General features: G+C 38.8%; 3 protein-coding genes across 6 annotated transcripts; all 3 read right to left on the reverse strand.

Moving 5' to 3' along the window:
• Positions 1–2,994: 2,994 nt before the first annotated feature.
• LOC104594341 (C2H2 type zinc finger transcription factor family) lies at positions 2,995–5,503 on the reverse strand. The gene is made up of 2 exons (XM_088896508.1): positions 5,097–5,503; positions 2,995–4,951 (listed from the first exon to the last, which is right to left on the reverse strand). The coding sequence occupies exon 2, from the start codon at positions 4,926–4,928 to the stop codon at positions 3,156–3,158; it is 1,773 nt and encodes a 590-aa protein (XP_088752634.1). The 5' UTR covers positions 4,929–4,951; positions 5,097–5,503; the 3' UTR covers positions 2,995–3,155.
• Positions 5,504–11,161: 5,658 nt separating this feature from the next.
• WIP2 (WPP domain interacting protein 2) lies at positions 11,162–43,286 on the reverse strand. 4 transcript variants are annotated; one of them, XM_010254592.3, is made up of 3 exons: positions 43,139–43,286; positions 41,382–42,852; positions 11,162–12,059 (listed from the first exon to the last, which is right to left on the reverse strand). In XM_010254592.3, exons 2-3 carry the CDS (start codon positions 42,673–42,675, stop codon positions 11,347–11,349), a joined length of 2,007 nt encoding a protein of 668 aa, XP_010252894.1. In that variant the 5' UTR covers positions 42,676–42,852; positions 43,139–43,286; the 3' UTR covers positions 11,162–11,346. The 4 variants fall into 4 exon arrangements, with proteins under 4 accessions (XP_010252894.1, XP_010252895.1, XP_010252893.1 ...); XM_010254593.3 differs by having other exon boundaries at positions 41,382–42,839; positions 43,127–43,277; XM_010254591.3 differs by having other exon boundaries at positions 43,127–43,275.
• A 12,044-nt stretch (positions 43,287–55,330) lies between these two features.
• On the reverse strand, positions 55,331–58,633 carry LOC104594338 (uncharacterized). The gene is made up of 2 exons (XM_010254590.3): positions 58,494–58,633; positions 55,331–56,832 (listed from the first exon to the last, which is right to left on the reverse strand). The coding sequence occupies exon 2, from the start codon at positions 56,806–56,808 to the stop codon at positions 55,591–55,593; it is 1,218 nt and encodes a 405-aa protein (XP_010252892.1). The 5' UTR covers positions 56,809–56,832; positions 58,494–58,633; the 3' UTR covers positions 55,331–55,590.
• Between the last annotated feature and the right edge of the window lie 13,456 nt (positions 58,634–72,089).

Genomic DNA, 72,089 nt, shown 5'->3' on the forward strand with positions numbered 1-72,089 from the left:
CCTTATTGTAAATATATTTATTCATCTTACCCATAAAAAGTTATTATTAAATAGGATAATTTGGAACAAATTATTTATTCATTTAAAAGACAGATATGACTTACCCAGATAAGTGATACCTAAAATAATTCATTTAACCTAGGGGGGGGGGGAAGGGAGAAAATGCAAGCCTAGTGCATGACACTTGAGAGTTGAACCAATATGAAAAGCTGGATCATAACCAACACACATATACGTTTGTACAGTATTCCAGCCCCATCTTCATCAAGGATGATCAAGCCAAGGGAGGAAGAAGAAGTTAGATCGTTTAATGGCCCGGGATTTGCTATTGCTAGCTACTCAATCGTGTCTTTCTCCGTAAAACAAAAAGGAGTGGCCTTTAGTTTTAATTGCAGTAGAAAGATGTTTTGCAATACTTAACATGTGAAATTTAGGAAGCCTTTGATAATTAATACCCCTTCAAAGACAATAATCGACTGATATATAAATACATACAAGTAATTAATTACCTGTTATTTTGGTGCGTATGTAATTAATTAATGGGTTTAAGTTTAAGGTGGCTTTGACAAAATTGGAATACTGATCAATTGGTAACCAAAAGCTGGAAAGAATAGAAAATTGATGTGCTAATTGAAAGACCCGAAAAGATCGACCATGTGGAATTTCAGAAAACTTCAGGTAGAACTTTCTAGTCTTTCCATGTGATAAATATATCACATAGCTTCTAAACAAATTTTTGAAAACCTGATAGGCTGACCACTTGCGAAACAGTTTTCATCCTTAAAAGCTCAATATGTCTTTTAGCTATGTAAGCTGCTAAATGATTTATGGGTCACTAAAACGCCTGAAAAATATCCCTCAACTCTACCTATATTTTGATAAGCTAGTAAGCTTTGTTTTGAAGATTGGTCATGTCAAATGTTCACATTGTTTGTGTTAGGATTAGAAGATAGGGATTACTATAATTATTAATGCGTCCTTGTCCTTTGGGCAACCCATTGATATCTTCCGGCCGGTTCCATCCAGTATTGTAAGAAAAATTGGAGGTTACTCCAAACTCTAAAAGATTCAATTTCCTTTGAAATTGAACAACAAAACTAGTAATAATTAAACAAGTCTAGCCACGGTAAGCACTTAGAAGATTAAGCCCAAGTTGGCAGAATTTATAAGCCATAATCATCAAACTGTTTATGTTGTGTTGAAGTTGAACAGCTCCCATGGCTTGGCTAGGGAGATCTGGATTCTGAAAAGGTTTTTGCACAAAAAGGCCGAACCTAGCCACCCCACGGGCTACGTCCATCCCTTCCCTTTTTTGTCCGTTTTGTTCATTGTTCTCTTTCTGGCTTCTGCTCCTCCTGGGCCTCCTGTATTGCAGAGTTCTCGTTTCATTCATTCAACACCAACTACCCAAGCGAGATCGAGGTCTAGGGTAGCCCTACACAAGACGAGGTAATAAGGGTACCCCTTATTGATAAATTAAAAGACGATGCAACAAAATCTGGTCCGTTTGGAGAGCTGGGAGGGGTGAGAACAGAAAAAAAAAACTGGATATGGACCAAACTCTTTTGATTTTTGAACAAAGTCACCGCTCTCACACTAGACACAACACAACCCTCCATCTTGGTTGTCGTAGAAAATAAACATGTTCCAGTTCCAGAAATGTAAGAAGAAGCTTTGATTGAAAACCTTCATTTGAAACTAGAAATTTCAATTCCACCATTGAATGAATGATGAGCAGGCCAGAACTCACATGGGTTTAATCAGCGTGCATGACTCAGACTCATCATCCCTTGTGGTCATTGCTGCTTTAGAATAATTAGGAAAATAACCAAACTCTACATTATCAGATTTGGCAGCTGCAAGTTAACTCAGAAATTAAGGAACTGAAATTTGAAACTTCTCCCAAAACCCATTAATAATGGGAATAAAGAAATAGTAAGAATAATAAATGAAATGATGAGCTAACCAAATGTTCAAAGTAAACATTCAAAACCAAACAGAATTGCCATCCTCAATCACTGGCAGCCCATTGAGGTCAGAATCCCAACATCTTACAAATTTCTGGATCTGTGATTCATTGGATTATCGATCTCTGATCGAATTTAGTTCAAGAGACACTTATACCCCCTACCCTAATTTAGTTTTCTATCTTAAAATAGAATAGAACCGTAAAATATATAGTGAATATGTTCTAAACTAAGACATATTGTTAATTAACAACCCCAACAATCTATCTATCTGTAGCTCAGAGGCTTTGTTATAATCTTATATCAGAAATAACAAGGGTAGTAGTGGGTCATCCATCAGCGTTGGAGTAGAATTTCTGCCCAGTATACATAATTCAAGTGGAGCTCCATGGATCTCGTAACCGCATGATATCACAGCTGTACATTGTGAACATTTACGGTATTTACAAATCATGGAGAGATGTTCCCATTTCCCAATCTACAACTGTAGTGTCCTGTGGGTAAAATTTTGTGGATAGGAGATTTGGATTCTTCTTTTTATATATATATATATATATATATATATATATATATTTTAAAGGGCTACAGAACGGGGTAGTTTATCGCCCAACTTATAACCCCCAATCCAGGTGCAGGCAGGATTGGATTGGATCCCAAATCTCCCCTACAACCAGCAGTAGACCTTCCGATTCATTCAAGTGTGAGAAGATGTGGGTCTTGGCGCAATGGTCAGATAAAATGATAAATTGTTCCATTGGGACCTAAGTGATTAGGGTGAGGATGCCCAGATATAATTCAAGTGTGAGGATGGATGCCCAATATTTGAATAGTTGATGGGGTATGGAGTGGGTTGGAGGATTCACAGCCCAGAAGAGTTAGATTAGATTTGGTGAAGGACAAGATCAATTAAGTCGAGCATGTTACTTATTTTCTATGAATCATCATTTTCAATTTCATGGATATGCCATAAAAAAAAAAGGGGGGGGGGGTTGAGTTGAGAATGAAATCTGAACAGCAAACGAGTGCATAAGAAAATAAATACATAAAACATCAGTAAGTACGTAGTAACACCTCTATATAATGCAATAATAAACAAAAAAGAATGAAGTTGTATCTACACAAAAATGAATATTTTAGAATAGACTATTTATATATCTAAATAGAAAGCAAGTATGTGACAAATTAAGTTCATCTCTTTCCCCAATCACACGAGTGATCATTTAGAAAATTTCCATCATAGACCGACTCGGGAATCTCTTCATCCTCAACCACTGGCAGCTCATTGAGGTCAAAGTCGAACATCTTACGACCCATCTTCTTATTGTCTTGTTCCGGTGATGCCACCGAGCTGCTGCTGCAAGGAGCTGCAACGGCTGGGCTTATCCAGTGGCACCTTTTATGCCCTCCAAGAGCCTGACCTGTTGCAAACTTCTTGTTGCATATCTTACACTGATGCATGGTTATCACCGTCGACCTTGACTCCTCCACCTCAGTCATCTCAGGTGGTGTTGGTGGTGGTGAGCTGTCGACTTGAGTCTGACTCAAGGCAGCCCCAAGTAATTGCTGCTCTTCCTCGGCCGCCGAGGCATCTGCTGCAAATTCAGAGTAGTCTTCGGTGTCTGCAACGAGCAGAAACTTGTTGCCTTTGTTGTGGCTTGATCTGTGGCCACCCAGAGCTTGGTGAGTAGAGAAGGATTTATTGCAGGTGGTGCACTTGTACCTGCTGCCACAATATACCACTGGCATCGGACTGACACTCTGAACAGTTTCCAAGTCCTTAAGCTTTATTGTCTTCATCTTCTTCTTCTTATGCTTATGCCTGTGGGCTCCTGATATGTGAGTGAACTGGTGTTTCTCCTCCTCCTCCTCTTCATCCTCACAGTTGTCGTTTGATTCTTCCCCAAACCCATCTCTATATTCCCAACTGGAGTTCACGCTCAACGAGTCAGGACCAACACCATTCTCGGGCTCGTCCTTTCTGCGCATGGGTAGTCCTCTTTCATTAAGTTTCAGCTTCTTAGATAACAAATCTCTCTCTTCCAGCTGCGGTTCTTCTTTAATTTGCTGCTTTAAGGTCTTTAAACTCAAATTTTTAGTAACACGGTTCCCATCTTCTGTCTTGACCTTCTTCTTTGACGAAGAATCTCTATCTAGAGCCTCGATTATTCCATGGCCGCTTTGCTTGTTGGATAGGGCTAAGAGATCATAAGCAGCATCGGATAGGGGAGGATCGATGCTTCTAGTCTGAACCAGACTTTTCCGGCCTCTCTTTGCAGTCAGGGACCAGCTCCGAAGAGACTGTGCAAGATCAAGAGTTAAATATTCGGTTTCAGTAGTTGTGATGGTAGTAGTAGCAGCAGAATCTATCTGATCGTCCACCTTTGGAGGAGCCACGGCATCGGACACCGTCGACGACGAGCTGTTCTTGATTGTCGCTGATGGGGGAGGACGAATTCCTCTCCATTCTCTGTCAGGGTGGCATCTCATGTGACCAAACAAGGATTTCATGGAGGGGAAGCTCTTCCCACAAAGCAAACAGGTTGTACTGTTAGAGTTGACGTTTGATCGATGGAGGAGCTGATGATCCTTGAGCTGCTTGGAGTTGTGGAGGTTCTTTGTGACAGGACCAACACCAAAACCACCGTCCTGCTCCTGAGCATGAACTCTCATATGACCTCCCAAAGCTCGTCCCGAGCTGAAAGATTTGTTGCAGACCTTACAAACTCGCTTTTCCTTTACTGAGCTCTGATCGTGGTCGCTTTCCTCTCCGCTGTATTGGTTGCTGGTTCCAACTTTTAGCTTGATCCGTAGGCCGGATTTCTTGGTTAGTTCTTCAGAATCCTCAAAACCCGATTTCTCCATTGATGATGAGCCTGGCCCTGATGATTCTTCTTGCTCTTGGAGCAATACGCGTTGGTTCCGAATCCGATTCCAGCTCTTATGATTATTTTCATCATCCATCTCAGGAAGCGAAGAACAAGAAACTGTGAACACAAAATAGAATGGTTTCAATGAGAAGATATATAACAGCTAATTTGAAGGTTTCCCGATCTATGCCGATCAAAAGAGAGCATGAGCTGACACGATCTCAGAACGAAAAACCAGTTACAACATCAAACTATCCAATACCCAGTTGAAAATTCAGCTCCACTGATCGATGCAGAGAAGAGAACCAAAGGAAGAAAACCAAAAACCCTTTTAAAGATTAAAGAATAATAAACACCAAAAAGACTGAAACCCAGTCGAGAAAACTCCCCCACGAGAACCCAATTAAGCAAAAGCTCACATCACGACCTTGAAACTTCTTCCCTTAATCAGAAGATTGACTACCACGTTCTTCGTCCTTTCCTTTTCCTTTCTCAACTCTACTTTCTATTTTACCTTTTCTTTCTTGAAATTTAATTTAATTGGGTAATTTAATTATCTCTGGCTCTGATAATAACCAACCTAAGCAAAAGAATGAGAGAAATTCCGAATTTTCTGAAAATTTGACACTTTAATTTTGGATATACATTAAAAGTCTATAACCGCGAATCTCTCTGTGTGAATGCCCATTAAAGAGGTAAGCATTTAATGAAATCTGTGACCCCCAAAAGGAGAAAATTTCACAAAAACTGAAACCCTTCAGTTTTCAAATCCATGTTTATCTTCACCATTTATTAAATTAATTAATTAAATGTTATTACTTCACCACTCACTCACCTCATAAACCATAATCCCTTCCACTTCTCCCACACCCACACCCTCACCCTCACCCTCACCCTCACCCACACGGTTTCCTCATCTTCTATGTTTTTACGATTGTACCCTTTGTCGGTACAGCAAAGCAAAGGGAAGTCAGGTCAGAAAAAGGAAATAAGGGTCGGTTCCACGGGAAAAGGATACAAAGAAACGTATCTGTTAAGATTCCAATTGAGTTGTGGTGAGTAGTGAGTTTAAATGCAGCCTTTTTTTTTTTTCTCTGAGATTTTGTCCTTTGGCTGTGGACTCGAAGAAATTCATTTTGTCTGTCTTCCGTTATGATCCTGACCGTCCATTTGATGGAAAGATGACGACCTGGGCAATCCATATCCATACCATTGATGTGGAATATTGAAGAACTGTGGGCCATTCGGGGGTTTTAATATTTCGTGATTCAAGTTAATCCGTTTGATTTTGATAGGGTGATGCAACCATCGGCGAATAACATTGTATTATTATTGTTGATATTCCCGGTGTGTGGTTGGATGAATATGGTCAGTGGTGAATACAGATGACACCAAATACACCATCATTTATTTCACTGTCAAAGTAGACCTTTTGGGGATTAAAAAGCTTACTTAAGATACAAGGCAACTTTACATACATGCAGTAATAGTACTGTTTCCATTCCCCAACTTTATTTTATTTTTCTTTTTTGTCAGGTGGACGTGAGCTGAAATGGCTGAACTGAATGACCTGTTCACATCTGCTGCCAATAATCACTACCAACACTATCCCAACAAATCATAGCGACGTCTTCACGCTCGCTGAGATATGCATGTGGGGTGCTGATGTGATCTCCTCTCTATAAATGACATGAATTACAAGAGAGATATTCTCCACTGGCTGCAACGAATTGTTGGGACAGTATTTGGGAGCTTGTATTGGTAGTGGGTTCCTATAATTCTGCTTTTTCTTTTAATAAATAAGTTGGGAAGGAGGAATATTTTTTAGGTAATAAAGTTATTAAGGAGGTTGTGTAGAAAAATAAAAGGTTATAAAAGAGGTTATGAGATCCTTGATGGCTGGAGCTGTAATGGGGTTAGTTAATAAGTGGAGTATTAATGTATCCAACACTTTATAAAAGAGAAGCAATAAGTTATTCAGTTCAGTTACTTCAGCCGCTATCAAACAACCTCGATTCTTTCTTTTATTTTATTTTTTATTTTTTTCTCTATCAAGGTTCTAAATACCTATAAGTCCGATATGCCAATAAGGGTGTATCGGGATTTGAGAAGTATCGGTCCTTTTTTTTTTATTTTTTATTTTTTTCAAAACTGGTTCAGGGGGGGCCGATTTAAAACTCCTCCATCTCTTGAACCGGTTAGAACCCCGATACATTCTCTGTAAGGGCGTAATAGAATGCTCCCAATAGGATTACGTATCAGCCGATATGTGTTGATACTTTAGACCTTAGGTAGGAATGTGGAAAGAGTTTATAGGTAGGAGATCCGAACCCATAATGCATGGATAGGGTCTGATTATATCAACATCTGATTCGGATTCCAATTTGAAATCTGAAACGTTGGACTTGGATTTATCCTGAGTTAATCCTCATCCATCTTATTATTATGTTTAAAATAGAAAAAAATTAAAAAAAAATTACTTTTAACTTATATATAGTATATAAATATAAAATATTAAATTTATTAATTATAAAGTTCATATAGTTACATATAATATCAACACACAAACATAATTATACTACAAATTCTAACATCTAAATGTAGGGTAGTTGATTTGAAAGCCAAATCAGACTCAGACTTTAAAAATCCTCTGACAACCCCTAATCATAACCAATCAACAGGTATCAAAACTAAAAGTGGTAAGCAATTAGGTGGAATTTATCAAAATTCAGAGAGTCCGCAACTGTTTTGAGTCAAACATCGCCATGAATGGTTGACACTTATTATGAGTTTATTTTCCATTTAATACTGGTTTATTGTTGTTATTACTGGGTGCTGGGTGTGAAAGAGCCAAGAGGGATTTGCGGAAAAAAGAGAATTGAAATTAATGAAGGGATTCAACGTTGAATTGGGCGTTTTACATGGAACTGAACTGTGGTATGTGTGGGGACAGGGAAGCAGTGGCACTGCCTGGTTGCTTGCTTGGTTTACACATACTCTTCACAATTTAGACTGGAACCAATTGGGTTGAGAAAATAGTGTGCTTTCTTCTTAAACTAAAACTGGGTTGGTCAAGTCTACGTAACATTTTCACAGGTAATACAATTTTACTCTGGTGAGTCATTAGAATCAAATCAACCAACCAACCACACTGAAATGAATTTTGGGTTACTACACTCTCAGTCTTTGGTGTTTGAAAGATTAACAGATCAGTAAGAGGACTCACAAACCCATGAACAAAGATTTATTGTTTAGACTTTAACACACTGTGTAATATTAAAAGGCATTAACTATTTAGGTTTTGGTGGAAATTCAAAAAGCTTTTAGCACACACAAAACCATAAATGAACATGGATTTATAGTTTAGACTTTAACACATACACACACACAAAACCATAAATTAAATGGAGAAATTTCATCAAAAAGCTTTTTGGTGGAATGAGTCTCATAATAGGAAAAATATGAAGTGGGATTCTTGGAATAAACTTTGTACTCCCAAGACAGAAGGAGGGTTAGCATTTAAAGACTTAAAACTTTATGGGTCCAAGTTATGCAAATTAAAGTAAGTATCTCTCAAATAATGAAAGAATTCCAGGAAGGTTTCTAGGTCAGCTTCTCCTCTTTGGAGGAATGGAGGGCACGTCCTCCCATCTTTGGGAGTCCAAATTCATTCTCAATCCAATCTTAGGATTTGGGATTTTGCTTCGATTCAAATGCAGGATTTTTTTTTTTTTTCTCTAATTGGGCCTCCTCCTTTCTGAAAATGAGGATACCCAAGTTCGTGATTTGATTTCTCCTTCATTGGGGTCTTGGCATGTCCAGAAATTGACAAGGATATTTCTCCAACCTGAGCTGTCTTATATTTTGGAAACACATATATTCAATGGGGGCTTTGATAAATTCATAAGGAAAAGGGCTAATAATGGCAAATTTTCTATTAAGAAATTCAGTGTGTCCCAGTGGAAAGAAAGAAATGTCTCCTTGCACCCTAGCATGTTAAGCTGGATTAGGAAAATATGAAAATTAAAGATCCCACCCAGATTTAAGCTGCTGTAACGGCTGTTCGAACGGGCATTGCACCGAGCAAAGCCAAACTCAATTTTGATATCAAAAGACCAATGTGTAAATTTCCATCAGTTTCTTGAGATTATTGTGCAAAAGAGTGGTGACCCACAAACGTTATTAAATATTATTTCATGGATTGCAGTTGCACGGTATTTCATATGGCAGGTGAAAGATGAAAGGATCTTCAAGGGGACTGAGAAAAAGGCAAACTGGGTTTTGGGTTGTGGTCATTGGTCAGGAGCTTAATGAAGTTGAACAGAGAGTGGTTTTCAAGGGTATTTCTTTTGCAACGGCCCAAGGATGGAATCCTATATCTGTAGTGATTTTCTCAAACTCAGATATAGTGGTTAAGGCTCTTCAAAAGAGTGAAACTTTATTACCCTGGAAATTTGCTAGAAATATAGCTAGGATTTTGTCTTTAGTTAAGAATTTCAATTTTGTAAAATTTGTATATAATCTAGGTAGTTGAGTAAAGCTAGTTGCTCATGTTTTGACGCAACAAGCTAAAACTTTTAGTGAGGTTTGTTACTGGTGGTATAAGTCATCGGTCTGGCTAGAACCTTGTATTTGTAATTTCTTGCTTAGTTAATGTGTATTTTAATTATCAAAAATAAAAATAAAAGCAATTGAGGTTGAAGTCGTTAAGACAAAAGAGAGAGTTAAAAGAGATTTAGCCCATGTTTGGGAGTGCTTGTTGGGAGTTGGAACCACACCAACAAACCCTAATTTGCATTTAGGAAATAAGCCTGAATAAGCATTCATTCAAGAAACCCAAATTTTGAACTTATTTTTTAAGTATTTATTTCCTTTTGGCTATGTTGGCCCACCACATCATGAAATTAACTATACTACCCTTATTTGGAACAAGTGATTTTTTATCAAACACTGATAAATGCTTGAATAAGCACTTATTTATAAAATACGCACTCTCAACGGGACCCACTTAGCTTTCCCTTCTTTTTGACTTAACATAATATATATATATATATATTTTAATTCACACCTTTAGCAAACTGCCAACTACACGCTTGGTCGTGAACTCGTATCTTCTGGGCGACCCACCAATGAGAGGACACACCAACAATTGAAATAAAATATCAGTTCACATGACGTTCAGAATTTTATTTTCAACTGCTAGCGTGTTCCTGTTTCATTGGGAGGTCGCGTGGAGATTCTGCGAGTTCCCTCCTCACCTTGGAGCTTGGAATGTCATACATGCATATATACACTAAAAAGACAAATTGGGGTGCCCTTTTCTTCAAGATCAACTTTGAGGAGTAAGGACAACCCCACCCATCTCCTCCGTCTTCCACTCCAATTAATAATTATTTATATGGAGTATTTGCACTGCATTTGGAATTTGACTGAAAATGTTTAAAGGAGTTGCTGAGATAAACATCTTTGGAAGTTGGAAGTTGAGACGCAAAGAAAGCAGGAGATGATCAACTCCAAGTCTCCAATATCCAAATGCCAAATGGACGTTGGGATTCAGCTCTTCTTTCTGCATACACAAGTAGAAGAATAGAACAGAATAGAATTACAGAACCCTCCTTTTATCCTAATCAGATGAGATCAGGAAATGGACCCACCGACCCAAACACCATTCACGTCGGAAAATATATATTTGGTTCCTTCCGTGTTACATGACATGCATCCTACCGTAATCATTTTCCTTTAAGGCTAGGGTTAAGGCTGTGTTTGGTTTGAAGGAAAAGGTAGGGAAAGACAGGGAAGCCTAATATAAGATTTGTAAAGGTTTTCCTACCTTTTCCTTTCCCTGCATTTTCCTTCAAACCAAACATAGGCCTAAAGGTTTAGGAACTTAGGCCTTTAAGGCTCAGTTTGGAAGGAGTACAAATACATATAAAATAATACAAAAATGTAAGGTTTTGCACTGTACATATTTGCATTTTGTACTTCTATACCTGTATTTACACTGTATATATTTGTATTTATACTCTTCCCAAACTGAGCCTTGGGGTTTAGATCTAAAAATCAGGAGGTGGTAGGAGGCAAGTATTGCCCATACACGCCATGCTATAATTTCTCTTGCCAATTTGCTCAGAGTCAGATGGATGTTAATGTTATCAACAGACTCAGACTCAGAGCAAGTAAGCATTCCTTCAGTTTCAGCCCCATAGTACTATCTCTTCACATATTCCTTGTAATATAACAACCCAACAAATGAGAAATCAACTAATCATTTCTCGCTCTCCTCGTCTTGGCCAATAGAAACTGTACTATCTAATATGGCATTCATAATGAGGAAGAACCGGGAAAACAATGAGCTATAAATGACAAGAGGATAAAAACATCACAACAACATGAAAATTCCGTGTGTAAATCTCTAGTAAAAAAATAGCACAGAGTTTATGAGAGTTCTACGACCTGATTTGTTGTCAGATGATGACGAATACCACAAACCATTGGCATTCCTCTTCTTAGACTTAGGTAGGTACAAACCCACCATAATGTGGGAATAGCCGCAAGAGGAAAAGCCCAAATGCTGTAAACAGCAATATCAACTGCACCAAAACGCACAAAGTAAAATTCCATACCCTGTTCTGCATCTTTAACACCTCTTCGGTCCTTACCAACTCCTCACAACAAGTCTCCAACTCCTCTGCCTGTCTCTTCAGTACTACAGCCTTGCTTTCTGCATCTCTTAGTTTGTGCAGTATCTCGGCTTGCTCCTCTGCCAGGGATTTTTGTTCTTCAAGGAGTGTGATGTGCTCCTCTGTGTCAACTATCAACTTCTGGGTTGTTGTGCTTACAGCTAGGTACTCAACTTCAGCTTCTATTTTCTGCTTGAACAGATTCTCAAGCTCGATCTCCAAGTCTCTCCTCCTCCTTGACCCTTCCCTGGGTGACTCACTTCTACTTAAAATTGCTTCTAGTTCAATAACCCTACATTCCTTAGCCTTGATAGTGGCCATTGCCTCCTCGAGTTCTCTCTCCTGAATATGCACTTTTTGTTTTAATTTAGTTAACTGGGTTTCCAGAGGCAAACTGCTGTCTTCCATACATAACTTCCCAGCTGAATCAGGTTCATTTATTTTTGAATCAGCATAACCACACTCCATAGGCATATTATGAACAATAACAGGGACATCAGGCACTGAAACAGATACCAGCCCAATCTCTCCAAATTTTTTAAGTTCTGCAAAAGGACACAGGTCTCTCACACATTGTGTAGCAAAAATAACACAATTTTATAGTTAAAAGATTTCTTCTTTGATCATTAAGAATAACCAAACAGATGTATTTTAACAAGAAAAGCAGACAGCATATGAAAGAAAATCCCTCTTTTGAAAGGATATCAAAATAATGAAACAATGAAAACACGCAGCTCAGCAGCTGACCAAAGTCCAGAACCAAAGATTCAAAATATTTTATATATGAAAGTATGATAAGACGATTATTCTTGTAGGCAGCTCTTATTTGCTAAATACAAGGCAGAGCTACATCATGTGTCAACAAGATACTGACATGCCAGTTACTACTTACTAGGTTTAGGGCTAAAAAAGCCCAACCCAAGGTCTACAGGTTGGGAAGCAAGTAAAGCAGGCTGGGTCAAGTTTAGGGCCAGAAAGCTAGAGGATGAACCCCTAAAATATCAGGTTGGGCTAGGTTTGACCTCAATCTGAACCGACCCTGCCAGAGTTGCATCCCTAGGCCCAGCACACAGCCCAAGAATCCCAGCCAACCATAGTTGTTGCTAAAAGGCTTGAAAATCCAACATAACCTGAACAAAAGAAAACTTTTAACTGGTCAAACAGAAATTGGAATAGAGATTGCGGCTCTTCATGGAAAGTGGCTTTGGAGATTTCTATGAAGGAAGCAGCCCATTGGAGGAAAGTTATCGCAGCAAAAGATACTGAAGTGAATCCTATTATGTCTGAGCTTCTAGATCTGTTTGTGACATGACAATGGATCATAGTTGTCAAGGTGACGCCTAGGCTACAAGGCGCCCTTTGAGGCTCACCTCGCCTAATCGCTAAACAGTTTTGTACTATGTATTATAAAATACCTTTTTATTCTTTATTTTTTGACATTATATTATAAAATAGGCACTATTAAACTAAAATATTCATTTTGTATGTTTATATACTAATTTCTTTTTATTATTTTCTTATTTGTTAGGGTTTAATCAATATAAACATTACTACTACTACTACTACACATTTCCTAATCAACACATTTTTTTTCTTCTTTTCCTATAGCAAAAACAATGTTTTAAAACCAGGATGTGTGATGCGAGGCGTTCCACTACCTAGAGGCGTGAAGCGTAGTTCAGAACACAAGAGGCGTAAGCCTCCCAAACACAAGGAGGCGTAAGCCTCCTTAAGAGGAGGGGGGTTAGGAGGAGGATGAAGAGGAAGGGGGGATCTCATTTTTTTCTTTATTTTTAATAAAAATATTTTATATTAAGAAGAATAAAGATGCATAACATTAGTTAATTGTTAACAATGGAAGACTGGATAATTTCTATTAAATTCCTTTCAAGATCAGCATATCTGGAACCTTTGAAATGATCAGAGGAAAGAAGCCAGGAAAAGGTGCCCATGAAAATTCTCTCTCTAATGGCTTCCACCCTCGCAAACTTGTTAAAAAAATTCTCCTGTTTCATTCATCCTAGATACACCACATAACAGCATGAGTTGAGGCTCTCCAAAATATTTTACCTCTAGAACCCAAATTGCAAGGCCACTGATTAAAAAAATTTGCAACCTTTGTTGGTTCGGCTGGTTTAGTGTTTATGTTAGTCATATTTGTGTCTTAAGTCCTTAGTTATTGGGCCTAAACTTGTTTTAATGTTTTATTTGTCTAGGTGTCCCATCACTAATCAGGGGCATTCCAGTCCATTCATGTAACATTATTTTGTAAACATCTATATAAGATTGTAGGGCCGGCTGAAGTGAGTAAGCCGCCATTCTCAAATCTTCTTCTCTTCTTCTTCGGCTGCTATGTTCCAGCAAACATGGTATCAGAGCACTAATCCGTCTGTCTGGTTACAGCTGCCACTTTTTTGCTCTTCTCTATTCTTTTTTTCCTCTCTCTCTCCAATCTTGGCCGCTGTGAAGAAACCCTAGGGCTGACCATAGAACACAGCAAGGTCTGTATCTAGGGTTTACCTTGGTTGTAGGGCCCAAGGGGAGTTTGTTCCAGAAACCGATGCCCTAGTAGACACCTTGCAGCAGGTAGTAGCCATTCGGCTGCTAAGAGAGATCTGTGTGGAACACATCTAGGTGGAAGGACTGACTTCGACAGTCCTAGTACAGATCGTAAGGGTGATCACAGTCTACGACAGCAGAAGTCAAAGCCCAGCCTAGTCCAGAAGAGTTCAGCACAGTACAGAGGTGGATTGTTCTTGGTTTCAGACCTGTTACGAGGGGTTCTCAGCCTTGTAACAGCCTCGGTAAGTCTGAAATAGTACTGAGTTTTCAATTGTAATCACTGTAAGAGGAAGGAGATGTCTTCAATATCGGGAGAAGTGTCTTCTAGGGATAATAGAACTGGTGGGAGGTTTCCTAATCTGGAAAATCCAAATCTGCACAACTTGCAGATCACCAGTGTATTGTTGGATGAATATAACTTCAGAGAATGGTTTGTTTCAGCCATGCTCTTCATTACTTCCCGGGAACATACGGGTTATTTAGATGGATAGAAGAAGGAACCTGAAGTGGGTAGTGTGGAGTATACAGTATGGCGTAAGGAAAATGCTATTGTTATGTCCTGGCTGCTTGCTTCGATGACTCCAAGAGTGGCCAGGACTGTTCAACACTTTCCCACTGCTGCTAAGATCTGGGAGAAAGTATCTAAAACTTATGGACAGAGAAAGAACAATGCCAGAATTTATAGGCTAAACCAAGACATTGCTGCATTGAGACAAGGAGATATGACAATTGCAACGTATTTTGCAACCCTAGAAGGATTATGGGAAGAACTTGATCATCATCTTATTCTCGATTGAGAGAATGCAAAAGACAGGGAAAGGCATGATAAACAAATTGAAGAGGGTAGAGCCTTTAAGTTCTTGGCTGGTTTAGACCCAACGTATGAGAGCATAAGGTCTCAAATTTTGGGAAGGGATGAAATGCCAGATTTACACCATGTCTATTATCTAGTAAGGAATGAAGAGGTTAGGAGGAAAGAGATGCAAGTTGACACTAAAATACAGCCAGTTGAACAGCCAGTTGAACATTCAGCCCTGATTTCTTCAAACCAAAAAGGGAGCAAGCATTCAGACAAGAGGCATCTTAAGTGCTCTCATTGTGGAGGTGAAAGGCATGTAAAAGAGACTTGTTGGGTTCTTTATCCTCATCTGAAACCAGCTGTGTTAAGGAAAGACAAGAAGCCCAAGAAGAATCAAACAGCAAGTGGGAACCTTGTTACTAGTCACAGTGGTGATAGCTCGAAGAACACATCTACAGTTGCATCTTCTCCCATGGGATAGACTGCTAATTCCTCCACATCCGGGTCTTTGGGTTTCACTGCTGATGAGGTAGAGGTCCTTAGACGGGCCTTAACCCGTCTAAGGACTAATTCCCTTGCTTCCACCTCTCTTGCCAGATCAGGTATTGTCTCTGCTTATAGTGCAACTAGTTCTATAGACTCTACTTCTTGGATTATTGATTCTGGTGCAACTGACCACATGACACACATGTCCTCTTTATTTTCTTCTTACCAATTGATGTCTGGCCAAGATAAGATGAGAGTTGCTGATGGTTCTCTCTCCACCATCTCTGGGAAGGGGGGGGGGGGGGGGGGGGGTTGACCTAAGCAAGGACCTCTCTTAAATCTGTTTTACATGTTCCCAATCTTACTTCCTATCTCTTATCTGTTTCGAAACTTACCAAGAATTTAAACTGTAGCATAACTTTCTTTCCTACTCATTGTGTCTTTCAGGACAGATTGACGAAGAGAACAATTGGGAGCGGTCATGAGTGTGGAGGTCTAATATTTTGATGCAGACATCAGTTCGGCCTTACTATCAACTACTGCTACTAGTCAGAATAATGAGGAGTCAATAGCTAGGTTACACTTGTGGCATGCTAGGCTAGGTCATTTACCTTTTTCATCATTGCAAGGGCTATTTCCTGAATTATTCAAGGGTATTTCAAGTCAAAGTTTAGTTTGTGAAGTGTGTTAGTTGTCAAAACAATGTAGAACTCTTTATCCAATTTCTAGTAATGAAATTCAAGCTCCTTTTGATTTGGTCAATTCTGATGTTTGGGGCCCTTCACCTCTTGTTTCTGTAGATGGCTTTCGTTACTTTATCAGTTTTATTGATCACTACTCACGATGCACATGGATTTACTTGTTAAAGGGATGTAATGAAGTGCCCCGGATAACCATGGCATTTTGTAAAATGATTGAAACTCAGTTTGACAAGAAGATTAAGCAATTCCGTTCAGACAATGCTGCTGAATATTTTGAAAGATCCTTGAACCTGTTAATGGTGGATGCTAGCATGCTACACCAGTCATCTTGTGCTAGTACCCCTCAACGGAATGGGGTTGCTGAGTGCAAAAATAGACACTTATTGGAGACCGCTCGAGCTTTACTATTTCAGCAGAAGGTTCCCAAGCACTATTGGTCTCAAGCAGTCCTTACCGCATCATATCTGATAAATCGGATGCCATCCAAGGTGTTGGGTATGAAAACTCCTTTCTCTGCCCTTTGTCTTAATCTTCCAGACTTTCCTCTTCCACCTAGAGTCTTTGGTTGTGTATGTTTTATACATGTAAAGGATCCAAAGAAGACCAAGTTGGATCCTAGGGCTACGAAAGGAATCTTTCTAAGGTACTCTCCTACACAGAAGGGTTACAAATGTTATGATCCCATCACCAAGAAGAAATACGTCACAAAAGACGTGGTATTTTTTGAGTCTCAATCCTATTTTCATTCTTCCCAGAATCCTCTTCAGGGGGAGACTAGTGGGATGGAAGAGGATTCTTCTTCCCCCTCCTTTTTGTGCCACTTTCGGCCTCAGGCCTTCCATCTTCTCCTCCTGATCCTCCTAGTTGTAGCATCCCGAGTGAACCTAGTGAGGCTCCCATTGCACCTGTTACCACTCTTGATGACCAGTAGGCAACAAAAAGATATAAGAATCACCTACAACAGAAGGAAAAAGGACCCTCTAACTCATGGCAGCAATCAATCGGACTCGGATCAATCTGTCTCAGCAACTCCAGGTAATCTTATCACTCATACTTCTGATTTGGATCTCCCTATTGCTCTTTGCAAATCTACCCGTTCTTGTACTATCCGACACCCCATTGTTGAATTTGTTTCTTACTCACGTTTATCTCCTCGTTATTATTCCTTTGTGTCTGCTCTCTCCTCCATGCATGTCCTTACTAGGTACTCAGAGGCAGTGTCTGACCCAAGATGGAGAGAGGCTATGAATGAAGAAATGAAAGCCTTAATGAAAGCAAGGACTTGGGAATTAGTGGATCTACCAGAAGGGAAGTAAGCAGTCTCCTCGGGCTTAGTTTGAGAAGCTTTGTGGGGCCATGAAGAGAGTGGGATACACTCAAAGTGGTGTAGATCATACCTTGTTCATAAGGAAATGGAATAGCAGACTTACGGCACTCATCGTCTATGTGGATGATATGGTGATTACAGGGGATGATCTGGAAGAGATAAAAAGATTAAAGGAGTTCTTGGCTTCTGAGTTTGAGATCAAAGACTTGGACCATCTAAGATACTTCCTTGGAATTGAAGTTGCTAGGTCACAAGAGGGCATCTATATATGTCAACGGAAGTATGTTCTTGATCTTCTAGAGGAGACAAGTATGATGGGGTGTAGACCAACAGATACTCCAATAGAGCAGAACCATGGTCTACAGGAATCAGTAGGAGAGGACTACCTTGATAAAGAGAGATACCAAAAACTGGTAGGGAAGTTGATATATCTGTCTCTCACTCGACCAGATATTGCTTATGCTGTACATGTCAGCCAATTCATGCACTCTCCAAAGATTTCTCATATGAGAGCAGCGGAAAGGATTCTTAGGTATTTGAAGACTTGCCCAGGAAAAGGAATTCTGTTCAAAAAAACACAATAAAATTGAAATTGAAGCGTATACTTATGCAGATTGGGTTGGTTCTGTTGGAGACAGAAAGTCTACTTCTAGGTATTGCACGTTTGTTGGAGAGAATCTGGTTACATGGCGAAGTAAAAAGCAGAATGTGATTGCTAGATCAAGTGAGGCTGAATATCGAGCTATGGCTCATGGTGTTGTTGAACTACTGTGGCTTAGGACCCTTCTTGGTGAGCTCGGGATAAAGGTCGAGTGTCCTCTCAGGCTGTACTGTGACAACAAGGCTAACATCAACATTGCAAATAACCCAGTGCAACATGATAGGACGAAGCACATTGACATTGACCGACACTTCGTTAGAGAAAGAATAGTCTCAGGAGAACTCTGCATTCCTTATACTCCTTCCAAGATGCAGATTGCAGATGTGCTAACAAAAGGACTAGCTTCAACAAAATTCTTAGACTTACTTGGCAAGCTAAATATTACTGACATCCATGCTTAGCTTGAGGGGGAGTGTTGGTTCGGCTGGTTTAGTGTTTATGTTAGTTATATTTGTGTCTTAAGTCCTTAGTTATTGGGCCTAAACTTGTTTTAATGTTTTATTTGTCTAGGTGTCCCATCACTAATCAGGGGCATTCCAGTCCATTTATGTAACATTATTTTGTAAACATCTATATAAGATTGTAGGGCCGGCTGAAGTGAGTAAGATGCCATTCTCAAATCTTCTTCTCTTCTTCTTCTTCGGCTGTTGTGTTCCAGCAAACAACCTTATTGGGAGGAACCCAATAGAAACTAGAGCCAAACACCAAATCAAGGAAGAATTGCCATAGAGAACGAGCCACCTCACAATTAATTAGCAAGCGACTAGCTGATTAGCCATCCTTCATGCACATAACACAGATGTGAGGAGAAAGACAATGGCATCCTAATCTTTTTCTTTGCATCAAATCACAAGTGTTAATGCGCTCCCAAACCGCCTCCCAAATAAAGAACGAAATTTTAGGGGGCACCACACGAGGCCAAATTCTGTTGACCAAGATGGTAGGAGGGGTTCCCGAAGTAAGGTGGATGAAAAAGGACTTGGTGGAAAATATGCCATTGGGAGATAAAGACCAAATACGTTTGTCAAGGAGGAGATTAGAGAGAAAAACTTCACTCAAGGAGAGAAGGGAGGAAACTCCTTGGGCTTCAAAATCAGTTAAAGCTCTATGAAAGTTGAAATTATAGGACAAACCTTGATTACCTCTTATGAGAACATCAGAAACTAAGGGTCCGTTTGGTTTGCAGTCAGAATCGGAATCGGAATTGGAATCGAAATCCTTCGGAATCGGAATCGGAATGGTCCATTCCCATAATCTGTTTGGTTCAGACAGGAATGGGAATGGGAATTAAAATCAGCAGGAATGGGATTTCATTCCCGAGGGGCAGGGAATGGCCATTCCCTCGAATGGGGGAATGCCATTCCAACAAGAATGGGAATGGGATTCCAATTCTGCCCAACCAAACAATTGGAATCGGAATAGCCCATTCCGATTCTAATTCCAGACCCCTATTCCCGTGAACCAAACGGGGCCTAAGATTTCCTTGTCCAAAGCTAGACTAAAGAGGTTAGGATAGGTGATGCAGAAGATGAAGAGTCAATTGGAATTTTATGTATTTCTGTATTTTTGGACAGTAGGGGTATTTTTTTGTCATTTTTGCAATTTTCTGTGGGGTCCAATGATAGGGTTTAATTTGTCTAGTTATAGTTTGTTTATGTTTAAAATTTCAGAGTCATTGCATAAATAGGATTAGAGTTATTGAGTCTTCTTTGAAATGAAATAGGATATGACAACTTAGTTTGAGTCCTACTAGGATTATTGAGTCTAACAGTTTGACTCCTAGGGTTATTATGATTTTAGAGTCTATGTAGAGGAGATGGGCCGAATGGCCCATAGACTGTCATTTCATGTTATGTTATGTTTCTCTCTGTTGTGGGTCTTATTCTGGGCCCATACTCTGTAATGTTCTGTTTTTTGTATTTTCCTGCCCACTCAAGGGCGCCTCTCTATAATTTGTCAAGGATTAACTTATTAATAAGATGTTTAGAGTGTTAGAGAGTGGTTATGTTCGAACCTCTTACTCTCTAACACTCATTGCCGCCAGCTCTCTCTTCTCTTCCTCTCTTGTTTGTTTATTTTCTGGTTTGCATCTAATCTCAAACAGTTCCATACATCAAGTGGACTGTTTATTTTCTGGTTTTCAACTTTGTCCTTTTTATGGTTCCTCTCAGGAAGGACATTGTCAACAGGGGGAGAGTCTGTCACAAGTTTTTGCTCTTCCTCTTCCTGTCCCAGTTGAGTCTCTTGACAAACCTGTATCCTCACCAAATGAATCAAAGGAGGATCAGCCACTTCATTCCTCTTGTCCTAGTGCCCCTATTTCTTTACCTCCTCGTCCTACCCATAATCCCAAAGTGTATCAAAGGCAAAGATCCAGGAATGAGCAAGTGGTTTCCCTTACAACAGATGAGGCTCATACATTCCCAATCGCAGATGAGATAACAGGTACTGCTTCAACTCCCTTGGAATCATCCTTCCCAGATCTTGATGTCCCCATTGCTGTTAGGAAAGAAAAGCGGAAGTGTACTGCACACTGCATTTCCAAACACCTTTCTTATGACCTACTTTCCCCTTTATACTGTGCCTACCTCTCTTCAGTTGCTTCTAACCCCATTCCTAGGTTTGTATCAGAAACTCTTGGGATTCCAGAATGGAGAGATGCCATGCAGACTGAAATGGATGCTCTACATGAAAATGGTACTTGGGAGGTGGTGGATTTGCCTGAAGGGAAGGATCCAGTTGGGTGCAAGTGGGTTTTTACCATTAAATACAGGCCTGATAGGACTATTGAGAGGTACAAGGCCAGACTTGTTGCAAAAGGCTACACACAAACATATGGGATTGACTACCTGGAGACTTTTGCCCCTGTTGCTAAGATGACATATGTGAGGGTTCTTTTATCTCTAGAGCTCACTTTGATTGGCCTCTCTATCAGTTAGATGTAAAGAATGCATTTCTGAATGGTGACTTACATGAGGAGGTCTACATGTGTCTTCCTCCAGGAATGTATGGGAAAGATATGCAAGGAAAAGTATGTAAACTAAAGAAATCTCTTTATGGCCTCAAACAATCTCCTAGAGCCTGGTTGAGAGATTTAGAGCTGCACTTGTTAAATTCGGCTATGTTCAGACACAGTCAAATCATACTCTTTTTGTGAAGAAAAGTGGATCTCTAGCAGTGTATCTCATTGTGTATGTTGATGACATTATAGTGACCGGTGATGATGCCTCAAGCATTCTAGCCCTTAAGTCTTTCCTCCGTACAGAATTTGAGATTAAGGATCTGGGGGAGTTGAGATACTTCCTTGGCATAGAAGTTGCCAGATCCAGGGATGGGATTCTTATTTCCCAGAGGAAATATGTCATTGATTTGTTGTCTGAAACTGGAAAAATGGGTGCAAGACATCTGCAACTCCTATTGATATGAGTCACAAACTTTCAGCTTCGGATGGAACTTTGTTGGAAGACAAAGGGGTCTTTCAGAGACTTCTTGGGAAGCTTCTGTACATGTGCATGACTAGGACAGATATTACGTATGCTGTCAATTGCATTAGCCAGTTCATGCATGCTCCTAGAAATACCCATATGGCAGCAGCATAACGGATTTTGTGCTATCTGAAAGGCTCTCCAGGAAAAGGAATTCTATTTACCAAGCATGGTCATCTGAAACTTGAAGCCAATACTGATGTTGATTGGGCTGGAAATATTGATGATAGAAGATCTACTTCAGGGTATTGCAGTCTGGTGGCTGGTAATGTTGTCTCTTGGAGGAGTAAGAAACAATCAGTTGTGGCTCGATCCTCCGCAGAAGCAGAATATAGAGCCATGGCACATGGAGTCTCGGAATTGTTGTGGCTAAGGTCCTTAATGGAAGAACTTGGGATTGATCATGACAAACCCATGATGTTGTATTGTGAGAATCAGGCTGCCATCAACATTGCTCACAACCCGGTACAACATGATAGAACCAAACATATTGAGGTTGATAGACACTTTATTCGAGAAAGAGTCTCCTCCGGTGAAGTATGTCTTCCATTCATTACTTCTGAAGGACAATTGGCAGATTTCCTCACCAAGGGCATTTCCAAGGCAAGGCTTCAACATGACACTGGCAAGCTGGGCATGATTAACATCTATGCTCAGCTTGAGGGGGAGCGTAGAGGAGATGGGCCGAATGACCCAAAGACTGTCATTTCATGTTATGTTATGCTTCTCTCTGTTGTGGGCCTTATTCTAGGCCCATACTCTGTAATGTTTTGTTTTTTGTATTTTCCTGCCCACTCAAGGGCCTCTCTGTAATTTGTCAAAGATTAACTTATTAATAAGATGTTTAGAGTGTTAGAGAGTGGTTATGTTCGAACCTCTTACTCTCTAACACTCATTGCCGCCAGCTCTCTCTTCTCTTCCTCTCTTGTTTGTTTATTTTCTGGTTTGCATCTAATCTCAAACAGTTCCATACATCAAGTGGACTGTTTTTCAACTGTCTATAAATATGTATGGACGTTTTACACAAAGGCAATGAATTATATTGAGTTTTCTTTAGCTTATGGTAACTATGGTGAGTGATTCCCATGCTCTGGAGTGATTCTAGGCACCCTGTGAGTGATTCCAGGTGTTCTCTCTCCTTTCTCTCCCTATTTCTCTCTTATTCCTTCAAGAAGACATTACAGCCATCAACAACTATAAAATTCTGATCCAAGAAGACCATTCAACATTCTCTAAGGACTAGAACTGAGCTGGTCCTACATCAATAGGTAACAGAGAGAAGTTGGGGACCCCATCAGTGTTTTACAAGCGCAAAGCGCAAAAAAAAGAGCAAGGGCCAATTTGCGCCTGAGACACAAGGCACAAGGCGAGTTTAAGAAAGGTGCAAAATTACAAAAAAAAAAAAAAGAAGCTAAAAAAACAAAAAAATAGTCAAAAAATTTAAAAAAAATGCAAAAGTTTTAAAATATATTAAACATAATGTTAATAAAAATATAAACTTAAATTTTAAAATAAATGATTTAAAAACCTATTATTTAAAATTAAAATACATAAACATAACATGTAAAGTGTATTCAAATGAAAATTTAAAAATAAAAGCAAACATATAAAGCATTTTCAAGCATGTAAAACCCACAATCTCTTTTTTTCTCCTTAATTGCATTGCTTCAAGTAGTTAATGTGATGTAAAACATACTGCATTCTTGATTCTATGAGTCGCCTTTGTAGCACGCCCCTCGAGGCAAGCCCGGACAAGTCTATGTTAGGGTATGAAATTCTTATTTCTCACATAAAAAATAATGATTTTACAACTTTTATTGCCTTTATTGTGCCTCAGCCCAGTCGTTAGACTCAAAAAAAAAAAGCAAAAAGCGCAAATTTTAAAAAGGCGCAAACTGGGCTGAGGCGCAAGGCGCATCAAGCACACCAGGTACACGTCTTTTGAAAGAGGTGCACCTAGGATCTGGGCGAGGCGCATACCCCAAAATGTGCCTCGCCTGTGCACCTAGAGGCGCGCCTTTTAAATCACTGGACCCCACCAAGTACCAATCCAAAATCTGATACAATTACCAGCTCCAATTCTGAGTCTAAATAAGGGGGAGAAGAAAGGAAGCACTTGCATAATACCTTTCCAAAGGTTGGCAAAGGAATATTTGTTTGTCACAATGTTGCTGCCCCACATGTTATTGTTCCTTACAATATTTACTTCTTATTACAGAAGTCCAGAGACTATCTTGTTCCAAGGGGAAGCGCCATAACCATTTCCCAAGAAGAGCAACATTTCTTTCTTCCAAATGCCCAAGACCCAATCCTCCATCCTTCTTCGGTTTGCAAACTATCTCCCAGCCAAAGGAAGCCATGCTGCAAATTTTTCTAGAAGAGGTCTCACTTTGTCTGGCATTTTAAAAATGGAAAGGAAATAGATTGGCAGGCTGGATAGGGAAGGCTTGATAAGAATAAGTCTTCCCCCTTTCGGGAGGTAATTTATTTTCCAAGAATCCAACTTTTTCTCACATTTTTCAATCACCAGAGCCCAAAAGGCATTTCCCCCCAAAGGAAGGCCGAGATAATTTATAGGCCACTTCTCAACCTTACATCCAAGTATTTCTTTAAAGGTGATCAACTTATCTTGGGGGACATGAATGCCTACGATACTGCTCTTAGCTAAATTGGCTCTTAAACCCATCACAGCCTCAAAGCATTTGAAAATTTTCTTCAAATTTCTGAAGTAGTTAACCTCACCTTCTAGGAAAAAAGTTATGTCATCATTTAAGGAGAAAGTCCAGTAAATCTGCTACTGCCTCTTTAATTTCCCAGCACTCCTGATAAAAAATCAAGGAAAAACCATCAGGGCCAGGGGCCTTATCTTCATCAAGACTAAACACTGCCTCTTTAATTTCCTCTTCCCTAAATTCTCTCAAGCCAAGATTTCTTATCTTCTGAGATCTTAGAGCCATTCCATTCTGATAACAAAGGTCTCCAACTTCTGTCAAACAAATACAGCTTCTCAAAGAAGTCAACTATTTCTTCCTTGATAATAAGGGGAACCTCTGTCTCACAATTATCCATCATCAACTTAGAAATGAAATTCTTCCTATTCCTGCCATTAGCAAAGCTATGAAAGAATCGAGTGTTACAGTCTCCTTCTCTTAGCCAGTTCACCCTAGATCTGTGTCTCCAGTACACCTCCCTCCACACTAGTTGTTCTAGGGCAGCTTGAGTCTCATTTCTTTTAATCAAATCCTCCCTCTCTAAATGACCATCAGTCTATTTGACATCCAGAAGATCTGCTAACAACTTATCTTTTTCTTCTGAGGTTGCTTTAAAGTTCAGCTTATTCCACTCCTTCAGCTTCCTTTTGATGTATTTAAGCTTTTGACCAAACTTAAAAGTTAAAACCTGCCCAACCTTCAGGATTACATTCATCTCACCATCTGGCCACTTCATCCTTAAAATTAGGGTAAAAAATCCAATACTTCTTGTAATCTAAAGTGCTATACTCGAAGTAGCAAGGAAGAAAAGAGAATGACAGAAAAGAAGAGAATGTCGAACTGTCCTAGCCAGTCGACCAGTTCTTTATTTATAGATGAATATAGTACAAGGTACAAGAAATTACTGGGATGCCCCTGATTAGTGATGGGACACCCAGATGACTTAAACATTAAACAGGATTAGGCCCATTAACACAAGCCCAGTTACAAGATAAGTTAAACATAAGAATGGGCTAATAAGAACTCTTATCAGCCGAACATAACTCTAATATTCTAACACTCCCCCTCAAGCTAAGCATAGATATCAATCATGTTTAGCTTGCCAAGTATGTCCCTGAACTTCGTTGATGCCAGCCCTTTAGTTAATACATCTGCAATCTGCATCTCTGATGGAGTATAAGGCACACAGAGTTCTCCTGAAATAATTCTCTCTCTGACAAAGTGTCGATCAATTTCAATATGTTTTGTCCTGTCATGCTGCACAGGATTGTTGGCAATGTTGATAGCAGCTTTATTATCACAATACAGCTTGAGAGGACCCTCTGTCTTGATACCAAGCTCATTAAGGAGAGTCCTGAGCCATAAGAGTTCAGCAACCCCGTGTGCCATAGCTCGGTATTCTGCTTCTGCACTTGATCTAGCCACAACATTCTGCTTCTTACTACGCCATGTGACTAGGTTTCCTCCCAAGAATGTACAGTAACCTGAGGTTGATTTTCTGTCTCCAACAGACCCAGCCCAATCAGCATCAGTGTAGGCTTCAATTTCAAGTCTGCTGTTTTTTCTGAATAAAATTCCTTTCCCTGGGCAAGTCTTCAAGTATCTGAGGATTCTTTCCACTGCTTTCATATGAGGGGTCTTTGGTGAGTGCATGAATTGACTGACAACATGCACTGCATAGGCAATGTCTGGCCGAGTAAGGGATAAGTATATCAGTTTTCCTACCAACTTTTGGTACCTTTCCTTATCACAGTATTCCTCACCCATTGATTCTTGTAATCCATGGCTTGGTTCTATTGGAGTGTATGCTGGCCTGCACCCCATCATGCCTGTTTCCTCTAGGAGATCTAGCACATACTTTCTTTGACATATGTAGATTCCTTCTCTTGATCTAGCAACTTCAATTCCAAGAAAGTATCTCAGATTTCCCAGGTCTTTGATCTCAAATTCTGAAGCTAAGAACTCCTTCAGCCTCTTCATCTCTCTCAAATCATTTCCAGTAATCACCATATCATCCACATACACAATGAGTGCTGTAAGTTTGTCATCCTGTCTCCTTGTAAACAATGTATGATCTGCACTGCTCTAAGTGTACCCTACTTTCTTCATGGCCAAACAAAGTCTCTCAAACCATGCCCGGGGAGATTGCTTCAAACCATATAATGCTTTCCTTAGTTTACATACCTTCTTTCCAACATCATATCCAGGTGGGGGTTCCATGAATACCTCTTCATGAAGATCACCATTTAGGAAGGCATTCTTCACATCCAGCTGATGAAGTTCCCAAGAGAATTTTGCTGCTAGTGACAGTAGAACCCTGATTGTGTTGAGCTTTGCTACTGGGGCAAAGGTTTCCTTGTAGTCAATTCCTTTCTTTTGTGTAAACCCCTTTGCCACGAGTCTGGCTTTGTACCTCTCAACTGACCCATCTTCCCTGTGCTTTACTGTGAATACCCACTTGCACCCAACAGTGCCTTTCCCTTCTGGCAGGTCCACCAATTCCCATGTCCTTGCTTTCATTAGGGCTTTCATCTCCTCATTCATGGCTTCTTTCCACCTTGGATCAGATGCCGCCTCTGAATACCTGGAAGGGACACATACAGAGGAAAGAGCAGACACAAAGGAATGATAGGCAGGGGATAAGTGTGAGTAAAAAACATAATCGGCTATGGGATGCCGAGTGGTACAAGAACGAACAGGCTTACGGAGAGCAATAGGAAGATCCAAATCTGAATTGAGTGAATCAGAATTACCTTGGATTGCAGAGACAGATTGGTCTGAGTTCAACTGGTTGCAATCATGAGGTTGAGGGGCCTTCTTCCTTCTACTGTATGTAAGTATCTCTTTCTCTTGTTTACTGGAACTTTCAGAAGTATCAGCCGAATCTGGAGAAGCAACTGGCACAGTGGAAGTCTCACTAGGTTGATCCGAAATGTTATAACTAGTAGTAGTGGAAGGTGCTGAAATGGGAACAAAAAAGAAGGGAGAATGAGAATCCTCTTCCAACCCACTACTCTCCCCCTGAAGAGGATTCTGAGAAGACCCGAAATAGGGTTGAAACTCAAAAAAGACTACATCCCTGGTGACATATTTTTTCTTGGAGACAGAATCATAACACTTATACCCCTTCTGCATAGGAGAGTACCCCAAAAATATTCCCTTTGTAGCCTTAGGATCCAGCTTGGTCTTCTTTGGATCTTTCACATGTATGAAGCATGTACAACCAAAAACCCGCGGGGGAAGAGGAAATTCTGGAAGAGTGGGACACAAAACAGAGAAAGGGGTCTTCATACCCAGTACCTTAGATGGCATCCGATTTATCAGGTATGATGCAGTGAGAACAGCTTGAGACCAATATTGCTTGGGCACATTGTGCTGGAAAAGAAGAGCTCGAGCTGTCTCCAATAGATGTCTGTTCTTGCGCTCAGCGACCCCATTTTGCTGAGGGGTGTAAGCACACGATGATTGATGTAACATGCCTGCATCTTCCATGAATGAGTTCAGGGATCTTTCAAAGTATTCAGCTGCATTGTCTGAACGGAATTGCTTGATCTTTTTATCAAATTGTGTTTCAACCATCTTGCAAAACATCATAGTTATCCGGAGAACTTCTTCACGTCCTTTCAACAGATAAATCCAAGTGCACCGAGAATAATGGTCAATAAAACTGATGAAGTAACGGAAGCCATCAATGGAAACAATGGGTGAAGGACCCCAAACATCAGAATGAACCAAGTCAAAAGGGGCTTGAATTTCATTACTAGAAATTGGATACATTGATCTACATTGTTTTGACATTTGACACACATCACAAATTAAACTCTGACTCGAAATGCCCTTACATAATTCGGGAAACAACATTGCTAAGGAAGAAAAGGACAAATGACATAGCCTAGTATGCCACAAGTGCAGCCTAGCTATTGACTCCACACTCTCCGGACTAGTAGTAGAAGCTTGCATGGCTGAGCTGACATCTTCATCAAAGTAGTAGAGGCCCCCATACTCATGACCACTCCCAATCGTTCTCCTCGTCAATCTGTCCTGGAAGACACAATGAGAAGGAAAGAAAGTTATACTGCAGTTCAAGTTTTTTGTAAGCTTTGAAACAGACAACAGATTTGAGGTAAGACTAGGAACATGTAGGACTGATTTAAGAGAGAGATCCTTGCTTAGGTCAACCACCCCCTTTCCAGAGATGGTGGAGAGGGACCCATCAGCTACTCTCATCTTATCCTGGCCAGACAACAAATGATATGTGGAGAATAAGGAGGACATATGTGTCATATGGTCAGTGGCTCCGGAATCAATCACCCAAGAGGTAGAATTAATGGAACTAGATGCACTAAATGCAGAGGCTGTACCTGATTTGGCAAGAGAGGTGGAAGCTAAAGAATTGTTCTTCAGACGGGCTAATGCCCGACTGAGAACCTCTACCTCACTAGCTGTGAAGCCCAAAGTACTTGGTCCAGAGGAGTCGGCAACCTGCCTTGCGATGGAAGATGACACTGTCTGAATACTCTGTGAGTTGTCACTACTGTTGTTGGTGGCAAGATTCCCACTTGCTGTGTGGCCCTTCTATTGCCTTTTGTCCTTTCTCAGAGCAGCTGGCTTCAGATGAGGGTACAGGACCCAACATTTCTCCTTTGTGTGTTTCTCACCACCACAATGTGTACACTTGAGGGACTTCTTGTCTGAAAATCTATTCCCCTTAGTGGAGACTAAGGCTGAATGTTCTCCAGGTTGTTCTGTTGACCGTGTCTGGGAGTCAACTTGCATCTCCTTTCTCCTTACTTCTTCATTCCTCACCAGGTAGTAGACATGGTGAAGCTCAGGTAATTCATCTCTCCCTAGAATCTGTGACCTTATACCTTCATATACAGGGTCAAGACCCGCCAGAAACTTGAAGGCTCTGCCCTCCTCAATCTGCTTATCATGCCTCCCCTTATCATTAGCATTTTCCCAATCCAAAATCAAATGGTGGTCAAGCTCTTCCCAGAGGCCTTCCAGTGTTGCAAAGTAGGTTGCCACGGACATGTCTCCTTGCCTTAGGGCTGCAATGTCTTGGTTCAACCTGTAAATTCTAGCATTGTTCTTTTTCTGGCCATATGTCTTAGATACTTTCTCCCAAATTTTAGCAGCTGTGGGGAAGTGATGAACAGTTCTGGCCACCCTAGGAGTCATAGAGGCCAGCAACCAAGACATGACTGTGGCATTTTCCTTACGCCACACGGTGTATTCAGGACTGCCAATTTCTAGTTGTTTCTTGTCTCCATCCAAATAGCCTGTGAGGTCACGAGAGGTAATGAACAGCATTGCTGAGACAGACCACTCTCTGAAGTTATACTCATCTAGCAGCACACTTGTAATCTGCAAGCTGTGCAGATTAGGGTTTTCCAGGTTTGAGGACCTTGTAACAAGTCTGTTATCTCTAGAGGAAACTTCACCGGATAGTGAGGACATCTTGACTTCAGTCCAAGAGTTGTTCACAGTGCTGTAGGTGATTCTGTTTAGGACTGGCCGAAGTGGTCACAGTGTTCACCGTGCTGGTAGAAGTGTTCACAGTTCGGGTACTGTGCAGTGCTGTTTAGGACTGGCCGAAGTAGCAAGTACAGGGCTGTAACTGAACCAGTTCACAGTGCTAGTAACTGAAGTTACTTCAGTTAGGGCTTGTTGTGCAACTTGAATTAACTGTGTAGTGCAGTAACTGAAGTTCACAAAGTAGGACTGACAACCGACCTGAAGAGAATCTGTAACTGAAGTCACCACAGTTCTGCCCAAGTCTTGCTGGGGCACGAAGCTGCAACTGTAGAGAAGGCTAAGTCTTTACCACTTGTTCTGCGCAAGTCTTGCTGGAGCACGAAGCTGCAACTGTAGAGGAAGCTCTCCCTCTTTCGGCTAGTGCTAGGACTGCTGAAAACAGTCCTCAACTAGGTCTGTCCTATACAGACCTCTCTTAGTAGCCCAATAGCTACTATTTGCTGGAGATAATCTAGTAGGACATCTACTTCTGGGTCTTACTTCTCTTGAGTCCTACAACCAAGAGAAACCCTAGGTTCGAACTTGCTTTACTCTCTTACACTCCTAGGTCTTCACTGCAGCAACCCAGAAAAGGAAAAGAGAAGATGAAAAGACAGCAAGAGAAGAGAGTGCGCCTGCTGAAACCAGGAAGGAGCTAATGCTCTGATACCATGTAATCTGAAGTGCTATACTCGAAGTAGCAAGGAAGAAAAGAGAATGACAGAAAAGAAGAGAATGTCGAACTGTCCTAGCCAGTCGACCAGTTCTTTATTTATAGATGAATATAGTACAAGGTACAAGAAATTACTGGGATGCCCCTGATTAGTGATGGGACACCCAGATGACTTAAACATTAAACAGGATTAGGCCCATTAACACAAGTCCAGTTACAAGATAAGTTAAACATAAGAATGGGCTAATAAGAACTCTTATCAGCCGAACATAACTCTAATATTCTAACACTTCTCAAATCTAAACGGACTTTTACCCGTTTGTAATTTTTCTGTATCCAAAATTACTGGCCAATGATGCGAGGTACATCTATGTCTAGTTGTCTGAAACGTCTTAGGAAAATGATTTTCCCAATCAGAAGAGTAAAGAAATCTATCCAGCCTACTGCATATTAATTCAGCTTGCATGTTCGATGAGTATATCTAGCAGTAGAAAGAGGGGATCCACTAAAGAAAGGTCCCTGAAAAAATGAGAAAACCTTCACATACATGAGGTAAGCCAACCTCCATTAGATTTCTCTAGGACAAATCTAGTGACATTGAAATTGCCTCCTACACACCAGGGGAGCTGACAATGAGAGCCGACACTTTCAAGTTCATCCCACAAGTTCTCTCTCAATCTAGGGGAGTTAGGAGCATAAACACCAGTGAATATCCAAGTAAAACTATCAGACTTATTGGTGAAGAGAATTGAAAGAGAGTGGTTTCCTCTGTCAACTTCCTGTCCAGAAACTTGATTCTCATCCCAAGCAATCATAAGCCCACCCTAAGCCCCAGTGGATACAATTGAAGCCCAACGTTTACCATTAACATTCCAGATAGCCTTAATCAATCTTCTATCAACTGTTTCTTTTTTGGTTTCTTAAAGAACTATTATATCCGGATTTAATTTCTTAAGGGTGTCTTTCTCTGAAAACTGTTCTTCCATTTCAGATCACTTTGGAGTTTCTTCAATTCTCTAACCATTTAGGTTCTAGAGAGTTGCCTTCCTCTCCCAAAAACTTCTCAGTACTCCATTTTTTTTTCCTTTCTTATCTACCATCAAAATTCCCAAAACCTCTGCTACCTTATCTGTATCCAATTCTGATCAATCCTTAATCAAAGTGTTATCAGTCTCCTGACTCTGGGCTTCCAAGAAAGGAGTCGAGGTAGAGATGGAAGGAACAGTAACAGGAGAGCCAGAACTTGTACCAAGGTTAGGGAGGCAACCAGAAGGCAAGTGACAAGGAAAACATTCAAAGGAAGGAGAGAAACAGCAGAATTATGAGTAGGGGTGTAAACGGACCAAATTCGAATCGGATCATGCAATATCCGAATTCGAATCCGATTAAATATTTGAATCGAATTTGATTAATTAATAATTAATAAATATATAAAATAAATATTTTATTGATATAAAGTATATAAATATATAAATTATTCATATAACTTAATTATTATGTATAAATTATATAACATATTTTATATATTATATATAATAATTAAATAATAGGTCGAATTCGGATATTTATCGAATTGAATCAGGACATCCGAATTCGAATCCGATTAACTATTCGATAAGAATAGGATATCCAAATTCGACCGATTAGATATTCGAATTATCTGAATTCGATTCAATTATGTCGAATATCGAATTCGAAATCGAATTTTCGAATACCGTTGACACCCCTAATTACGAGGGGGCGGGAGAGATAGTACTTGGAAGTTGGGCCTGAAGGTTCAGAGAAGGAATGGGATTTTGGGAACTGCCTCCTGCCTTGTCGATCAGAGAAAGAGGCTCAGTCATCTTGCTTCTAGTACTAACCGAGTCTTCCAAATACAACTGTTTAATTCTGTAACTACCGGATAGATTAGCTTCTGCTTCCGTTCTGTAGGGCTCTAATGAATCATTGGAATCATCTTCCTGACCCGAGCAATCAGGAGGGTTCGGATGGCAAAGGACCTTGCAGTGATAATCATAATCCAATGTTGGAGTTTCGACTGAAACACCCAGAGGATACAGCAGGGTAGGTGGAAAAGTCCTGCTCTCAGGGTATGTTTCCCCTACTGATCCAAGCTAGCAAATCTGTTGTATGAGATTCCACCCCCGATCTTCTGAGATATCGTAAGAGAAGTACTATTGGTTTGCTTGACTTGGACCAGCTTAGGTTATGAAGTACAAAGGTACCATGCAAGACTTCAATAAATATCCTATATTGACTGGTTATGAAGTTGGCAATAGCTCTAGAGTTAGATGCTTGAGAGCTAATTGTAGTGGGTTGGGCACTTTCAGATCTTTGTGCCCTCACTTTTGTTGGGAGTGATAGTGAGTTCACCACCAAGGAAGAAGATTGTTTGGAATCCACTATTTAGAAGGCCATCCCTGATTAGAGAGAGTGATGAATGCACCCTATGCTCCAAACGGTGCTAGATATTCTGATTTAGACAAAGAAGAATGATGAAATTACTTGGACAGAAGAGCTCAAAGGAGGCTTTTTCTATGTGATCTTTCTTTGTGTCCCTTCCTAGAGGTGCGCCAGGGGAGATGATTGCATCTAGGGTCGTAAGGTTCCAGCTCTAGTTAAGGCTTCCATATGGCTGGCTTTTCTTGACACAATCATTTTTATTTTTTATAATTAACAGATATTCATTGAACTTGAAGCAAAAATGTTGCAAAAAAAGCAGCAAGGACAAGATAAAACAGCACATAGCTGACAAAACAAAACTAAACAATCAATTTATATGGGAAATAGCCAATTACAACTCAGTACCCAAACCCAAAAAGTCCCATTCTAAGCTTTCTTTTAAAGCCCCACCCTTGGCAAGTTCGTTGGTCACTTCAGTTGCACTTCTAGAAATCCAGCTAAATAAGGAGTTCATTTGATGTCCAAGCATTGGCTCGCCCATTTGATGTTGGTTTCAACATGCAAAAGCAAGAACAATGGCTGGAAGGGAGTTGGAAAAGAGCCAATTTTCTATCTCTGGTAATCCTCGAAAAGAAGTTCAAATGACGCTTGGTGAGGATCCTGCAAAATTTTTGATGAATACAGGGGTGGTTGTTCAGCCCAAGACATTTAATGCTGGGTTGGTGTGTAAGAAAAGAGAACTGGTGTCTACTCAGGATAAGGGCTTTGAGGACATGGCTGCTTCCAGTCAGGTATTAAGTTTGGATCCACTGGCTCAAACACAGAAACATGAGAAGTTAAAATCTCATGTGGAAGATAATTTTGACAGTACACCTGGACTTAAAGTTGGAACAAGTAACTTTGGGTCCATAAGTTTTGGGCCGAGGGCTGATGTGAATTGCTTGGAGGCGAGGTCACTTGGCAGACCTAAAATCCATGTGATACAGGGGAAGGAAGTCCTAGGAGGTGGAATTATTGATCCTTTTTCATCCCTTTAAACACAGGCTGAGGGAAGGGGCATTGAGGTGACTGAAGATAAGGCAGTGATGAAGTTTGTTGGATTTACAGTGCTGGATAAAGACAGCTTCCTTTGGCAAATAACAAAGTATACCTATGGAAAGAAGAATGAGCTTCCAAAAGAAAAAAGATGATGGTTTGGCTAACAAGGCCTGTAATGCTTTGATGAGTATTGATCTACATAAGGAAAGTTCTTTAGGTGAGTTTTTTCAGTAGACAGCCAAGAGAACATCTTTTATTCTCCACCATCTTGCGAAAATCAGGAAGGGACTGACAGGTATTGTTTTGGAGAGGAAGGGGGTTAGCATTGATGGAAAGAGGCACCATTCTCGGCAAAGAAAAAAGAAGGCTTAGGCGTAGAAGAAGAAAGAGACAAGGACGAGGAGTTTTTTCCTGATGAAGGCAATAAGGAAAGCTTAGTAGCGAGAAGCAAGGATCCTAGTGGGACTTATGAGAGTAAAGGGGATCACTCTGAAGGGGAAGAGGTAAAGAAAAAGAAGAAGGAAGGGTAGGAGGGAAAGAATTACAACAAGAGAAGAGGATACCTTACTAGACTGCCGAAAGATAGAGAGGGTGATTGGAGGAGTGATGAAGATGAAGTTGAAGATTTTGACTCAAGTGGAGAAGAATTCTTGTTAGATGAGACCCATGAAGTTAAAAAGCAAATTGATGTGGAGAAGATCGTAAGTACAGGAGTTGGAGTGAACAAATCTTTGGGTTTAGTGGTTTTAGGTGGAGATGCTTTTACTAAAATGATGTTTGAGGAACCAGAAGGATGTTTTTCTCTTCCCTCAAGGGAGTTAAGATGTCAAGTTTGATGCTCTTAATTCTAGTTCTGAAGACTTATGTTCTGAGCAGAGAGCTGATCGAACAACAAGAGTCAGCAATGGTGAGGTTGAATTAGTGGGAGAAGATAAACTGTTCAAGAAGAATACGGTTCTGGAAACTGGAATTGGAAAGAATTAATGAGACTAGGGACTTGATGGAGTTTAGGAAGGACCTTTTGGCAGTTGTGAGGTTTAAACATCAGAAAAAATATCATCCAGTTATGGTATCAAGTGTTTTTGCTAGGTTAAAAGGAGGGTTATTTGGAATTGGACCAAGTAAAAAAAAAAAAAAAAAAGAAGTTTTGAAACACAAGGGTCAGAAGAAGAAGTAGAGGGTTTGTTCTTTTCTTGGGTCTGCAAAGGGAGTTTTGTGGATTGCTTCATTTGTGATTTGATGTTAGAGATCTGGTTGTGAAGAGCTCTGTGTTAGTGGTTAGATTCTGTTTTTGTTCAGGTTTGGGCCTCTGGGTCCAAGGTGAGATGCCCGGTTGTTTTTCTGGTATTGTGATTGGTGGTTTTTTAAGGTGTTGGGGCTGGTTTGTTTCTTCTTCTCTCTCAGGTGACTTCTGGTCACTTTCTTTGTATTTCTTCTTTTTTATTTTAATAAAACTTTATTTTATTACCAAAAATGAAAATTGGATTTCTCCAACACAGGGCCTAAACTTCCAAGGTACATTGCCTGAGCATAGCCAAGAAACAAACACTTGACAGTCCCTTTCCACTATGATATTTTTTAAATTGCAGGTAGAAGTAAACTTCAAAACTTGCAAAACTGACAAAAGTTCTGCCCTTGGTGAGTTACCATACCCCACCGAGCCAGAGTACCTCAGTTTTTCTTGACAAAATTCCCACTATTTGAACTTAAATAACAGAAGCACCGCATTTTAATGCCAACAGGTTGGAGGAACTACCTTGTCCCTTCAGCTTTATGGAACTCATCTGTGCTGCTTACGTAGCCTTCTAGCTTAATAAGAGCCAAGGGGTGATCTTGTGGAAAATTGTTCCGTTTGAGATCTTGTCTATTTGGAAAGAGAGGAAAAAGAGGATTTCTTATAGAATAGAATGATCATTTGCTTGCATTTATCCAGATGAAAGATTCCACTCTTTTATAAGAAGGGATTTTTTTTTTATTTTAATTGGATGGTTGTATGAGTGTAGAGGATGGTGTACTGTCTAACCTTCCTGAGGACCGTTGCTTCATCCCCTTTGTTGTGTGTATGAATCCAGAATTCGTCCTCACAAAATTGGTCACCGTCCTCACAATACTTCAGCTGTGCATTGGGAAGATCTTCCCATGAATGAAAAATACAGAGATTTCCCATGATCATGATGATTAAAATGTGTCCTAATTTTTCTACAATACATAATTTATGTATTCTTTTCATATTTTTTATCTTTTTTAAATTTTTATTATTTAATTAATTACGTCATCATGGGTTAACCTAGATGGTTCAATTTCTTACCTGCCACCTGGATAGATGAATGGTTTCATTTTTCAGTCAATTTTAAAGAACATGGGTTTTATATTCTTAAAAGTATTGGGTATATAGATCTAATTAATAGAACTTATTGGCGAGAAAATTTCATTAAATATAGAACTTAATGAGGGAAAATAGGAGTTAATACCTTACATATAAGACTTAATGAAAGGGAATTGAACGAGGTGAAAATTAGTACTTCAAATTACATTTTCTGCCCTCACAATTAGAGAGGGACTAAATTCAAAACTAGGGGTATTTTAGTAAAAAAAATTCCACAAGCTCATTCATATTTTTAATAGTATATGTGAGTACACATGTAATTGTTATTAATTAATTATTATAAGTTGGTTCAGTCTTGGGAATGGCACATTAGATTTCCTAAGTTCGGAAACTTAGTTAAATATTTGTTCTCTTTTGCAAATTAGAGACAATTAAACAGATATCCAGAAATAGTTCTATATTTGTTCTTGTAAATAAACTTTTGGAGAAATTATAGACTTGAATAAACTTATTTTTCTTAGCTTTTATTGGACATCACTTCCAGGAATTATTTCTTTATTTTTTCTTCCCCATTAATCTCTACTACTCATTATTCTATTTATTTTTTTCTGCAGATTAGGAGTGTTAAAATGAAATAAATGTTAAAACAATCTGTTGCAAATTGATGGGGCTAGAAAGGCTGGGGCAGACCAAAAAGAGCATGGGTTGAAATAGTAAGAAATGATTTTAAGAGATCATAATTTAACAAGGGATGTAGCACTAAACAGAACGGAAAAACAAAACAGGATTCATGTAGCCGACCCCATATGGTTGGGATAAGGCTTAGATGATGAAAATGAAACAAATGTCTTTAGACAATTCTATCTGTATTCTTGAAATCAAACTTTCAGAGAAATTCTGGACTTGAATGGATTTAATTCTTCTTAGATATTTATTAGGGATTGCTTCCTTATTAATCTCTACTATTCCATTCTGTTGTGCTGGTATCATCCGGTGTTGCAAGGCCACCTTAATCTAACACAAGATTCAAGAGTAGACAAGTGTGCATATCTGCATTAGTTGATTCATGTGTAACTTGTCAATCCCGCACCTCATAATCCATGAGTCACACAGATTACTTCTTTGCAACAGAGGACAGAGCAATGTTTTCAACCAGCAGTTGATCCAGATGATCGAACCATTGGAACCATCACCTGATCCCTTTCTAGGTCCAGTTTTCCTAAAACCCGCTGACCCAGGCAGTTCTACCATTGATCCATTCGACCTGGCCACCAGGTCGCGGGTGACACATTAAAATGTATTGAAACTTCCGGAGGGCATAACTTTGAGCTCAGTTGTCCAATTGAGGTGATATTTTTTATTTTGGTTAACTTTTTGAGATCTACACATTCCAAGGTGCCAAAAGGCACCTTGCCCAACTATTTTTGTCAAAATAAAAACCCTCTTTTGGCCTCAAATTTCAATTTTTATCTTTTTTATTTATAAAAAATAAAAATATAAATTAGACCTAATATGAACCATATATATACATATATTACATGTAGAATATAATTATACATTATTTAATTGATAGAATACATGTATGTGATGTGTCACAGCCTGACCTATCCAACCTGGAATGTTTTTTTAATCAGCAACCAACCAGAAAAATTCATTAATGATTAAAGTAGAAGATGCAACAAGTAGTTGTGAACAAGGAGCATGTCCAAAACAAGGCAAGCCACCCAACCCATATTACAAGTGTGCCCAGTACATTGATTATCTTTGAAACTCTTGCTTAACTAAGCTGTTTGCAGATCTTCTAACCCAAGGCACTTGGATGTTCTTGTCTTTTGACAGCCTCAGAAATCTTCTGAAATCATTTCTCATCTGCCAAGTCACCCCCTCTTCTTTTTTCAACCATCCCAAAACTACCTTTGAGTCCCCTTCAATAATTAATCTGTCAATTCCCAATTCTTTGGCTTTCTCTACCCCATGAACTGCTGCTAAAAATTCTGCTTTCACCAAATCACTATGCACAATTGGACCTGAAAATAAGGCACAAATAATGCCTCCCTCATCCCTAATAACTCCTCCAATACCTGAGGGACCCGGATTACCCATACTACTACTGTCAAATTTCAACTTCTTCCAACCAACCATTAGGGGTGACCAAACCTCTAGGGATATTTGTTTCATAGAGGAAGAGCCAGCAAATGCTCCCCAATTCCGGAAAAAAATCCTCCACTCTGAAGTCAGAAGTTTTTACCCAACGAGCAACTTTAAGAGTAATACAATCAATTAGCACCTCCAAACTTCTCTCCTTTTCCTCAATGATTCTTGCATTTCTTTCTTCCCACACTGTCCAACATAACGCTGCCCTTGTACATCTCCACAAAATCCTGCCTCTTTTTTTTGTATTTCTCAAAACAAAAGGGCTGAACAGTCCATCCAAACCGTCCAACCTGGACTGTTGAACCACTGACCCACAACCTAGAGGAGAAAATGATTCAGCCTCTGGATTGGTTTTTAAAGCATCGCCACTGAATCAACACAATAAAGTGCTGAGTCACCAGCATGAGAGACACAGAGAAGACCTAGCATATTGCAGGCACAAGTATGAGCTTAGATCTGTCCACATGAAACAAGAGGAACTGATTCTTCTGCTAACTGCAGCTCCTATTTTAATCGGGCTTCTGATCTTAATCTATATGAAAATCATTTTTTACTCTTGTAAACAGGAGTTGAGGGGAGAAATCTTTCACATTATAGTCAACATGCCCTGTTACAAGCACAGAGTGCAGGATTTTTTTCTTATTACTTGCGAGAAAGATATGGGAAGAAAGAAATCTGTAACTCAAATGGAAGGAGAATGTTCCATATTAGTTTTGTTACACTGCTGCATAGTTACCTTCTTTCTGCTTTTTGTTTCATAATTCCCAAATGAAATAGAATGTTACTATGTTATTTTTTAACTATCAAGGTAAGATTCATGCACCCTTTCTTTTCTTTTGTAAAGTGGGAAGGCTGAAATGACCCTCAATTCTTTTTTCCTTAATGGTCCGTTTGGTTTGTGCGACTAGGATGGAAAGTGTGAGACGCGACGAGAACACATATCTTAATTTCTGGGACGCGGGGTCTCACCAAATAGGTGCGACCCCACTGAGAAGAAGCTGAGTGAGAAAATTTCATCGAGGGAGGCAACTGAGCATAGTCTTCTTCTCAGACGCTGTCCAACGGTTTACTCACCGGCGCCATCTCCGGTTTTCATTGCCAGAAAATGGCTTCCGGCATCTGCCTCTTCCAGAAAATGGCTTCCGGCTTCCGACGTCTGCCTCTTCCAGAAAACGGCTTCCGGCTTCTGGCGTCCAACGGTTTTCATTGCCAGAAAAAGGCTTCCAGCGTCTGCCTCTTCCAGATCTAGCGTCGATCTTTCACCACTATTCTTCCACCGCCGCCATCACCACGAGCACTACTGAGGTACTTGGTTGAGAAAAAATTGGTCTTTCTTCCACCGCCATTCTTCCACCACCGTTCTTCCACCGATAACTTTCATTTCTTCTCCCTTGAACAAATTGGTCTCAGCAACCAAACGGACCATTAATGAAAGAAAAGAAGGCCTTGATACCAATCGAGAAAGAAAAAAAGAAGAGCTTGATCATCACAAATTGGTGAACTTTCTCTTCTTTTTCTTAAGAGACATCATACTTTGGATGTTGGAGGACAATACAAGTTGTTGACTGCACAATGAAGTATGAGTGTTGGTACACAAATCAATTGGTGTTTTGGCATTTGGCTAGGGTTCTAACAACATTCCAATGATGAGGCCCAAGGTACAAGAGACAAAACCCTTGGGTCCTCCTGATGTGGCACTCAGACAATTGGACTTGTCAGACTTGGTTTAATTCTCACACATGATGGCCCTGTTATCTCTTTGTGATTGAATAAGCTATGCCTGGTGTTGGCACTGAAGAATGCTCTCTTTACACCTATGCTAAAACAGAGAAGGAATAGCATTGGTCTATTGGTGCTGGTATCAAGTGCCAAAACCTATTTGTCTAGGCTCCACTTTAGTCAGAGTTCTTTTTCTTTTTTTGGTAAGCTGGAGTCAGAGTTCATATCACACCACCAAATCCAAATCTCTTCAATCTCCCTTGAATCATCTGGCAAGTTCAAAGGTGTCAGAGGTAATTGGCTTCTACCAGCATAAGTTGCCAGTACTGCTATCCCAATGGTCACATGCCAACTTAATAATAATCCCCTACATAAAGCTTTTTGACTCTCTTCATAAAGCATATGACCTGATCAAGCACATCCTTCATTAGAAATTTAGAATATAGGAAATGAATCTAATATAAACAAAAAAAAAAGAAGAAATTTAACTGTGATGATGGAATATAGTACAAATATAAATATAATGTATATATGATCATAAATATATTAAATATCTTAAAACACTCCTAACAAATCCTTGTTTGTGGAACTCACCATGTCAGACTCCTGAACATATTGGATTCCCATGCCTGTTTCAGAATCCATGCCTCACTGGTTTTCTGTATGTTTTTACATTCTGTTCTCTTTCTTCTCCCTTTACCCCGCAAATATGTAAAGGTTCAAAAACTTGAAGGCTTTTGATAGAACAATTCCACTTCTTTCTGAAACTTACATACTTGCACAATACAAGAAACTGCTGGCGCATGCTCCTATCCAGAATCAAGAAAGCCTAGGCTTTTCTTAAAGTTGTATATTCATTCCAAATGGATGAATTGGCAAGCACGGACAATGGAGTTCTCCATATAAATTCCTTTTAAATTAATAGAAAGCAAGTAATACACTTCTATAAAAATATAGAGAAATAATCTGAAGATAGAGACTTCACAACTTTAATTTTCCAATATTTCTTTTCCAATCTCTATATTCTCAGAATAGTGGCATGCATACTTTACATTTATGTGATACCTGAGGAAAAAAGTTCTAAACTAGAATCAAACAGAGATCAAGTTGAAAGAAGGATACCAAAAGGCAAAACAAAGAAAAAAAATAAAAGAACGAAAAGTTTTAATATCACAGTTAGGAAATTGGAATATAGAAAAAAGAACAAAATTAAACACATGTAATGAATAAATGCATATCTCCATCCATCACAAAAAGGTAAATTAGGCACAAAAATAAGAAGCAGAAGAGGAAGGTAAGGCCCACCTCCTTCAAGAATTTCCTGCAGATGCTGAAGTGCAAACACTGACTGAATCAAAGGATCCTGATCCACTGTGGACCTGTGATTATCAGCTTCTTCTTCCTTCACCTCTGATGACACATCAGCGGCTACATCATCTTGTGAAACATCTTCAACTTCTTTCCCATTTTCTTTGCAGTAACCAGTTTGAACTTCTTCACTAGATTGTGGGTCACTTACATGAGTATCATCCCTATTCTCTATGCCACAATTTGAAGATATCTCACTCTGTCTTCCATTACTAACAACAGAAGAACTACCCATCTGCAAAAGGACTGCATTGTAGTTTCTCGAGTCAGACTCCAAGCTAGAAAATGAATTCTCCTTTTCAATTTTGACCCTTTCTCCTCTAAGCTTCTTACTGGTATCAATCCTACCTTTTCCTTGTTGAGACCTTTGAACTGCATTACCTAAACTCTTTCCACCCAAATTTTTCACCTTGTTCTTATCTCTCACGGATCCCATTCCTACAGACACATCATACCTCAATTTAGGAACGCTTGTTGCTGTGGAGGACTTGCTGCTCCTATCCTCACTATTCTCAGAATCCGTACCAACAGGAAAACCAGCCCCCATTGCCAACCTAGAATCTGAAGTTGAGCCTTTGGCAGCAAAAACAATGGGAACAGAAGGGCTCTGCACTGATGAATTCACAGATGCAACAGAAGCTTCACTCTTCTCTTTGATCTCCGCAGACAGATCTAGTGAGCGCCCAGGCTCTACAGCATTAGACAGACCCCTTTTCAAGATCCTGTTCGAATCAAAACCACTACCTGCATCCTTTGAAAGGTCTCTCCTAATCCTCCTCCATTTCTTCAACCCAAACCCTTTCGTTGTCGGAGATGTCCCCCCAGGAACTCCAGGAGACTGATTCGTCTCTGAAGGCGGAGTAGAGGCATGAGATTGATTTGTTTTAAGAAGTGGTGTCTCCCCAAGAAGCTCAGAAGACTCATTTGCCTTTGAAAGCGGTGTTTCCTCGACAACTCCAGGAGACTCATTTGTGTTAGAAGGAATCTCTACTCCTATATCAGTTTCAACTCCTTTCCCATTTGCTTCATCCAACTTTTTAATCTCCACATGTTCTCCGGAATTCACAATCTCATTAACACAAGGCCCATTACTCTCTACCTTAGTTTCATCCAAATGGGTCACCTTAGTTTCATCCAAATGGGTCACCTTTTCCGAGGTTTCTTCCTCCTTCGTTGCAACTACAGATTCTGAACACTGATCTTCCAATAAATCCATCACTAAATCTAACATACAGAGGAAACGCTTAACTACTGCCCAAGCCAAATCACTCGGTCTTCAAAAGAATTGCCCAATAAATCCCAATTTCCGCTCATAATTTCGTCATGTTTCCTTCCTCTGCTCCTCTATCCAATTATTCAGATTAGGAATCATCTCCTTTCTCCACCATCCAAACCCTGGTCTCCAAATCTACCAAAATTAGAAAGGATATCATAAACTACTCAAAGCTAAATTTGGACCAAAAATACGTAGATTTAATCTAAAATAAAAATGATCAGAAGCTCTTTGTTGATCATAAATGTCATAGATTGACGAATTTAGGGGGCGAGGGGGAGAAAGGATTCAACTTCGAGTTGATCCTCTCTAAAAATATCGGATCGACTAAAAACAAAGTTGGAAACAATAAAAAGATTGAGTTCAAAGTGGAAAAGGGAGGAGAGAGAGAGAGAGAGAGAGAGAGCACCTTTAATTTTACCTAGGAAGCAAGGATCATGAAGTTGAAGATGATAAACAGGGGAAGCTGAATCAGGGAATCTGACGGTGGTAGAAACCCTGAGCCTTGGTAGGATTTGCAGCTTTAAAGCCGGAAATTATTGGCGAGAAAAAAAAAAAGTGAAGATGAGTTGTTGGAACGTGGGGAATGTCGGAGTTGCCAGGTAGATAGGTGGCATAATACACGTGGCAATGCTGGTAAAACCCGAAGGTTCCGCTGGCACATCCTTATCAGCACGAGTTCGGATCTACTCTCACAGAACGCACCTTACGGGCACATCCCATCATCTATCGAAAACATTTCCCATTATTATTCATGAGAGATCTTCTCAATGGACGGTGGGATGTGTCTGTGAGGTCGATGTGAAGTGCGCTCAGTGAAAGCATAATCCAATTCCCTCTTAGCACCAATCGCATCATTTCAGTTCAGGGCTAATCATCATTCAGTACAATCCAAACCATTTAAGTCGTAGCCCATATGCTAATTTATAACCAAACCCAACGAATTGAGATATGCTCCTCACACAGGGCGCCTCACAACGACCTTGTATTGGGAACATTTCCGGTAAATAATAACACATAAATACGAAAGATGTTCCGATGTTCCCAATGCACAGTGGGATGTGTCTTTGAGGTCGTTGTGAGGCACCTGTGTGAGGAGCAGATCCGGTCTCAAACCAAACCCTTTTGTCCCTCTTTGTGGTTGCTTTTTCGGCAAGCACTTTGGTCCTAGGTAGGGGTGCAAATGTCAATCCGAGATCCAATCCTATTTGGTCGAATTCGAATCACTTCTGTTTGGATCTTTTGTTCAGATCAGATTCAAATCACCATTATTTGATCTGAGAAGATTCGATCCGATATATATTATATATTTATAAATATATATATATAATATGTATATATGTTATTTATTTATTTATAAATATATATTTTATAAATTTGTCTTATTATTTATTTTTTATAAAAAACATATATATATATATATGATGAAAATAATTACAAGATATTTGTATTTTTTGTTTTTATTTAAATTAATATATTTTATTTTTTAATAATATATTACTTTTTAAAGAAAACAAACTGGATCGGATCAGATCCGAAGATCTGATTTATCAATAGGATTCGAATTCAAATAGAGTCCTATCATATTCGACCAAATATTCAGATTGGATCTGACATGAACAATGTCGGATCAAATTCGAATTAGGGTATATTCGTATATACCCTTATTGGAATCCGATCCAATCTGTTTGCATCCCTAGTCTCAAGAAGAGAGAGAGAGAGAGAGAGAGAGAGAGAGAGAAGATAATAACAATGGACTCCGGATTCCATATCTCTTGCCCACGTCTACTCACAACACACTAACCCCCATGCATAATACTATGTAGGAGGATGAGATATTCTCCATGTGTGGCTGTAATGATATGTGGGTAGACGTGGGCAGAGTTATCATGCAAAGGAGATCCAAACTCATAACAATGAGGTTGGATCCAATGTGATGATGATTTTTGGAAATAGAGGATTTCTCGTGGGAATCACACGGTTTAGTTTATAGATAAACTAGCTAGTGAGGACCCGTGCGATGCACAAGCTTTGTTAAGTGAAATCTAAACAATAAAAATACATAAGAGTAATGCATGTATGTTTGGTTTCGTGGGAGTTTTCTAAGAGGCTTATTTTTAGATAAATGTTTATTTGAAAAATGCCATTTTAAGTGTTTTCTACATTTTCTATTTGGTTGGACGTTTTATGGGCATTTCAATTAACACCCCATAAAGTTGCTTTCCACCTCAAATAAAGTGCGCTACATCAGCATTTCATTTCAAGAAATGCCCAAGCATTGGAAGAAGCATGAATTTGATGTTTCCCCAGCCTAAATGCCCCACGAACATAAGTCAAAGCATTTTAGTTTTCTAGTGTTTATTTGATAAACAATGAGACCATGCATTTTAACTTTTTAATAACTAATTTGATAGAAGTCTTCCCGAGTTGGTCGGTGTGCTAGCATTTCTGATCGGCTTTGGTTCAACAACTTTTCAACCTAACCGAGTTAGGTCAGTTTCAGTTTGGTCATTTGTAAACCAACCCAAAACTGAACTAACCCGACCATATATATATATCTATATATATATATATAGATATATATATATATAGATATATATATATATATTTCTTAGTCTAAAATATTTTATATCATAAATTTACTTCTTTTTTTAATTTTTTAATAATATCACTATATTTTTATTAAATTTAGATTTAACTTTAAGCTTAAATATTTTGAACAAACAAATCAAACCAAAAATAGATCCAAATTGATACAACCTAAGTTGACGAGTTTTCACTAATGGTCAGTTAGTTTTGGGTGACAAATTCCCAACCCAACCAAGTCGATTTGGTAGGCAAAACAACCTACAATTGAACTGAACCAATCCTTCAATACTCCTAATTTTAGCTAAACTAATAGTTTAATCTCTAATAATTATTGAAAATTTATAGCAAAAATACACGATTATTGAAAATAAATTTATAATGAAAATACATTAAATTAGTTAATAAATAGTGTAATCTCAAATAATAGATTAATCTCTAATAAATATTAATCAATAAATTATAAAAATACATAATTACTAAAAATATATTTATAAAAAAAATACAATAAATAAAATTTCAAAAGTTAAATAGTAGTTGTTTAATCTCCAATAATTATTGATAATTTTCTGTTAAATAAAAAAATAGATTTATAAATAATTATTAAAAATATATTTATCAAAAAATACAATAAACAATTAATGAAAATACAATAAATATTAATTTTAGTTCTTAAAAATATATAATGAATATACACTATTATCGTACAATTATTATTAATAAACATTATATTTTTTTGAAAGTTATTTTCTATAATTTTTAATTGATATAAGCAAAATTAGTTATTTACAACATTATTTAGTTATTAAAATAATATTGCTATTTAATTAAAATATTAATTATTTCTTGATTTTAATAATTTGTAAACTAATAGTTAGTACTATTAGTACATAATTCGTAATTAATTTTGTAAAATATTAAATTATTATTTATATGAATATTATGAAATCTATGACAATTATTATTAATAAACATTATATTTTTTTGAAAGTTATTTTCTATAATTTTTAATTGATATAAGCAAAATTAGTTATTTACAACATTATTTAGTTATTAAAATAATATTTCTATTTAATTAAAATATTAATTATTTCTTGATTTTAATAAATTGTAAACTAATAGTTAGTACTATTAGTACATAATTCGTAATTAATTTTGTAAAATATTAAATTATTATTTATATGAATATTATGAAATCTATGAAAATTATTTTTCTACTTTTAAGAAATTTTTTAAATTTATTACATGATTTTGTTATTTTAACTATTTAAAATTTAGTCATGTTAAATATTTCGTAATTTAAATATTTAATAATATATAAAATATTTATATTTTTTCAATATTTGAATTTTATTTATTTTAAAGTTATTACATAATATTAGATATTTTGTTATATACTTATTTATCTATTTTTAAAGTTTTGTTATTTAAGATATTTATTTATTGAAATATTTAGACAAAATTTTATTTTTTGAATGCTAAATTTTTATTATTTGAATAACATTTAAATTGAATAATTCATAAAATTATAATTTATATTGTTACTACATAATTTCATGATGAATTTTGTAAAAATATAATAATATGAATATTTTTAAATCTATTATAATTAATTTTTGTTTTTTGAATAAATATTTTAAAGTTAGTATATAATTTCGTTATAATATTTAAATAATTCTGATTTTTTTAGTTGAAACTTTCTTTAGATAAGCATCGATAAAAAGTGGGGGGAGAGGATAGATAGGAATTAGAGATAGTTTAGGAGAGAATCTCTCTACTAAATTAGAGATAATTTAAGAGATAAATAGGAGTTAGAAATAATTTAGGAGATAAATAGTAATTAGATACAATTTAGGAGAATATGGGGGAAAGTGGTGCCACTTGGCTAAACATTAGAAAAGCAAATCCCTCTTTCTTTATGGTTGTTATAAATAATTAAGCCTATGCTATTTTCTTATTGGTTTAATGGATAATTATGTGGAATTAAAAAAATAAAAAATTCAAAGAAAACAGGAAATTAGGAAGATGGATTTGGGGAAAGAAGAGACATGGTGACATGGACCGTCTTTCTATATATAAATAGATAGATAGATAGATAGATAGATACACATACGTTTATACATGTATATATGCACACATACATCTATATGTTAATGTTTTTAAAAATATGGTTGAATATGTTTGAATATTTTCTAATAGGATTGTAAATTTTAATTATTTTATTTTTATTTTTAAATAAAATAAAAAACAAAAACATAATGATTGACATTATAAGGAATCATGGGGAGTGGGGATCTCCATGGGGATGGGGATAACTTTATCCCCATTAGCGGGGATGGGGATAGGGGACTTGGAGAGGCTCCTCGTCCCCGTCCCGCCCCGTTGCCATTCTGAATCAAACTAATGAAACTGATCAACCCGATTTTTAGTATTTCCAGTCGGCTTTGGTTCAACAATTTCTCAACCCAATTAGGTTGGATTAGTTTCGCTTTGGTCATTTATAAACTGACTAAAATCAAAATGACCTAACTATATATATACATATATATATATATATATTTTAAATATATTTTTTTAATATGGAAAAGTGAGAAAATTCCAATATTTCTTAGGCTAAAATAGTTTATATCATTGTAAATTTTAATTTTTAATTTATTTTTTTTTATTTTTAATATATTTTTTTAATAATACCATTGTAAATTTTAATTTTTTTTTTTAAGTTTAACTGAAAATTGACCCAAACCGATATAACCAAAGTGACCAACCCCCGAACTTGTTCAAGTCGATTTGGTTGGCTAAACAACCTACAACTAAACCGAACCAGCCCATGAACAAAAGTTTAATCTCCAATAATTATTAAAAATATATAGCAAAAATACACAATAAAAAAAATTTAAAAAGCTAAATAATAGTAGTTTAAACTCCAATAATTATTGAAAATTTTCTGTTAAATAACAAAACAAAAATAGATTTATATATAATTATTGAAAATATATTTATGATAAATACAATAAATAATTACTGAAATACAATAAATATTAACTTATTATGTATAACTATATAATAAATAAAGATTAAGTTTTTAAAATTATTATTCATAAACAATAATTTTGTTGAAAGTTATTTTCTAGAATTATTAATTGGTATAAATGAAATTAGTTATTTACAATATTATTTATTTATTGAAATAATATCATTATTTAAAATTTAAAATAATAATTACTTGTTGAATTTAATAATCCATAAAATTATAGTAGTATTAATACATAATTTTTTTATTTTAACTATTTAAAATCTAGTTGTGTTAAATATTTTGTTATTTAACTAAATATTTAAAATCTTAATCTATTTATTATAATTGAAAATTATTCAATAACTATTTAAAATATATTATTAATTGATTTAAAATATTAATTTTAATATTTTGTTATTTAAGATATTTAGTTATTGAAATACTTAAGTAATATTTCATTTTTAATGTTAGATTTTTATTATTTGAATAACAGTTAGATTGAATAATCCATAAAATCATAATTTGTATTGTTTGTACATAATTTCATGATGAATTTTGTAAAAATACATAATTATTAATAATATGAATATTATTAGATTGATTAAGCATCACTATTTACTTGCCCTAACTTTTCTATTGAAGAACTAGTACTTTCCATTGGAGAAGTTGCGTAGGCTCAATTTGGAAGGAGTACAAATACAAATATGTATACTGCAAAATCTTGTATTTTGTATTATTTTGTATGTATTTGCACTAGACATATTTGTATTTGTACTCCCTCCAAACTAAGCCATAGGAAAACATCATTAGAGAAGACAATGATTTTGTTGAAGAAGAGGGATTTAGACCACTATTGTTGTAATTTCAGTTATTAATCCATAACAAAGGGTGGGTTAGACCATCATTATTGCCTAAGAAAACGAGTAATTCTTCAGTCACCGAAGAAGACAATCAAGGTAAAATGGTCTAAAAAATATTGAAAATGGTAGTTTTGACATTAAAAAAAAAATTGAGTTGCACATGTCATCAATGGATAATTGATGGACTACTAATGATGGTAGGGGTGCAAATGGATCATTAGATCATGATCCAATCCGATCAGAAGTCCAATCATATTTTGTTGAATTTGATCAGAAGTCCATCAATGGATAATTGATGGACTCTCTCTCTCTCTCTCTCTCTCTCTCTCTCTCTCTATATATATATATATATATATAATACCCATTTTCAACTTCCTTGGAATACCCTCAAATATAACAATGAGAGCAAAATGTGTCTCAACGAGTAGAAATCTTATATATAAATCATTTAAGGGCATAAATATGTTTAATAAGGCTGAGTCGCCATTTAGGGCAATTTGGTTATGAAAATTGCATTTGTGCTGACATGGACAACTTTTGTCAAAGTCATGGCGAGTTTAATTCAAATTCGACATTTAGGGTTCTCTGGACGTTTTGAAAAGTCATGGTGAGTTTAAGAGAAATGCTGAAAAGTCATGGTGAGTTTTGGACAATTTCCCTTATATAAATATATATAACACATATATATGTTATTTATTTATTTATTTATGAATATGTTATTTATATTGCATTTTGGTAAGTTTATTTTTTATAAAAAACATGTATATATTTTTCTTTTAAATATATACATGAAAAGATATTGCATTTTTTGTTTTTCTTTATTTAAATTGTTATTTTTTATTTTTCTTTTAATAATTGATTGATTTTTTAAAAATTTTAATCAGATCAGATCAGATCCTAATATCTGACTTCCTCATTGGATTTGAATTCAAATCGATGCATATGAGATCCGATTATATCGGATTCAGATATACCTTAATTCAAATTCGACCAGTTGCACCCCTAATGGTGGGTACTAAATTGGTAGTTTTCAAAAGTTCAGATAATACAATAGCATGTTTTGAAGTTTGGGTACTGAAATGAGACTAACCCCAAAGTATATGATACTAATATACAACTTACCTTTACTTTATTTCATACTTGCTGTGAGTTCAAATTTGTTCCAACTAACACACCCAACACTATCCCAACAAACCATTACAATTGTACATAGGGAATTTATCCCCATGAATGATAAGGGAGGTATGGCCGACTAAAATGGACTATTGGGATGGTATTACGAGTGCTTTGTTGGGATCTGCTAGCAACAAAAACTGTCCCAATATGATTCCAAGATCTGTATCTATACATCATAGACATAGTATATCCCAATCTTATGATGAGATGTGTAGATATATACAAATCATGTTCGAGCTGTATTGGGACAATTTTTATTGTAACCAGACCCCAACTTATTAATAAAGGATCCAATAAGCCCGAAGGTGGATTAGATATGCTACCAACACAACAAAACGTTCTTGACAAGTTGGCATTGTCCCAATAGGCCACTGCAACCCTACATTTGGCAACATCTCCCTTGTCATTCATGGGAGATATTCCTTATGTACACGTATAATGGCTTCTTGGGATAGTGTTGGGAGTATTTGTTACAACATACAACAGATCTGAACTCACAGCAAACCATAAATTTCCATAAAATTGAACCATGTAAGTCCCAACAAAAGTTCTCCAATTCCAAAATTTTCCAAAGGAACCATCTTAGTCTTAGGGTGTAGGGATAGTGACCGTGGATCAGCGCCCTTCTTAATTTGTCATCACCTGCACTGTTTGTCAGACTCATGGACCTACTGACGGATAAGCCTCTCCTATCTAATTCAGAATTCAGATTAGGTGAAGCATTGGCTGTACAACTGGCTGTAAAACCAACAAGTGATTAAATACATATGGGACCCCAATAAGAGGTGTTGAATCATGAATGGTTGTGACATGTATTAAAAGACTGGTGTGAGACATTATAATTGATCCCACAATTTCTGTATGACATAAAACACCTCTTACAGACATAATCTTGAAGAATCATCATTGTCTCCCACTCTTCATTGCTTTTTTTTTTTTAGTTTTTTATTTTCTTCCTCTCTTTCTTAGCTTTTAACTTATATAAATAGATACAATACAGGGCTAGAAGCATAAACCAAACCTAATTTCCTAATTTGTGATGTACACCCCAACTTGACAAGTGACAACTTCTTCATCTTCGATCTTGACAGTCTAACCGTCAAACCTTCAATTTGGACAAAAAGTCTAAATTAGGTTTTAAAACATAAAAAAAAAATAGTTGCAATTTAAAAAAAAAAATTAATTGCAATTAGACCTGTTTATGAATTGGGTTTGAGATTGGCTTTTGCCAAAATTTGAATAAACTCGGACTTCGGATCGAGTTCAAGTCAAGCCTGAAACCTGTCAAATAAGTCTAATTGCAATTCAGCTTTGCTCCCATTGGACATTGTGGCAAGGTAGTAGAGGGGATTCATATATAGGCTTAGAGGAGAGTAAAGAGGAATGATGCCAAATGACTACCTAGACTACATGGTCATTGGCCTATATATATATATATATATATATATATATTATGTTATCAATTAAAAGACAAAGTGTTAGGCAAGTCAGTTCATTATTCAACAAACCAAATTTGGGTCATTACTTTGGCATATTAAATTAACTTTTAACCCTATTCATTTGTGGTTATATTTATTTTAGGCATGATCACTTCATGTAATCTTGTCGGTGAATGGAATTTTGTCCAAAGGCTTAAAAGATCAGGTAGACATAGGGGTTTCGATTGGATTAGATTTGGTCCAATCCGATCTAGTCCAATGTGAGCCCATTACAAATGGACTAGGTCCAATCCAATTTAATGAATAATCTGGATCATTTTGGATTGGTCCAATTTAATGTTCGGACCATCCAATTTGTTCAAATTCATTTTAATTTAAATTGGTTTCAACTCAAACTTGGTCCATTGACACTTATATTCTTATCTTATATCAATGGACTGGATATTGGCTTAATCCAACCAAATCCAGTATAAAATTATTACGTATGGATCAGGTCCAATCCACTATGTCTTTTTGGTCCATCCAATCAGTCCAAATTGATTTTGGCCGGTCCATTGACACTCTTAGGTAGACGCATACTATGAGCATGATGAGTAAATAGGAAGTGTTTTTTGACACCTGCCCCTTAAAATACCCCCACCCCCAGCCTAACCTTGGAAAAGATTAAAATCAACTTCTGATAGAGGTGTAGAATATCTCATTCACTATGCTTACAATACTGTTCCTATTATAAATGGACTTAAGGCTCAGTTTGGAAAGAGTACAAATACAAATCTGTACAGTATAAATACATACAAAATAATATAAAATACAAGATTTTACACTCTACATATTTGTATTTATACTCCTACCAAATTGAGCCTAATACATATTTGTATTTGTCCTCAATTTGAAAAGAGTACAAATACAAATATATATAAAATATTGCAAAATACATCGTTTTGCACTCTACATATTTATATTTTATTTGTATTTATACTCCTTGAAAACTGAGCCTGAAGGACATAAATATTCAACATCTATTCCTGTTGCCACTTGCCACCAGGGTTGGAGGATTTAAGGGGACGGGGATCCCACGGTTGTCTAGCTCACCATCAAATTGCATGGAACCAAGAGAGAGAAGAAACACCACCACCAATAGATATTATTATTAATATCTGGTAACTGCCCACTTCTGCTTTGCACAATTTAGAGGATAAAAAGAAAAAGAGTGGATTTGCTTTCTTAATAAATTTGGGGATCTATTTATTTAATTAGAAGCTAGCAGATTAGGTACCTACTAATTGGATTATCCTTTGGACCCAACTCTACGGACCTAATTGTGACTAGATGTAAAGTTTGGGGACCCAGCTAATAGGAACATGTAAATTGGATGTCTAAGTATTTTAGGGACCCATTTTCACCCCTAGTTTTAACTATTAACTAAAACTATTCAATATATTTAAGGCAAAGTCTATAATTCATTTATTGCACCGTGCAACAAAATATGTGGATTAATGATGTCTTTTAATTCACATTGTTTGAATGTGAATTAATGAAAGTAAGATATCTTTAACATGATTGAGTAAGTCAATATCAGTGAATGTACCATAGTTGGACTCTATATTTAAATAGCATTTATTCCAATTTCTTCAAAAATTTGTGTCTTCAATTCTTAAGGTTGTATTTGATTTGAACTAATTTGTGTTTTCTTCAAAAATGGAATGTTGGTGGAAAGTTCTTAAGGAAATTTTACGTCTCTTTTACAACTTTCCATTTCCCTCTTATTTTCTATCAAACTAAACACAACCTAAGGAGGCGTTCTACAACATGAATTGTTTTTCTTGTTGCTGGTTTAAAAAACAAACCAAAACCAACTTGTATGAAAACAGACTGTTTCTCAAAACAAAAACATAAGAAACATGTTCTTGGTTGTGTTTTTTGTTTTCAAAACTGAAACCAAAAACAGGTTCTTGAATTTGGTTTAAAAAACATGTTTTCATTTGATTACTCAATATCATGTTCTATAAATCATGGTTTTTAAAACCGATCCAGAGACTGAACCGGTTGGGTCCGGTTACTGGGTCGAATGGTCCGATCGTTCGAACCAAACGGTCAGCCTGTTCTGACAAAAAAATAAAAACTGATCAAAACAGTTCGAACGGTTAACTGCCCGGGTCAGTGGTTTGCTGACCAAAATCAACAGTTTTTTGAGAAATCCCGGTTTTGGGGAAAAACGGAACTGGTCACTTGACCAATTCCCGGTTTTCCGGTCCGACCATCCGATTTGGTCCAGTTTTGAAAACCATGCCATAAGCCATATAATTTCTATACTAGAAAAATTGTTTTTGTTTTAAAACTCAATATTTTGTTGGTTCCAAAAACATGTATTTGTTTTCAAATAAATCATGTAAATCATATAAATAAGTTGTTTTTGTTTCATGTTTTCAAAAACCCAATATTTCGAACCAGACAATGAATGTTTTTGGAATTGCCACATCATAAAAAAAACATGTTTTTGAACTCTATTTTTGTTTTCAAAGGGAAAAATAAGTTGGTTTTGTTTAAAAAAGTAGTACATGTTTTTGGAACCAACAAAATATTGGTTTTTAAAACAAAAGCAAATTTTTTAGTATAGAAATTATATGATTTATGGAACATAAAGTTGAATAATCAGATGAAAACATGTTTTTAAAACCAGATACAAAAACATATTTTTGATTTCAGTTTTAAAAATAGAAAACAAACACACAACCAAGAACTTTTTTTTTTGTGTTTTTGTTTTGAAAAACAATCTGTTTTCAAACCAGATGGTTTTGATTTGTTTTTGGATCTAGCAACAAGAAACATTTTGGGGTGAAATACTCCCCCCCCAATAAATATACAATCTTAAAAGAATGGAGAGTTGTTTGTTGTATCTTTCATTTTGAGGCCACATTAGTCTCCTTATTCAATGCATTATTCATCACCAAATCAGATCATTTTTTTTTTCTTTTCAACAATAATCAAACAAGAGAACACTGTCGTTCTCTGCTAGGCAGGGGTAATTGGACGGGATTTGGTCCAATCCGATGAATACTTTGAATCATTTTGGACCGGTCCAATTCAATGTCTAAATCATCCAATCTGTTCAAATTGGTTTTAATTTAGATTGGTTCCCACCTAAACCTGGTCCATTGACACCTGTATTCTTATCTTCTATCATGGAACAAAAATTGGTTCAATCTGACCCAAACCAATACAAATCCATTATGGATGGACTAGGTCCAATCCAACCCAACAAATACTTCGGACCATTATGTCTGGATTAGTCCAATTCATAATGTCTTATTGGTCCATCCAATACGTTTAAATTGGTTTTGATTTGAAGGATCCAACCTAAATCTGGTCCATTGACATCCCTATTGCTAGGATAGAACAATTCCAGATTGTCAAGGTAATGCAGTATATGGATGCCAACACTAAGGACCTAAGCTCAAGAGTCTGTTCAGATCCACAACAAATCTATCTCAACCATTCATCCTCGACCCCACCCCCAAAAATAAAAGAAAATAAAAAGAAAAAAATGCATACAATAATGAATTGCATTGCCTGTATACAAAACATACATGTATAAGATCTACTAATGCAGCTTCCTCTCCTGATCACATCACCCAAAAAATAAATAAAAAAATGTTTCTCAAACTTAATCATTGGCCAAATGCTTATCATTTATTTTCTATTGGTAAGTTGTGAAAAGTTTCTTCTTGTTCTAAGAAGAGTCATGTGTGTTCTATTCTACAATACTAATTATCTGTTCCACTTTGAACCTTTATAATCTCTACTTAAGAACCAAGGCCAATCCCAGTTCCTCTTTTCTGTGGGGTGAAGTATCCTGATCCACTTGATTCTCATCTGCTACATCTTCCTCCAAATTATCTGAAATCTGTTTCAGGATGTATTTTTCCTCTTCCTTTAGCTGCCTCATTGCTTCTTCAAAGGCAGTCACCAGTTCCATGTCAAAAACAGAGCCATCATTGCATTCATTTTTGTTTGTAGGAGATGGTAAACTAAAACATCCAAATTTGGGAGTGACATATGAACCAGGAGAGAACAGTTGTCCCCCTACATCAAGCCATTCCTTTAGACTTCCCACGGATGGGAATTCAATAGCGGATTGAATTTTGAGTGTTGTTAGCCCCTTTGCCATAGCCTTTCTTCTCAAGCCCCTTTCCTTCATTGCAGTTCCTTTTTCAATGCCATCTCCAATTGATTCAATCACCTCATCAGAATTTGAGCAACTACAACTTATGAAATCATTTGTTGCTTCATTTTTTGAAATTTTAGGCTTATAAGTTTCTGCAACCCCTATCTCTTCAATAAAGCTATTTGTGTTAACTGCAGCTCCCTCGCCCTGATGGGATAAATCATTTCCATCAACTTCAATACTACTACACATTTTGGATGAAGTTTCATGAACATCTAGAAGTTTCTCCTTCGTGTTCTCTACTGAATCTTCAAACCTATTGTCCTGTGATTTCCATAGTAAATTTCTTTCTACCATTGCATCATATTCCTGTGCAGTATGAAAGCTGCTATGGTGTATGATTTCCCCATTCTCCCCATTCAACCCACATTCTTCCACATTGAAGCTGACTTCTGTAGGTGACTCACTTGCTGATGACCAATGGAAACTCTGAGACTGCTTATCTAAATTTTTTGGTCTCTCTACTCTTGGTGGTGATTGTAGCTTCTGTTGTTGTTCTTCATCATCTAAGCCTTCCATCAATTCCCATGTGTTGATCATCTCAGGATGCATAACATCAAGGGATGGTTTGATGCCTACGTTAGATTCTGAACTGAAACTTTCAGTATGGAGTCTCTTGGCTACTGCGTTGGTAGTGCAGACAAGAGCAAGGAACTGGTCCCCTCCATTCTTAGAGACGAGTATTTCTTCCAGCATGGGAAAGGCATTTGCTGTCCTATGCATTATTCTTTGGTTCACCTCTTCCTTAAAGCTTCCAGACCTAGTCAATACTTTTGAAGAAATGCAACCCATGTCTTATCACGTAATGATTTGCCACTGCACCAATCATCAAAATTTTAGTGTAATAATGTGCTTGTAACCAAAATGCAGAACATAGTGATACATGTTCCAAGTATTGGACATGATATAAACTTATTATACTCAGATACATGCACATACACTGGCACAAACAGAAATTTGACCCACCAAAATGATTCTCATGCTTATGTGGCTAAGGTTTAAAAGAACATTGCAGAAGATTTGGTTAGAATTATATGTTACATGTCAACTTTTATATTAGTTCATAACTTCATATTCAGAACCCATTAACTGGTGGAGTTATTTCAGATCTTGTATTCTGGATAGTAACTACAGTTGCCAAAGCACATATTTGCACAGGACAAGGACTCGACATAGGGTCTTAAAGATCAAGGAATACATTCCTTGATTGTAGTTGTACTAAAATAGAAAGCTAAAAAATCAAGAACAAAACAGAAGATGTGTACCAGTGAGTGAGGGAAAATGCAACCCATTTCTTCTCATGGACTGACTACAAACTAGCTTTTGCTACAACAAGGCACCAAGAGTTTCCAATGATTGGACGTGATGCTAAACTTATGATCATCAGAATTCAGAAACAAACAAGCACGCGCACACACACACACACAGAGTAGCTGCTGGGTTCAAAAGAACATTATAAAATGAGAGGGTTAAAGTGTTAAACCCATCTGATATAGTTGACTTTGGCATGAGTTCCCCTGTAATATTGCATTTACAGACAGTGATTACATAAAAGCTAGAAAAGCAAGAACTGAACAAGCTACTGCACTAGTGGAAGGAATTATAAGATATTGAAGAGAAAATTAGAAACAGATAAATGACATTTGAGATAGGTAGGGGCAATTTTGAAGTTCTTGTTTCCTTTCAAAAACTGTATATCCAATGGTGAGCTTTCTTGGTGAATGTTGCAATAATAATAATAATAATAATAATAATAATAATAATAATAATCATAGCATTATATAATGCCAACTAATCAGAGAAGGGTTACTGCTTGGCGTCATGAAAATATTAAAGAAAAAACGGAGACAGAAGAAAACGGTAGTAACACATAAATGAAACCCCACTAAATCTCTAAGAAGTAGCTTCATGGTTCATGTTATACAAGGGTTTAAATTTGTAAGATAAAAATAAAGCACCGAGTATGTAATTATTAAACACCAACCGAGGGCTGGCTCGTTGGAGTGTTACTTGGTTTGTCTAGCATTGACGCGAAACAAATCCCGCAACCAGCACTTTGGGGAAAAAGGGGTCAAATCTGAATATACAATGAGTGGTTGTATTACACAAACATAATATCCACATCAAATCAGAAGAATACCATGAAAGAAGGAAGAGGAGGAAATTGAATGGCATGAAGATACTGAAACAGAGATATCATCAGCCTTATTAATTTCACAATATGAGACCCAACTAGAATAACTAAAAACATTGATACAAACGATGACCAAGTGAAGCAAGACTAAAGACTAAACGGAACGGAATGACGGAACAGGATTCATGTGGCTAAAGGCTTAGATAGTGATGATGAAAACCAAGTGGAGAAAGAAGGTATGGGAGAGAACATATACATGACTGAAAACAGAATCATTGTTTAAAAACAAGTAAACAAACTAACAGAATAGAGCCAATTCAAGATGGAGCTAGGTCATTGTTACCTTTGGACGAAAATTTCCCAAAACTCAATCTGTAATATTATTTGTTCGGATTGAAACAAAACAAGATGGTGCTCCGTTTTCAGGTTGGAGCAGTTTCAGGGGAAGTCTTCTAGTTGGACTGCATCACCATTCACCGTTCACCATCTGCAATTTTCAAACTTCGACACTCCTATAGTCCTATTGCAATTGGACTTGCGGTATGCATAGAATAACACCACCAACATTTGCCAAAATTTCAAGTTTGCCACTTGTTGTTCATCAGCCAGCCTAAGTGGACAAAATCCCAAAATTAAATAAGAGTTTTGATTTTTATGCCCCGTTCATTTGCTGCTGGTATTCAGTGGGGTTAAGTTGATCAACCGATAAATTGATTTTTAAGCAAGAATCAGACAATGAATCGGTCAGGGGTCCGGTTTCTGGGTCGAATGGTCCGAATTGAACGATTTGACCACCTGAGTCAACAATTTATTGACCAAATCAAATAATTTTTGACAAAGTAACTGTTATGTTATGGGAAACAGAACTGGTCACGGACCATTCCCAATTTTCCTGTTCAACCATCCAATCCAATCCGGTTTTAAAAACCATACAATTAAGGTTGTTAACCCCTCCTGGAAGGTGAATAAGCAATTTATCCATGCATAATAATGCACTCTTCCTTCCACCTCTCTTTTTACTTAGATAAATTATATATCGTACAAGAACATCGAAACCTCACTTATTCGAACAAGCTTTACATAAAAACACTTGTTGGAATAAATGTATGTATTTAAATAAATAAAAACAAACAGAGCCTTAAAAAAGAAATTGAAAAGCTAGTCAATGAGCAAATGAGCAGAGGCAGGCAAAAATATAGTGGCACTTGTGAAATTTGTGCAAAAGCGAGGGTCACATGAATTAACCCGGGAGCTTGTAAATTAATTAATAGAAGGCATGCGGTGGGCGGGCGAAAAAGAAGTGGCCCATCTGATGTATATATAAATTCTTTTCCTACCAAACAAAATTAAGAAGAAGGCATATTTACTGATAAAGGGACATAAATTTCCCTGTTTGTAATTTCCATTTTACGGAAAGCGGTGGTCTATCATATGCTCTAATATTCGAATATCATTCATATGATGATGCATTTATTTACTCGCAAAGTGGTGTTTGGTAGGAAGTATTGATCAGACCAGCTCCGTTTTTTTTTACGTTTGTCACATCATTGAATTTTACTTTTTATTGGACGGACAACATTGGCAAAGGACACCATTCTTCAATGCCTGCTCAAGATTTTGGTTTATTACATATGGGCATTGATTGGAATGAGAAATTAGGTCCATCGGCCATGGGCTAATGCCATGAGATTTTAAATGACCTGGGCCTTACCTGAAGATAACAAGGTGAATGTTCCATTTTGTTTTTATAAAACAAGAAAGGGGCTACGCAGAATAGCACATCCCTAGGAATCAAAACAACTAGTAACTTTTTTAAGTAGTATTTGAAAATTTGAATTTGAATTCGAGATACCAAGTAAATGAATCGAATTCAGATAATTTAAATTGAATGAATGATCGAATTCGAATATGTTTTTTATATCGATTATTAGTCGAATCGAATTTGGATATAACATTATTCAATTCGATAAATATCCGATTTAATTACAATATTATAAATATATAAATTATATATTTATTTAACAATATTTGTGATGATTCATAAATATTGATTTCTTAAAAAGAAATATATTAATATATCATTTTATTAATAGTTCAAGTACAATGCATAATGATTTTCGGTAAAACCACTCAATATAATATTATTTTAAAAATAGTTCAAGTACAATGATCGTCTGTATGCATCGGTCACTTCATCTTACCGCTTATTACGGCTAGGGTCCCGACGTTGACCATGCCCCAAGCTACTACACAGGTAAACACGCCACTCCCTCTTGTAGTTGGCATGACCTATGCTAAACCGTCTGTGGTTCCCTTGGAGTCGGGCAATCCCAGTTCGATGACCTGGTACACTGCGTGCGGGCCATTCAGGTCCAAATGCAACAGGTCCAACACTATCAACAGTAAGTTCTCCATTAGTTCTACCAGCAACAGTATCAGCAACAATTCCCTCCACTACAGCAAAATCAGCAGTCGGTTCCACCCCGACACCCCGTAGTACAGCAGAATCAACCTCGTCTGCAAAACACTCGCTCTCCCCGCCGAGGCGAGACTTCCTAGGTTCCACTTCCTATTGGGAGCCAAGTTTCACCCCGCGGTAGGAGGGACAGACAGGTCACTCTGCCCGCTTTACAGGGCAATGTTGAAAGCAGATCGGGAGATACTCAACCCGCCAGGGCTATTTTACCTTGGCCTTCGCATCAAGAAGGTTCGCTCGCAGGTAACCAGTTTGGGGTTCTGGCCGCGAACTCAAGGCGAGGCCCTTCCATCCATGGCAGTTAGCCTCAATATCCAGAGCCACCTCACGCCAGAACAATACCTGACCACATAGAGGTCAGCAGTACTAATGCGTAGCTGATGAAGAGGTAGCAACAAAGGCATCGCAAGGCATGCCGAACCATAGCTCAGAATAGCCAGCTCGCCAGGCCCAACCAGCCAGAGCAAGTTAGCAGCAACATAGACCGCTCCTCTCCTCTCCGATTCATCCCCTGTCCTCCGAGCTCCTGGCGACCCCGATGCCGAAGGACTTCAAAATGCCTCCTCTCAACAAGTATGATGGATCTTTTGATCCAAATGACCATGTAGATTCCTTCCAGTCCAAGATGCACCTAGCTGGGGTTGACGAGTCTTGCATGTTCGTGGCTTTCTCCATCACATTCAAAGGAGTAGCTCACACATGGTACCAGAACCTCGCGCTAGGAACAATCAGAAGTTGGGCGCAGTTCGTAGAATTGTTCACCTCGCACTTCATCACCAACAAGAAGTGCCCGAGGTCCCAAGAAAATCTCCTCAACGTAGTTCAAAGAGAAGGGGAGTCTATCAGAAGCTATATCAAACGCTTCAATGACACCTGCCTACAGATCCCCGACCTAGATCCAACAGTGAGGCTCACGGCAGCGAAGAAAGGTATAACCCACAGGGAGTTCAAGTGGCATGTAGTGGCCAACAAGCCTAAAGACATCATCGAATTCCTCAAGCTCGTCGATCAATTCATCAGGACCGAGGAGGAGATGAATCAAAAGACTAAAAATCCGACAAAAAAGAGAAAAAGAGAAGGTGACAACACAAGTAATGGTGGAAATAAACGAAGAAAGAGCAAGTCCCCGACCAGGGGAGGAAACAAGTTCGGGAGCCGATCTCCTTCGCGATCTCATAAGTCAGGTTGGCGTTCCAGAACTCCGCCGGTTGAAAGGACGAGCTACACACCCCTCAACGCGAAGCGAGGAGAAATCCTTATGGCGATCAAGGACTCCTCCTATGTCAAGTGGCCACCTCGGTTGAGGGGGGACCCCGCCACTAGAAACCGGAATGTGTATTGTCATTTTCACAAAGACCACGGTCATAGTACCGAAAGTTGTAGAAATCTCCGCGACGAGATCGAAGAGCTTATCCATCGCGGATATCTAAAAAACTTTATACAAAAGAAGATAGGAACCAAGTAGATCGCCAAACAGACCGACAGAGGGATCAAAGAAGAAATGCTCCCGAGTTCAATAGCAGACAGAGTGAGCAGCCGTCAAGGCAGTTGCCAGAAGAAAGGCCGATCCGCAAAGTAATCAACATGATTACTGGCGGGTCCATCATCGCGGGCTGCACCTCGACAGCAGGTCGAGCTTCAGTTCGCGAAATAGAGAACAAGGAGCAAAATCCGCCGAAGCGACCCAGACTCGAAGACCCCATCTACTTCACGGAAGATGATGCACGTGGGATTCAATATCCTCACGATGATGCCCTGGTAATAAAGCTGAGGATAAATGACTTCGAAGTCAAGCACATCCTAGTAGATTCAGGCAATTGAGCTGACATTCTGTTCAAGGACGTCTTCAACAAGCTTCAGCTCCAAGAAAGCGATCTCAAGCCGACGGATACTCCCTTGGTAGGCTTCAACGGCGAAGAGGTCAGACCGCTAGGGTGAGTCTCAGTACCTGTAGAGGTTGGCATGTTGCCCAATATTGTACGGTCGACTCCATCCCCGTACAACGCCATAGTAGGTTGGCCCATTACGCATGCCCTACGTGCGGTAGTATCCACCTACTACTTGGGATACAACCAGATTAGGATGGACCCTGCCGATGAAGAAAAAACGGCCTTCATAACCGAGCTTGGACTGTATTGTTATAAGGTTATGCCCTTCGGACTAAAAAAACCGAGGCGACCTTTCAATGACTCGTAAATAGGATTTTTGAGCCGTTAATCGACAACAAAGTTGAATGCTATGTAGATGATATCGTTAAGACTCAATTTTCAAAATTTTTATTGGATGATTTGCAAAGTGTCTTTGGAAATTTGCATAAATACTACATGAAATTAAATCTCAACAAGTGCGTCTTCAGTGTCACCTCGGGTAAATTCCTGGGTTTCATAGTCAACTGATGTGGCATCTAAGCCAACCCCGAAAAAATAAAGAACATCTTAGATATGAAACCACCTCTAAAACTAAAGGAGGTTCAGAAACTGAACGACTGGATAGCCGCTCTGAGCCGCTTCATGTCTAAGTCGGCAGATTGTTGTCTGTATTTCTTTAAGGCCATAAAGAAAAGCAAGGACTTCAAATGGACCGCGGAGTGTCAGCTAGCCTTCGATGAGCTGAAAAAATACCTAGCTAGTATCCCAGTTCTGACCTGACCTGAGGAGGGAAATATTTTAAAGTTGTACCTCTCCACGAGTGACGAGGTAGTCAGTTCAGCACTAATAAAAGAGGTAGATCGGGTCCAACGACCCATCTACTTTGTTAGCAAGGTTTTGTAGGATGCCGAGACAAGGTATCTAGAGATTGAGAAGCTGGTGTATGCGCTAGTCATAGTAGCTCGGAAGCTTTGTCCCTACTTCAAAGCCCACACCATCGTCGTCCTCACCAATAAGCCTCTGAGGCAGATCTTGCTCAAGCCCGAGGTGTCTAGCAGACTGATGAAATGGGCTATTGAACTCAGAGAGTACGATATCCGGTACAAACCTTGGACAATGATTAAGGCCCAAGCCTTAGCCGATTTCGTGGCAGAATGCAAGTTCAGCACTGCGACCCCTGAGCTGGCCGAGCTCGAGCACACAGAGGAAGCATCAACCAACGTGACACCAATCCCGGTTAGAGCAGGTCTGACCTGGGATGGGGAGCCCTGAATCCTCCATGTTGACGGCTAGTCCAATCAGCCAGGAAGCGAAGCAGGCATAATTCTGTATGGTCCAAGCGGGGTAAAACTATAATACGCGCTCTGGTTCGGGTTCGCAACGTCCAACAATGAAGCAGAGTACGAGGCATTAGTAGCCGGGCTCACTTTACCGAAGGAAGTAAAGGCTAAACACCTCATCATCTATAGCGACTCCCAGCTCGTGGTCAACCAGGTCAGCAACGAGTATGAAGTCCACAACCCTACCATTGTTGCTTATTTGGCCAAGGTCAGAAAGGTTCTATGTAGCTTCCAATCTTATTTCATCAGGCAGATCCCGAGGTCCAAGAATGCTGAGGCCGATGCCTTATTCCAGTTAGCCGGCACAAGCAGTAACGCCATGCGAACCGTGTACATTGAGGACCTACCTCAGCCTAGCATTCTCGGGGGGGTAAGAAAGGTCGCTCCCGTAGCACAAGCAGAGCCAAGCTGGATTGACCCACTCGCGAGCTATCTGTTTCACGGGACCCTCCCTACAGATCGCAATGCGGCTTAAATGATAGAACGCCAGTCAGTTAAGTACATCATTATAGATAGACAACTGTACCGGAGATCTTTCACGCTCCCCTACTTTCGCTGCTTGTGACCCTCAGAGGCCGAGCTTGTTCTCCGTGACACCCATGACGGCTTGTGTGGCGGACACTTGGGGGGCAGGACTCTTGTCTAGAAAGTGCTATGACAAGGGTACTACTGGCCCACGATGAAGGCAGACGCACTCGAGCTCATCAAGAAGTGTGACAAGTGTTAGTGGCACGCCAACATCCACCACCGACCTACTGCTGACCTCAAATACCTCACCAGTCTGTGGCCCTTCGCACAATGAGGAATCGATATTCTTGGCCCATTCTCGCCAGCGGCAGGACAGAGGAGATTCTTGGTGGTGGCAGTGGATTATTTCACGAAGTGGGTGGAAGTGGAACCCCTAACGATGATCACAGCCCGCAACATACAAAATTTCTTCTGGAGGAATATAGTGTGTCGCTTCGGGCTACGTTGGGTACTCATCTCCGACAACGAAAAGCAGTTCGAGGACATCAAGTTCCAGAATTGGTGTGTCGAGATGGGAATACAACAAAACTTCACCTCAGTGGCACACCCCTAGGCAAACGAGCAAGCAGAAGTTACCAACAGAGCCATACTCCATGGACTGAAGGCTCGCTTAGCCCAAGCCAAAGGACTATGGGTAAACGAGTTGCCCAGTGTGTTATGGGCCTACCGGACTACCGTCAATACCACCACGGGTGAGACCCCCTTCAACCTCACTTACAGTACGGAAGCGGTGATCCGAGCAGAGATCGAGGTGCCAACACTGCGCTTGGAGGCCTACAACGAGGAGACAAAGGATGACGAGCTCCGTACCAACCTCGACCTGGTGGAAGAAGTACGAGACCTATCATACATTCGGACTACAGCCTACCAGTAGAGAGTGGCTCAGTACTATAACTCTCGGGTCAAGAAATGACACTTTCGTGTCGGTGACCTGGTTCTTCGGAAGGTTATGGTACCTGAGCTTGGTGTCGATAAGCTCGGACTGAATTGGGAAGGTCCGTACCGAGTAAGACAGGTACGTACGAGCTCGAGACCTTGGAAGGGAAACAAGTACCTCGAGCATAGAACATCGGCAACCTAAGATGATACTACTTGTGATCGCCGAACTAGAGAGAGGACTACGAGTCACTCCCAGAAGCCCAAGGGCCAGGATGCCGAGCTGACATAAGACCCCAGCATTACGACAAGTCCAGTCACCTCTTCGGCATGGGCAGACAAGTCCCAGTCGCCTCCTCGACATGGGCAGACAAGTCCTAGTCGCCTCTTCGACATAGGCAAATCATCCCCCACGCCTAAGGCATAAACAGTTCGGGTATAAACCCTACAATGTCTACCCAGTTCGTCATATAATAATAGGTTGGACCCACTAGCTCTAAGGGACAGCCGACATCTAAGCAAGTAGCCCGTGTGCAGACAGGTCGGGTATATACCCTACAATGTCTGCTCACCTCGGCGTACACCATGTGAAGTTACCCCTACTAGTAGTCCATCTCGGTAGCTCAACAGTTCGGGGTAACCAACACTTACAAAAAAATTCTTAGATTAGCCTACTTCTGTCTGGTTTAGTTTGCCAATTCGGAAATTGCTCACACTTAGAAAATTTTGCACAAAAATGTCAAAATGTTTTCATTTCATTTCATGTAAAGATGTTGAGTACAAGAGAAAAGAAAAAGCAAAAAACTTTCCTTATGACCCGAGCTCAGAGGCTCGGGGTGTACATCAAATTGGTTCAAGGAGAAAGGCAAGGATCACGCATTCGGACTGCCAGGCAGGTCGGTCTCCATATGCTCCACCTCCGCGTCCTCTTGACCTGATGGGCCCGCCTCTGGGACTTCGTCGTCGCTTTCCTCTTTGGAAGAGCCGGGATCTTCATTCGCTGCCTTCGCCACTTCTGGGGTAATATCAGACATAGAAATGACTCCAAGGTCCAGCTCGGGGAACTTCTACCGCATCAGATACTTGCACAACTTGAAGTCGAAACGATAAGAGCTCGATCCATACTCGACTTGGAGATTGTGGAACTCCGGAGATTCCTTGAAGTAGTCGATGGCGTGTTTTTTCTCTTCAGCTCGCGCCTCTTGAATGGCGGTCTCGAAGATTTCAGTACACTCTCGGATCATTGCTTCAAGATTCCCATTCTCACGTTGAAGCTTCCTTCTCCTCGATCAGCGCCAAGATCAGCTCCTATTGGCTTCGAGCTCTCTTCTTGGCCTGAAGAACCTTGCCCTGAGCTATGTCCAACTCGCAGTAAAGTTTCCGTGCCTTCTCCTCGGCTTCCCGAGCTTGCTTCAGGCGGACCTCGGACTGGTAGACCAATAAATGAATGGCGGAGTTCACCTATTAAAGGAAATAGAGGTAAGTACACTTAAAAGGTTGACAAGGAAATGAAATGTAAAGTAAGGTACTTACCACCATGCGGTAGCTGGCAGCCCGGCCTCCGAGCTGACTTGTAGGCATGTTAGCCCACTCCGCAACCTCGGCAAGAAAAACGACATCCTTGCTCTTGAGCAGTCTGAGCCGAGGGGTCATTATACTTTCCTTTGGAAGTTGGGGCTTGGGCGTGGAAGTGCACTCCGGTTCGTAAGGCAGAACGCCTTCCTCCTGGTCTTCGTCCAAGCCCACAACGGGAGGCTGAGGGTGGACCTCCTCCTCTGGGAGCTCGACAAAGATCGGCTCTGACGCAATAACCTCGGATGGAACGGGGGCAGAAGGACCGGCATCCCGGTGAGACTTCTTTGAAGCCTTCCTCTTCTTCCCTCTATGGAAGCTCTTGAGAAGGTTCTCAGCATCGACCTCTGGCATGGCTACTGCAAGAGGAAAAGAAAAGGTTAGTTGCGAACTAAGGAAAAGTTAAAGTAAGTAAGTACCGAGGTGAAGACCTACCAGGAGGGCTCAGTCCAACTCGCACAAGCTTCTCCTCGGCTAAGAAATCTTTCATCTCCAAGTCGATGTCCCTCCAAGAATTAACAACTGCCCTAGTCTCTGCATCTAAGCTCACCTCGGGATCTTTGATAGTCACCCTCCAGTGAGCCGGGAAAAGCCATCCCTCAGGATTCCAAACAAAAAAGTATCTTCTCTTCCAGGCCGGTACTTTGTTCGGGCTACCGAACAGGATTTCAAACCCGGGCCGAGGAGAGATGTAGTAACTTTATCGAACATCCCTACAAAGACAAGCGGAATTCTTTTTGATTGAGAAAATCGAACTAAAGACGTCTAAGGACAGAGGTCGGTTGTATTCGTGGAATAGGGAGATAGTACCTAATATGTTCCGGATAGAGTTCAGGTGTAGTTGGTCGATGGTAATGCTAAAAAACTTGACTATTTCTATAATAAATGGATGGAGCGGGAAGCGCAGCCCAAGGACGAGTTGCTCTTCGAAAACCGTGAGTTCATGGTAATCGTGAGCCCAAGGATACTAACCTAAAGGAACACTAAAAACTAAGCAATCAGGGAGACAGTAGTGAGCTACCAAAGATAATAACCTATCTGAGGTTAGGGTAGAAGGACCGAAGTCATTCGGATCCCAACCCTGAGAAGAAGATGGGACCTCCTCTTTGGAGGTCGGTCCCTTCTCCCGAGCTTCGAGCTCCCTAGGCCGAGATGGCCTAACTTCAGGTAAGGAAGTCTCCTCTAAAGGGTGAAGAGGGGAGTTACCCAGCGAGGAGCTGACCTCGCCAGAGGGAGCCGAGGACTGCACCTTGGCACCCTCGAGCTCACTAGAATCACCTAAGAGCCTATCTATGCTAGCACTAGACATGATTAAAACAAGAACAACAAAGGGAGAACAAACTGAGAAAAGACGAACTCACCAAAAGAAGAATGACCTCGGAATACAAAGAAGGAAGTAGTGAGCTGAAAGACTCCAACACGACCTCGGGAGAGCTCACTCACAGAATTTTTGGTGAGGAAGAGGGGTCCCTTGGCCCCCTATTTATAGTTCAACCACGAAGCAATCAACGGTTGAGATCTGCTTGATTCAACGGCTCTCATGAAAACCGATTGCACGACGCCCGAGGACAAAATCGGTTGAGCGCGTTTTTGATGTCCGTGGAGTTCATAAACAGCGTGACATCCGTGCATACACCTGACGCGACTTGGGCTGTTGCTGGTTAAACTGGAAGTTCGAATAGGTCCAACCAACTGATATGCTCGACAAACCACCTAGACTTCGTGCCAAATCCACTTGGACTCGTCATGAACTCTCCGCACCAGGTAGGGACCCCTGGCTCGGGGAGTGGGGGGCAATTTATGAAGGGTGATTTGGCCTGACCTAGTAATAAGGGGACACGTGGACACGACTTGAGTAATAGATAACTGCTCAGCCCAACATACCATGACCACAACAGATCGAGCTCGGATAATCAAACCACCTCGACATGTGTCACCTCGAGACGAGGTCACCTCGGTACAAGGTCGCATCAGGACCACCTCGGTCCCAAGGCACTTCGGTGTTCACTCCAGTTCGGAACTGAAGAGCATCAATTCAGGGATACTGACTCAAACCACTACATAGCGACCCCAAAAATCTCTCCATTAAATTTCGAGCCTCATGGGATCACGCCTGATAACGGTAAGCCTTATCTTTCCCCCGCTCGGTTCGGGTGGAATTGATAAGCCTTATTACTTGGCAACGTTATTCCTCAATTAACGCGGAAACGGATCTCATCGTGACGAGGATCTCGAAACCGCTTTGCAAAACCCGCGAGGACTCAACTATATAAAGGCTCCAACCTCGAGGGCACAAGGTATATGTGATTTCTCTACTCTCTAGCTCTTAATATTTTTAGCAACTTTCAGCTTGCAACAAGTTTGCTAACTTAAGCATCGGAGTGACCTTGCCGGGTTAGCCACCCCGGGTTCTCTGATCCTCCTTTTGCAGATCAATCTAGTCCGCCGTCTGACCGGAAGCCAAATCACCTCCAACAGGGAGCAACTAGATCGCACTACATCAAATTCTAAAACACCTCATAATATACTGAAGAGTCATATTTGTTGAGACCTCATAATATAATGTGGAATCATATTTGTTGAGGCCTTGATAAGAGTAATTTTGCTAGCAAGGGAGAGAGTTTTTCTTCCAACCCGCTAGCTTGCTAGTCATTTTCTCATTTAGAAATTTGAAGGTGTTTTTATAGTATCTATTTTGAAAGTGAGAGCACCCAAGTATAGACTACTTTTATTTGAGCATTTTAGACAAAAATTTCCAGAATTTAGGATGGGTAGTTTTTGATTTAGTGAAAGTTGGGGCTTATCCATAAGCTTTGACAAAATGATTTAAAATATTCTTAATCATCAAACAAGCCAGAATATCTGTCTTGGCAAAACTAATGCAATCATCTACAAATTATAAAATTGGAATGAATGGAGGGGTCGTACCTAGAGGCCTTACAACCGATAGGATTCCCAAGGTTCGAAGTCACCCTTTGTAGATTCCTTGTTAAAGCTTTAACACAAAGGGCCTTACAACCAATTAATGTATTAATTGATTTTACTTTTATAATTATGGGCATTGCATTTGTAATAAGTGGTACTAGTTGGGTCCCGAGGCACAGGCTTTTTTAAGAGAAATTGAAGTAGAAATAGCCTTATGACATTCTCTATTGAACACATCCAAGTGGAAATAACCTTATAAAATGTTTTATAAGATTTATAAACATAATATTGGCACTTGCCCACTATTCCAAGGTGGAATAAGCTCTGCACAAGTCCAGATCTCCTACACATTTGTTCCTATAGAGCTTCCTATACATCAAATCAGAGGGTGCCATATCAACACCCTCTCACATGCGCAAGTGGGACTAACAAATAAAAAATAGGGGTTAAAAGGGTTTCTTCTTCCTATTTTGTTCAAATCTTTCTCTAACAAACAAATTGAGTAACACTAGAAGAAAAAACAGGAATAAGGGTTTAGAGGATCGAATGCCTGGCTAGAACGACTCTCTCTCATATCTTTCACTCTGCTATTAAGTACCAATTATCAACCAAATATCAACAAGGATCACTGGATCTCTTGTACATTTGTCCTTGTAGAGAACCATTCAACAACCACAGATTTTCACAAGATTTGAAACTCAAATAAGCTTTTTGTTTCAATTGTTTTTATCTTCTAGATTCCCATCACCTTAAGGGTTTAGATAATCAAACGCCTGGCTGAGATAATTCTCTCTTATATCTCGCTCAATGCTATTAAGTAAACCAAACACCAACTAGGTAGGATCAACAAAATACAGGGATCTATCAACAAACTACAAAGCATATGCCATCGCTCTTAATTTTATTCAATTCAATACCTTACCTCCATTGTTGATCCCGGTTGGAAATTGTGTAAAAGTTAGAGAATCGTCTGTCTCAGGCATTCAATTCTCGAAAGTTAGAACTCATATTCTGGTTTTTTCTTCTTAGTGATATTCAGCTCTATAAATTCTTGTTTTTTTATTTGAACAAAGTAGGAAGAAGAAACCCTAACTTCTGTTTTTTATTTGTTTTAGAATTTTAATATAATTTTTAATATATTAAAAATAATATGGGTTGACGTTTGAAACATTTGTTACTCCCACTCGCAGATATGAAATTTAAGCATGAGAGATTGCTAACATGGCACCTTTTGATTTGATGTACAAGAAGTTCTACACGGATGAATGTGCAGGAGATCCGGACTCCCAACATGTGGAATAAAACAGGATTGGGAGTTGAGTCAAAAAGAAAAAACAAAGGATTGGAGCCATTGTTGAAGGAGAACTCGTATTGATGGAGAACAAAGCCAGTACACACCTGCATGTGATCTTTGGAATTGGGATGTTACTGTAAGAGAACTCTTAAGAATCAAATGTGCATGCTCTTCTTTCTATTGCAGTAGGAAAATTAAATTAAGAAAGTGCAGAAATTGGAAACAACAGTCCTATCAACCAACAAACAGGCAATGGCTCCCTTTACAAATGGACCCAACAACTGTTTCCTTCCATTTTCACTTTTTTTGCTTCAATTTCTCTCACAATGTCGGCAACGGTGCATTGAAGGACTTCTTAGTCTTGTGAAACTCATGTGCTGCAGAGCTGAGAAAGGATTGTCAAACTCATAATCCTCAAAAAAAATAATAATAATAATAAGGGGTTTTATTGTTCAGTTCACCCCAATAAATGTTAATTCTACTGTACAGTTGGGATAGGTGTCAGCTTAGAATTGATGTCAATACGTGGGTGGGTATTGGTGTTATATGTAGGAATATTTTAAATTTTGAATTGTTGTAGGTCTACAGTGAAATTTAGAATTTTGAAGTAGAGTGGAGAGTGCAGTATAGCTTTTACTAAGAAAAATGGAGAACGTTTTGCTAGTTCAAATGTCTCCATTACTGCAAATTGACGACAACGAAGTTTCTATTTCTCGATGAAGATATCTAAAAAAATGAACTGAAAATAAATAATAAAGATAGAGTGGGTGATCGAGAGGGGGTGCTAAGATATGAATTCTCTTAATCTGAATTGAAGAGATCGTTTTTGTGAGCACGAAGAGTGGGAGGGTAGAGAAAAGAGAAAGATATGAGAGGTGCAAATTTGACGGTTAGTTTTTTATCTAATTAGAAACTTCAATAGGTGGTGCAATTTGGCAGGTTTCTATACAGGTACTATTTCTTTTGGGAAGTTACCCACTATAGAGGACTTGGGTTAATGATGATAGATATTTGAAGCCTTACCACGTGATTTAATGGGAGGGCTGGGTAGGGAAAGGGG

Source organism: Nelumbo nucifera, chromosome 1, assembly GCF_055504915.1.
Source record: "Nelumbo nucifera cultivar China Antique chromosome 1, China Antique-T2T, whole genome shotgun sequence".
NCBI classification, from domain to species: Eukaryota; Viridiplantae; Streptophyta; class Magnoliopsida; order Proteales; family Nelumbonaceae; genus Nelumbo; species Nelumbo nucifera.

What these genes read in the sequence shown, in the direction of transcription:
- LOC104594341 (XM_088896508.1), bottom strand. Translation starts at nt 4,928, where the DNA reads ATGGATGATGAAAATAATCATAAGAGCTGGAATCGGATTCGGAACCAA.
- WIP2 (XM_010254592.3), bottom strand. Translation starts at nt 42,675, where the DNA reads ATGTTAGATTTAGTGATGGATTTATTGGAAGATCAGTGTTCAGAATCT. An exon ending in GCAGGAAATTCTTGAAGGAG is followed by an intron (nt 12,060 to 41,381) that starts GTGGGCCTTACC and finishes GTCCTTTTGCAG; the next exon opens with AACTTAAAAAATTTGGAGAG.
- LOC104594338 (XM_010254590.3), bottom strand. Translation starts at nt 56,808, where the DNA reads ATGGGTTGCATTTCTTCAAAAGTATTGACTAGGTCTGGAAGCTTTAAG.